General features: G+C 29.6%; 1 protein-coding gene across 4 annotated transcripts; it reads right to left on the bottom strand.

Moving 5' to 3' along the window:
- Positions 1-5761: 5761 nt before the first annotated feature.
- Positions 5762-47586, bottom strand: LOC112686749 (acyl-CoA Delta(11) desaturase-like). 4 transcript variants are annotated; one of them, XM_025559176.1, is made up of 5 exons: positions 47494-47586; positions 28243-28528; positions 18892-19228; positions 9373-9558; positions 5762-6182 (listed from the first exon to the last, which is right to left on the bottom strand). In XM_025559176.1, exons 2-5 carry the CDS (start codon positions 28496-28498, stop codon positions 5837-5839), a joined length of 1125 nt encoding a protein of 374 aa, XP_025414961.1. In that variant the 5' UTR covers positions 28499-28528; positions 47494-47586; the 3' UTR covers positions 5762-5836. The 4 variants fall into 4 exon arrangements, with proteins under 4 accessions (XP_025414961.1, XP_025414969.1, XP_025414975.1 ...); XM_025559184.1 differs by lacking the exon at positions 47494-47586 and adding an exon at positions 47079-47283; XM_025559190.1 differs by lacking the exon at positions 47494-47586 and adding an exon at positions 46979-47062.
- Positions 47587-56439: the final 8853 nt, after the last annotated feature.

Genomic DNA, 56439 nt, shown 5'->3' with positions numbered 1-56439 from the left:
CATTTTTTTTATGCGACTTAAGCGATTGTCAATGGTGTTTTTTTTTTTTCGTAAACAACTTTTTATCTGGAAATGATTATTATTTTTATGTCCAATACCTTATCTGATGAGCAGTTAGTTGAACCCGAATTTAACATTGCAGGTATCAGCTTTTGAAATGTTCTCACTTACAATAGCCAGTAAATATGTAAGGAAAAAACAACAGAAAGTGGCTGAAACAGGAGTTAAATAGCTAAAATATGTTATGGCTTATGGTTATAATGAACGGCCAGTCGGTCATTTTTACAATACACCTACAGGTTAGTTAGTTAACTTATATGCTACAACGTTACGGTATAGCACTAGGTGATGTATTTAGAACGTGTTGGACATGTTCATTGCTGTTTTAGATGGTTCAATGATCTATTATAGCATAATATACTGTCTTATTTGGCACTGAACCGGTGATCGAAGAAACACGCTTAACATCATGTTTGACGTAATTAATAATACATTTGTGAACATGTTATTTCGTACGATTTTAGCTATCATTTTGCATTCCCGTATAATTGGCATAGGGACGTATTTCAATTACTCGTCGTGGTAGCGTCGGAGTATGGAATAATGTTTTCCGGACGCATGATTAAATTATTATAATAATCTCCGCCATGTAAATTACGAGAGTTCATAGACAATTTAAATTTATTTAAATATTTTGGCAGTGAATTTTTCAATTCGAACCGTACCCGAATATGTGATTTGGTGAAATACATATTTTTATCACTTTGCCTACCCCGAACCTCTGCTTTCTCCATGTGTTGATACGGAAATTAATGTTCTGTCTACAAAATAAATTTTAAAAATAATAAAAAGACACTGGCGGGACACCACGGACGAAGGTCTTGCGGTAGAGTTGTTGTATATCAGGTGTGCTTTGTATGAGCATTATTATTATACACGCATTCGCACGGTTAGAGAATATTGCACACAATATGTGTATTCGTCTGTTCAGAATTTCACCCATTTGACTGAAACGGATATGTCGAACAAGCGAATGCGTCATATTTCATTGTGTGGTCGATTGTAAGTTCTCACACGAGACACAGTGGATAAAAATCGCAACTAACTTACCATCAGTTTTTATGTAAAAAAAAAAAAAAAAAAATACGTGTATACCTTTATAATAATATATTATATATATAATATATAATATTATGTAAATTCCTGCACGAACAGAAATTGTAAATAAAAATATGTCCTTCCCACTTTATTACTACTTAGGACCGATAACATAAACGTATAGTTGGTGCGGTTAAAATACGTTTAAATTAGTCTAATATCAAATTCAATTTTCAACCGAACGCAGAATATCGAATTTGAACATCAAACACGTATAAAATAGGTTCATGAAATAATAACAGTACATTATCTGTTTGCTATTAACCGATTGTACCGTTTAGAAAGTAATGCTGTGATTATGTGTCGTCCAGTAGGAAATCGCATTTTTTTATTATTGGTCGTGCGTAAAACTTATATACGAGTATTATGTAACCACTTACCTATGTTTGACGTGGAAATTATCCGAACCTAAGTGAAATCACGTTTTTTTTAATGTCTTAATAAAATCAACGGGATTACGATGGTACGCTGGAAGTTTATCTACTGAACCCGTGGAAAAAACACATCATCATGTCAAACCACCGCCAAACTATCAATTTTCAGCAGTCGCTGTTATTTTTAGTTAGTTATGTTGTCGAGTTCATGATCACGCATCATCCCTGTGTTCCGGGGACGCGTACGTAAGCTGTGTAATATTACATGTTATGAGTACAAGTATACGTTGTATCATTTTTGGGAACCAAATGCAAACGTACACTTTTTCCACTAAACGGTTTTTGTATTGCAATATATATATATATATATATATATAAACCAAATACCATTCACTCACTGAACATTGCTATATCTCAAAAACGACGGACCGTATGAACTTACAATTTGACACAGTGGTTTCACTAACGCTCTGGATGTCCATTCAGAAAGGATTTTCCAGAATTCGAACCCTAAGGAGGTAGTAAAAAGGAGTGAAGATGAAAAAAAACCAAGCTTGATAAAGTGATACCATGAAAAAACATAAAATATTGACTAGTCATACATATGAAATTAAAAAGTTAAATTTAATTAATGTAACGCGAGATATTCAGTTGAGTTCAATATTGCTCATATGACTCGCTTAATTACGTACCACGGGTTTTTTTTTAGTATAGAGTTTCGAAATCGTAACGTGTGAACCTTCGTACCTCATATAAATAACTGTAGGTAGGTACTTGTAGAAACAAAAATAAACTCAAAATAATTATGTTTTTAGTATAAATCTTATTACACGTATCATGTGAATGAAATATGTATTTATCTAAAATATACATACATCTGTTTTATAATGATAAATTAGTAAATTTGTGTTTAAGCACTTACTTGAAATTTTAAAATAATATTATTTATACAGAATTAAGATAAGGTAATAAATATGATTTTATAATGGATAAACACATGTTTCACTGAAATGTGAATTCCGTGACACGTGTAATAAGAGATCTACAAGTATCTATCGGTGAAACCCAAAAGCGCAAATTCATTTTTGCGCTTTTGTACCTTAGTAGTGAGATAAAAGCGCAAAAAGAAATATTGCACCCGTTATACTTTAAGTTTCATTTTAAGATTATTAATAATTAAATTAAATTATAGGGAAAATTGGCACTTAAAATTGAATATGACAAAAATTAATTAGAAATTTCAAATTGGTTAAAGATTTTTTTTGGATTGGTTTTTTTACCTTCCGCTGAAATATCTGATGCGTATTGTGAGCTATTTTCTTTTGCTCCTAACAATGATGAGGTATCAGCATTTTCTGATTATATTTTAGCAAATTTTATTGAAAATGACAGCAGATATCTACCGCACCTCTAGGCTGAAGGTGCCCTCAAACGAGTCAAGGACTACTGATCCAGAATTATACCGTCATCATTTGAAAGATCAATATTATAACCCACATCCATCTATTTATAATTTTATCGAAGTGCTTAAACAACACCAGGCCGAAGTTTATTCAAAAATGCAATCAAATGGACGAAAAACCACAACAGCTTTAAAGTCAACTCCAATATAAATGCATTGAACATGTATACTGAAAAAAAATTTGCAGATTAGAATATTTAAAAACTGTTAGCTTCAAATTTAATATTAATATTTATTTAAGGTACTCATTATAATATTATACTTACTACTAATATATAATTTAAATTTCAAATTTTTGAATTAATTTTATTATCACTAAAAGTTTAATAATTATATGATTTTAATAAAATACACATTATTTTTGTAAAATGGATTTGCGCTTATGGGTTGTTAAAAAGGTAATTTTTTTTGCGCTTATATGTTATTTATTTTTGCGCTTTTGAGTTGCGTTTGGATCATATTTTGCGCATATGGGCTATAGCCGTATGTATCTCGTAGTTTCTACTATATTGATAATTGTTTTATTCTTAGTAAATAATGGTGTTAATCAATTGTTAAGTTTAAATTTGATGAATACATCAACATCATAGTAAGTATTATACGTGATTATGATATTGTTTTGGAAATTATCTAATTTATTGTTATTGTTATAATATTTAAAATATATTAAAATGTCTTTCCCAAAAAAAAATATATTAGAAAATATAAAAAAAATATTTTCCAAGAAAATGTAGTAACATAAATGATAATTCATCAAAAACTAACTTACTTTATTTACCAATCAAATTCATTTTAGATATTTATTTTTTTTTTTAGGATAGAAAATATAAGATAATAAAACAGGGTTAACAGGTATATAAGTTCCGTTTTTACCTTTATGAGATTATCGATCAAATTAATGTATTTATTTATATTATTTTTTTTGTAAAATTTTATTTCATCTGGTCGATCCAAGATTCACCGGAACAACATAGAATACGAAAATAGAGAGAAGAGTTACAATTTGAAAAACCTGTCCCGCCTGCTGAGAATTTGCTATGTGGAGGAAACCAACCATGGATTATATGTAAGACATTAAATAGGTTAAGAATTGGAGTTGCTAAAACAAAAGCAAACATGATGAAATGGGGATACCAGAAAGAACTGGACATAATATACGAATGTTGTGAAGACCAATCAGACGACCATTTATTACAGTACATTAGCCCTGCCAAGTATGACCGACGACTTGGCTTTAACCAACGAAAAAGCAATAGCAATGGTCACTCACTGGCTAAAACTATTTAAACATTTATTTTATATTTTTTATTAAAATTTTAACCTACTTATTTTTTATATTACTTTATGTAAGCATTTATTAATTAATGTAATAGCATATAGCCCCAGCACCGGACACGATAAGAAGATATCATCTGGTACTTCACAACTCTTTTTCACCAATTAAAATGTTTGCACATGATATGTGAGTTCATATATTGCCATTGACTTATGTAGCATTTATATCTAAAATAGACCATGTGATAGATTGATCCCATCTATCAATCAGTTATTTTTGTAATTAATTATAAGAGTATCATTGAATTTTGTAAGTGGTTATACCTGTTCCATAGTGTACTTGGGCTATTAAGTTATAAAGAAAATATAAGTGTCAAAAAAAAAAAAAAATATCTATTAATGTACAAAATATTTTTAATGAATTGTAAAAATATTTGTATTTCTTTTAAAACGTTTGAACAATACTAGATATAGTCCAATATGGGTAAACCGAATTAAAGACATCGCAAATTTGTACTCGAAATACGAGTATATGCCTAGGACATCTTGGTCTATAATTGTGTTGACTTTAAAATAATTAAATCATACACCTAGTTGAAGTTATAAATAATTTTTTGAATATAATGATGTTAATTTTATTTACACATGGTCTAATCCACATACTACGAACACAAGTGTTTATTTTAATTCAAAACAGTAACATAAAGAATTATGAATGATTTCACATGGAAATACATTAATTGCTGTGACTGAGTAATTAAGATGAAATAGTTATCAACTTTAAATGTATGATCAAAATTAAATGATGGAATAATAATAGTTAAGAGCCGGGCTTAAGGATTTAGGTATTACTGTTTTTCTATAGCACTTTTTCAGAATTAAATTCGTCTTCACTCGTTCTGTAGGGTACATATTGTATACGATTTTAATGATTTATTGTTTTTGGTTTGGTTATTGGTCAAAATAGGGCATATCATGGATTTTTTTCATTTACAAGTTAAAATTTTAGATTAAATTTAAGACAAAATTTTAAGTACACCCCTGTAAGATTTGCATTTTTTTTTTTATACTTGTACCGCCTGTTTTTGCACTACGTGATGTAGTCTAATTTGAGTACACGGTTTTTTTGACCATTGTAATTATATATGGTTATTAAAATAAAAAAAAAAATAATAATAATAAAATATTTAATGTCAAAACAATATTTTATATATATATATCATTCAGTTCTTTGAAATCACAATAATGTAAAAAAAAAAAATTGATAAATTAATGAGGACGAAAAAAAAGAAGAAATACCATAATAGAATTTCATTAAAAACTACATAAAAAAAAAATAAAAATATAATTATAAAAATATGTCTAGTATATTATATATATATATATATATATTATATAATACGTATATTATGTATATAAAAAAAAAACAAAAATTAAATATAAATTTAACACATTTAAACACGTGATTGTAGAGGATATTTTATTTACACACTACTTTGAAAATACATCGACGGAAAAAAAAATAAAATTAAAAAATAAAAATCGTAAAAAAAAAAAGAAAGAACGTCTAGTAGAGCAATTTCGCGACCCGTTTGTCGTCCTCAGCCATGTCCTCGTCACCCCATCCCCAGAATTCTCCGTGGTGAGGATTGTGGCGATGATTGTGGTTGTGATCTTTGGTACCATCGCCCGTCCTTTGGGACCGTTTTTCCACCAGACTCGCGTTCGCCGTTTTCAGGTTGTACGCCTGCCCCAGTCGTGCACACAAGTCAATAAAAGCCGTGCTCAGGTTCAGCCGGTAGTTGCCCAACTCGGCCGCCTTGTAGTCCCAAGGGAACGCGTGATGGTAATTGTGCCATCCTTCGCCGAATGCCAACAACGCCACGGTGGGGTTCTCCGTGGGCGTGATGTTTCTGAAAACGCATTTGATGTAATACAAACGATAATATGCGCGAGACATTGTAATAACACACGCTGTTAATATAGATGTAACATACGTGAAGTTTGGACAGAAAAAAAAACTAGACATTTGATACGGACGATGTGCTCGTACTCCGCGCATTTTTTCTACGGATAGTTATAAAAAATTCAATAGATAATGATGAAATGTTTAAAAAAGTAGCTAAAAGATAGAATTCGTCATTAAATATCGATTTGTTAATACGGGCTTTGTACGATAAAACGTAAAAATGTTTGTACTTTTATTTTTTAATTTTAGAGTGTTCTTAGTCATATAGTTATTAGTACCCGAAGGGTACTGATGATATTAAGCACCACTTCCTAGTTTCATCAACGCGTATACGACCTAGGTATATGCAAGATTCATGCGAAGTATGTACGTGAGTTGTGTATAACGTTAGGGTCCAAGCTTGACAGCTGATAAATCCTGTTGTACTGATTAACCTTGAGCATATACTTTTCAAATTTATCCAATATTTTTCCACGTATTGGGGTTTACTAGAGTTTGATTACAGTGTACTTATACAGTTTACAAATTATGATATGATCAATAATACAGTCATTTTAAAAATGTGGTATTGGCCATTGTAACATTTTATTTCGTATACACACTCCCTCCCCCCTCAAAAAAAAAAAAAAAACAATGAGTAAAAAATTCCATCTTTTGTTCCACTGTTTAAAATTAATTAGAAACTGTTTTCACTAACTATTGTTGGCTATAATTTGAATAGGTTACTATACTACTAGTTGATAATATATGGTATTATTACATTTACAAAAATACGAGTAAATACAAATTACATGAATGTTTTTTAAAAAATAAATGTTTAGCCTATCCCCGTACATTTTAATAAAGATTATTTAAATTTTTCATGAATCGACCAAGCAATCGAGTCCATCATAGTAAAATCTTGTAAACTCAGCTCACTAACCTGACCGTAACGATTACGCGAATCGACTAAAATATCGAATTACAGCGTGACTGTGTGAAACAGAGAAGAAAAATAATATCCATACCTTGTGATACTTAATCTAACACGAAAATATTATTATATTTCAAACAAAATTAGTAAAATAATTGTAAAATATTTCTACAGAACACATTTTAATTTCGTTAACTTGGAAGTGCTTTGATTTGATATTGTACTGAGCTTTTAAGTTGTACAGCATTTCATTATATTATGTTCTTCTAACTGTTGATGTTAAAAAATGATGAATCTCTAGGCACTGTGTAGTCTTTTATCTTAATCTAAACAAATGTAACGATCTTTTCAGTAGTTTGTTATTTAATCATTCGGTGTATTTCTCGAAAAGAGGACACGTTTTCTCAATTGATTTCGCCAATCGATTGAATCATGTTAATACAAGGCACTATCTACTTATAATATGTGACTATAATTGTAATTTCACCATAGCCCCACGAATTATCGAGTGTGTTTTACATACATAATTATATATGTTTATAAGAAAACATTGGAGAATAATTGTTTATTCTTGGTTAATAGCTTACGCAATAAAAATAAAAATATAAAATAAAGACAAAATAGTGAAATATAATAACAGTAAAAGCTATTAAATAATACCTTTGAGGTTCACGAATCGTATTTGAAAGTTTGTTTAGAATTTATAACTAAATTAGATTTTGATTTTACATAACAATATTTTATTTACATCCAAGCGTGCTATATGTTAAATGCAGTACCCATGTGTTCCTAGCAATAAAATATATTTGTGTACCATACAATAATATAGCATTTGATTTTGAATTCGATTAGTTACTACGGGAAAAAGCTGTTTTAATTGAATTCATTATTGAAAGTATTCTAAGCTAGGTGGTGAACGTGACCTCAAATACTTAATGGACGTACATTTTTCAGTTATAAAAGTTAATTTAATTTATGTTCATACCAAACGTTAAAACGTGTTACATTGCTCCAAATTTTGCGTTTATTATTTGGTGGAAACCTGTTATGCGTAGTTTCAAGCAGACAACTAATATTAAAGAAGTTCGACCATAATTAAAACTTTCACGCGGAATCATCAATAAAAGTATGAAGTAATTGAAAATATTCGAGGTTATGTTATAGGTATTAATATTGTCCGTAGGTATAATTTTTTTATTATTAATTTCATAAGACGGACATTAAGCAAAAAGTGGTTCCATTATGACAAAACGATTATAAATTAATGATCGTTAGATAATATACTTATAGATATATATAGATTAATGGATCGTTACAATATTCAAAAACTGTTCAACATCTTAATTTTCAAGTAAAAAAAGTTTTCAAGTTTAGTTTCTTCATTTACTTTTACTTTAAATGGTTAAGTTATTATTTTTAAAATTACAAAAAAAAATCATCAGTAGCGTATTATAGCAATTATTTGTTATTACCAAAATATTAATTATTAAAAATTGTAATTAATCACTGCACCACCAATCGTTTTTTCTTACTCCTTTGTTGTACATGTTAGTGATAATATTCTCAAATTAATTCCATAGGTACCTGCATTTCATATGAGAAATATGAGCTTTATAACTTAATATGACAAAAGTAACAAATATATTAACAGCTTTCTAAAACTATAATAATAATAATATATAAACAATTCGAGTAATGATGTTTAAGTAGATTAGGTAAAAATTATAGAAAAATTGAAGATATTTAAATACCTTCAATAATGAGTGGAGGGTTTTAGTTTAGAGTAGTTTAGTGGATTATACTGACATATTCGTTAGTCATATTATATTGACATAAGTAGTGTTATAATTATATTACTGAAATGATTTTGAGAACTTAACTAACTATATTCTACTATTTTATGTATATTTATATAATTTTAACCCGAATGTATGACGCGTCATAAATAAAATGTGTATTCTCCTATAAATAATACGTTAAGTTTCAAAAACTCAAAAACCTAAAATGCGACGAACCGCACTCCAAAATAAAATAGTAATTGTCATATAGTGTAGACATTCAATTTTGCTATGATTTTAAAGTTTTAATACGAAAAATCGACCGAGCCACATTATGGAATTTCTAGACAATAGGTCAAATAATTACAAATAATTTTAGGTTAATATCTTTCATAAATTAATCAAGTTCTTTGACGTATAATAATAACGTTGTGGGTACTAACTTGTCGTACGGTTTTGTACCCCAAATATGAGCGGCGCTATTAACCAACCACGTGAAGTGTAACGACAGCATGTAACGCGTGACTCCAACCACGACGAAGGAATACAAAAACCGTTCATTGCATACCCAGTACGGAATCAAAGACGGTATCAGGAACGTTATTATGGGTACTAGCCACAAATAATACCTGCAAAATAAAAATAATAATAAAAACACGAAAAATGTACAAATCGAACATATATTATAATGATATAGTGTGTCATGATAAAATACGAATATCGATTGCGTTATTTCAACTCTTAACCCCCCGTATAATAATGTTATTGTCGATATGGACAGTAAGCACATACACCCTTCTTCGTTTCTGTCCACTCGTATATTGTATGACTATAACGGTATTACGGTTACCTGTACTGTTGGCTGTACGGATTTGGCTCAAACGGTAAACGAATGTTTGTGCGCGAGGCGATTTGTTATCAGACTCGTTTTTCAACACTGTTATACGCATTCAATTATTTTATTCGCATGTATGGGACAATAATAATTGTTATTGTGACAACCAGCTAAGTCGAGTAGGATGCATAAGTTATTATTGCATTTAGAATTTGCCGAACCGTCCCGGTTGATACGGGAAAGTCGAAAGTATATTCGGTTCAAACGCGACCTTCGATCAATCCAATTGGCTATGGTAATTTTTTTCGGTAAAAATATTTTACTATTCACGAAAATACACCAAAATCGAATACTCACATAATTATTTATTACTCAATTCCGTACACGTTCGATAAATGGGGAAACGTAATAACGATTTTTTATCGCCACACGAGAATCTTTTTTTATTACTATTATTAATTTATTCCTCGATTTATTGCGTGTACGAAGGAACAGATACGTTTATGTGGAAATACAACAAAGTTTTAAAAATAATATTATTTATTTTGTAGGCGCGATTAAAATTATGATTTTTTTCCTTATACATGTTTTTCGATAATTTGTCACCATGTAAAATATTATAACGTGTTTACATTTCGAAGAAAAGTAAACAGTGTTTTATTTTTTAACAGTATTGTATAGGTGATTTCAAAATTAATTTCCATTGATGTTTGATTCGTTTTGAGTATTGAATACTTAATCACTTAAATATTTTTTAATACCTACAGAAATCATATAATAACATCCACTAAATTATTACTATTATTTATCAATAAAACGATTAAATCGTAAACAAGCATTGCTATTAACAAATTACTTTTAACTCAAAATAGTAAATTTATACTTTCAAAGTTTTAATTATCGTTAAATAAATGTTGTACAATTTGTATTCGTATCAATTGACTTTTGTAGATATTCAAACGTTATTAATCAGAAAAACCATTTGAGTAAGACGATAACTTTGTAAAACAACTATAGAGGTTGTTATATTTAATTATATGCAAAGAGAATAAAATAACATCAGCAAGAAAATATATAATTATTGGTAATGAGGGTTGTTTAACTTTGTTCGACTTGATTCAAAAACATTTACCCGGTCGGATAAAGGAAGTAGTAATTATTATAAATGTTACGTGATATGCATTATTCTGTGATCTAACTTATGGATGGTGAAATTGCACCAACAAACCCCTCATTAGGTCTGAATTTTGGTTAACATATTACTTTAAACGAGCCATTTTTTGATTTTCTCAGAAGTATTTATGGTATATAGTCTAACAACGATTAACTTAATATTTTAAGATTTCTATTTATTTATTATATATTTTATTTTATCCGTATAATAAACATAGCTATTTTAATATTGGAGGTATTATTGAACAGTATTTTTATTATTTTGTTTCGAATGAACCTTATTAGGGTTTCGCTTATTTTTCTGGAAAATATAATATGTTTGAAATTTAAAACGTTGTTGGAGAACATTCTATTCCTTAGAAAATATATGAAAACTAAGAATTGAATCGGTAAATTTTTATATAATGCAAGCGCAACGCAGTTGAGTGGAATGAAATTGTTGACGGAATCTAACATAGTTTATGAGCACTACTTGGTGCACTACTCCGTCAGTTTAAACTTGTAATATTTATAAATCATTCACCTCATGATAGAGTTTGATATTTGAAAATGACAGTCAAACATTTTCAAAAAAAAAATCCTCCTTATGAAATTAAACATAAAAAATGTCAAGAGCCATTACGGTTTATTTGCTGGAACAGCAGGAATATTAATTTTATTGAAAACACAACATTTGAGAGGAACAATCGTCGTCAAGTCAAACGCGACAAACGATTATGCGACGATGTCTTATCTGTCAGTCTCGTTGACCACTGGAATCATCACACCGCAGGTTACCTACGTATTATATTTATTTTTTCGTTTTTTTTGTCGAACAATAACAGCACCGTTCGCAATCGAAAACCACGAATAGCAAAATAGTGAAAATAATAGAATTTTCGCGAGTTGGCTGTAATAACTTTCTCGAGTATCCTAATCCTCGCGCGGCCGCGGTGCACCTGCTACATGCGCGTAAGTTTCATTTTTCACAACTAGAAATGTTTATCGTTTTGCGGATAAATCGTTCGTGTATTTATTGCGTACTTTTGCATGCAATGTACTATGATAATAATCACGCGGGTAAGCGATCGTAATATATTTCGTCCGGGTCGTTCGCGTACCGGTGTGGCACGGCGTGCGGACGTGTTAATGCACAAGACGCGGAGTGCAATGAATTTTCACGTGACGTATTGATTGAATTCGCCAAGTCATCCGTTTGGAACGCGATATTGTTATTATTATTATCATAGAAATGAGAGTTTCATGTTGCAAAATGAAATCAAAACAATAGAAAGTTTATAAATACATTTTTACAGATTTTTTTATTTTTATTTTTTATTGGTATTTTTCTACTTATTACATATTTATTTGACTCACTCGTTTAAAAATACCGTAGGTATATCAAACCGAATAAATGTAACGACAATAGTAACAATAGTAATTATAATATCGTCTAATGCGCACACGAACGACGAGAGATTTTCCAAAAACACGTTATTGATTCGTCATGGGCGCGTGCTGGAGACTGCGGTGGTGCCGATGACGGTGATGGGTGGTGAGGGGAATGCAAGTGCAATTTATGCTAATGCATCAAACAGAAATTTTCCCAACGTTTCAAATTGTTTCGAATAATCATGTGGCGACTTTTCATACTGTATTTTTCCCTCGTTAAATGGAAATTCGTGAAAATCGTTTATTTCGATAACGTTACAAGTACTATATACTGTTATTTAAAAATGATATTTACTCAAAACATTTTTGTATTCCTAGTTTTAATAATTTTTTCATTCACATAAATTCACTGTGCAAATGTTGATGATTTGTTTACATATCTCTTCATTCAAAAACATTATCATCATACATTTAGCATTGAGTTTATTGAAAATTAATTTCACCAAAAGTGTTGATGGTTAGTAATATTATTCTATTCATCTTAAAAATCGTAAAAACTTCAAAAAATATACAAAGTTCAATATGAAAATGTATAAATCTAAAACTAGAATCAAGGTGGCAAGTAACTATTTACAATTTATTAATATAGTCGTCATAATGTTGTCAATCAAACCAAAATGCAGTACCATCAGGAGGGTCTTTGGATTTAATTTTTTTTTTTTTTTTTGGAGGGAGAGACTGGGAAATGTCATAACAAAATGTCACGATTCAACCAAATAAAAACAAAAATTAAAATTTTAGTAATCAATTAAAATTTTTATTATATAAATATAATTTTTTTTTTACAAAATTAATGAAATAAAATGAAATGAAATACCTACATAGTTATAATTATCATTTACAAAACTAATGAAATAAAATACCTATATAATAATAGAAAATTAATAGGTACACTACATAACATGGACAATTTGTAACTAATAATTTAAAAACAATGATAATATGAGTTTCCACAGTGACTAAACATCACTAAAATGTTACAAAAAAAAAAAAAAAATGAAAATTGCTCTAAGTATCAGGATGAATACAGAATACATAAGAAATTATTTTAAGTTAAAAATATTGTTTTCTATATAATCTTGATTTGATGATTTTCATTATTCTATAAGTAGTTACGACTACAGGTTCCAAGAGTAAAGTATTGACTATTCAACATATGAGTTACATGTGTTTACTAAAATCAAATACCTACTATATTTGAAACTTCCATGGAAAAATAAGAAATCAAGTTTAAAAATACCAAAAATATTTTCCGGACATTAAAATACAAACAAAATGTCATACCAAGAAATATTAATTACTTATTAATAATATACGAATTATGATTATAAATACAAAATCTATATTTATATATATATATATATATATAAGAAAGTCGGGTTAGCTACAGAATTTATAATTCAAGAACGGCTGGACCGATTTTTATGATCTTTGATTTGTTGGATTCGTCTCTGTACAAGAATAAAAATAACTCTAATCTTGGCAAGAATACAGACAATTATCTAGATAAGTAATTAGATAACTTAGCATTATTTATCTAGATAAAATAAAATATAACAAAAAATCTATCTAGATAAGTCTCAACACTATCCCTCAGCTCTTCCATAAAGACGCCCTTGAGTATCATACAATATGAATTACTACATTGAAGATAAATTCATAATAATAAATCATATTACAAACAATATAATCCATTTTTATGAATTTATTAATGGTTTTACGATATTTTCACAAGTTTTTAGTAATTCAGAATATAAAATTATAATGGAAATAGTAAATTTTAAAATCTCACCTCTCAATTAAATTATAGCTATATGTTATGTTATACATTTTCAGCGGTATTCAAATGCAACACAATCATACCTATATATTATTGGTATTAATTTGGTGTTAAAGGGTTGTACACAAAACATAGGTACCTACATCTAATGCACATATATATGCCGTACTTACAGAGCTGATCTTGGGTTACTCAATACCGAGAATTTGCCAGGACAAGATATATCAGCTATCCAGACAGTAGACAGCAGTAGACTGCAAAATACGTATTAAGCAAAATATAGATTTTGAACACAAGCAGAGGTGGACTAACGAAACGAATGTTTCAAGTTTCGACTAAATTTTAAGCGTCAAACCGATTAGTTTAGTTAATATATATATATATATATTGATGAATAGTTTTAAACTGATACTTATTCTAATGACTCTAGACACTGTTTACACTTTGCTTAAGCATGGTATGTCTTTTTTCGCTGGAAATCTAAACGAACTATACCGATAGCCTATTTCTTATGATTTTCTGCATACGAAAACATGACAACTCTAATGGACAAAAAGTCTTAATCTGAATCTTACGCAATTGTACTCGTTTACTGTTACTATCGCATTGATCGTTTTTTGTATTTTAATACCTATTGTGTTTCTAATTGTTTAAAATTACGTTTTTTATACTGTATATTCAATTGACGTTCTAGTAAGCAATGTATTGACGTAATACACGCCCATAATAAATATAACCATGTAATAATTAACAAAGCGTATAATATACTACCTCTATTTATTCCTAAAATGAGCAATTATATTCTAAAACGTGTATATCCAGATGTAGAATCGCCCAAACTCCTTAGAATCCTGACAATCGCGGCAGCATGTGCAAGCGTGCGAGTGGAGTTCAGAAAAAAAAAAAAAATAAGTTATCATCGACATTACAATATGTATGTTGTACTTTTGTATTCACAGGACCGGTTCAAGGTATAGGCGAGCTAGGCACTTATCTAGAGCGGCATTTTAGTAGGGGCGGAAATTTCAAAATTGACTCATACATTTTTTTTTAGTTTTATCGGTGTTTTATACGAAAAATATTTAAATTGATTCATTAGTAAAAACCACTTACCTATATAATAAAATAATATTGTCTAAAGATATTTTATTACTTTATACAGGGCCAGTCGAAACCCGCGGGCAGAGCCGTAGCAAGGCGTTGGTGAGAGGTGTCTACGCCCCTGGCGCAATTCCTGGGGGTGCGCAAAAATTGAAATCTTGCTTTTAATGTTAAAAATTACAACGGTCAATGTCGTATATTTTGTTTAGAAAATCTTTAATATCCTTCATATTAATTATAGCAATCATTGAAAATAATGTCTAATAAGCATGATATTTTTAAATAAAAAATACATAAGGGCGTATTTTGAAGTTTCACCCCGGGCAGGGGCGTATTTATGGGGGGGGGGGGCCGAGGGGGCCCAGGCCCCCTCCGAAATGAAAAACACCATTGTTAAAGATTGTTATTTTTAATATGGATATGTCTTAATGCTGGGGGTTTCCGAAAATTTGTCGCGACACTGAGAATGTTGCTTATGCGATAATTTAAAATTTTATATTTATAAAATATGTTTATTCTTTTAAGAAAATATGTGGTGAATTTTGAGTGACTCTAATAAAAAATTTGTTTATTACAATGTAGTTTTTATACTTTTAAAAAATAATAAATCATTAAAAAAAATTGAGTTTCTTATTTTTTTTGATGGTGTAAAGACTGTCGAGAAGTCTTATAGTGTTAAAGTAATTTTTTTCGTAATAGTGTACTTCCTCCTTCCTTTCTACCCAAAAATCAAATACATAATCGGCCCCTTCCGAAATGATAACCTATATACGCCACTGACCCCGGGTATAATGCTTGGTTGCTACGGCATTGACTTTATATTACGGTCTACGGTGGGCGTTTTCAATTATTCCAAAAATATAAATAACCACACAATCATATCCGCGATTTCGGATATTCGCGATAGTGATGGGTTTTGAGTAATAGTTATAGAAATCATTTTTACATATAATTTTATACATAAAATAAAAAAATAAATTTTTTTTTATTCTTTTTTATGTAGATATGTCACATAAAAAATAGGAGGAGGAGCTAAGTTAAAATAAGAGCTCAATTTTTTTTTTAGAGACGGCTAAATCTGATTTTACCTAGTGCACTATTTTTGCTTGGGCCGGCCCTGTGTATTTATATATATGTATGTGTAACGATGTCTTGGCTGGTCACGGGATTATCGACCATGATGATGCGCTCAGACTGTTTTATTGGTTCACTGCAGTGAAAATGCATAAAATGCCGACGTACTGCGGACGCACATATTAGGTATACGAATGATCGATATACACGTGTATAATCGTATCAACCCGCGTCGAGGACGTTTTAGCGCAGCATGGGGTAGGAGATCAATTTTTTTACGCATCGTGCGTGTTAGACGGTTATGTGTATTACCATATGATGTGTACGGAAAACAAAACGACGTAACCATAGCTCGACGTGATAGAACGCAATAATAATCGAATACACGCGTATTTTAATATTTTCAATTCATCGTTGTTATAATATATATATTATTACGTTAATACCAATGGTTCCCAAACTTTCTTTATCGAATCCTTCTTGAGAACAAAAATATCCATTCGTTAATAAATACAATCCAAAATAAGGCACGTGTTACAATAATATTACTTAAACGTTAAAAAATCTTTGTATATCCGACAGTGTGGTCTAAAAGTTAACGCGTGCAATTTTTACTTTGTGCCTCTTACGGGTTAAACACGCTGCAAATTTTGGGAGTTTCTGATTTATATACTTATCGTCGAACATTACCTAGAATCATGTATGCAATGCGAAATCATTAGGACACTGCGATTTAGTCATCGCACTTTTAGCCACATACCTTCATGAAAATGTAATCAATACATTTGTATTGCGTATTATCGATTATGGGTAGTTCTCATTGATTTTGATTGTGATGAGAAAAAAATCAATGACTGTTTCGCAAATACGTGGTGAGTATACAAACGATAGAATGTTACATACTGAGTCGATAGTAGGTCGATGGTTGTGATTCAAAATTAGGCAACCTAAGCATTTTTGGATGTTTGGCTTTAAAACGTGCGCTTTGCTAGAATGAATGCATCGTTATTCACGATGAGTTAATTTATAAGAAAAAAATGTATTTTGTTGTCGAGTGGAAGAAATCAGATATTGAAAACCCAATCTCGTGTTTTTAGAATTTTTAAAATTGTAGATTCTAAGCGTAGCGAGGAATGTAGCGACTATAATTATTTATACCGTGATATTTTTATTTATTTTTTTTTAATTTGTTTTTATAATCAGAATGGTTGCTCTGATAATTAAAAGAAAATATGGTTTCTTTATTAGATACCAAATATTGTCTAGTTGTTGCTTTCAAAAGTTCATATTTTAATTTTTCAACGGTTTTATGAAAATAATTGAAAAAACTGACAGAAAATTTAAAAAAGATTATTACAAAATATTATTTATGTTATTAATAATAATTTTAAAATTAATAAATAAAAACATTTACAAGTTACCGGTTTCAGACAAAATATAATTTTTTTTTGTTGTAATTGAAAAAGCAAAGACTTAAAAAAGTTATTAAATGCCATATTTCATTAAAGATGGTATGAATTTCATATAATTTTGGAATTTTTTTGCGCAATTTTACTATTTATAGACAGCTTTTGAAACGTTCATGTTTTTAAATTTGTTTTTACCAATATTTCAATGATCGTGCGCAGGATCCGTTAAAAGTGAATGTAACAGAAAATGATTTTGTGTAAATGTTACTAATGTACACAGAAATTACTCATAAATTATAAAATTTTGTTTATGAAAATTCTGATTTTAAGCAAATAATTAATTAATGTGTCCAATTTATGTACCAAACTATATTTTTTTCTCATACTTATTTTATTTTCTACTCTTTACTCATTTCGGTTATTTGCTCTCGAAATTGTTATCAAATTTGTGTTATTCATCGTTTGTTTTAATATATTATTTGTTCAAGACTGGCTGTTTGAGTGTTAAATAAATAAATGCCAATAATAATAACAATTATAATTAACGTATGATATTATAACGACGTACAAATAATCTGTTCTGATAAAATATTGTCTATACCGTCCACGTGGCACACGTATTCGAGTCTCGATACAAGTGAACTCGAAACGTCAAATCTATATTTTTTAGTATTTGTATCTTCGGAAGGTGTATCGAGAAGGACAGGAAAAAGTTGATTTTAAATAAGACGTCTGTCAATGCAACAGCTTTTGTCCAAATGCGTCAAATAAAATCAAAATTTTCGAATTCCTATCAGAAAATACCGCAGGGACGGATTGTTGTCATAATATAAGAGTGGCTGAGACCACTCTTATACTTACTATTGGTGAGACCCTTTCCCCAATACAATTTAGTTTTTATGTTCATGACATTGTAGTACGATCTCAATGAATCGACAAATCAGCACTTATTATTTTATTGGTCAACGATTACAAAATACATTGCGGCCCTACAGCTCCTTTCCTCCCTATCATCGGTCGGGCCGTAATCGCACGTGAAAAAAATGCTCGTATTGCACGCCGGCCTTGGAACAATATGGGAAGTCGCGTCGGAAGAAATCGTATTTCTAAACGCGCGCGGAAAAATGGGAATAACGGAAAACATACAAATCGCACTCACTTTTTCTGCCACATGACGACCGGATCGGCTTCCAAGTCGGTCATGTCGACTGCGCTGCCCTTGGCCGCGACGTCCGGATGTTTGCGGACCATCAGCCAGCCCATGTGCGAGAAGAAGAAGCCGCGGGACGAATTGTGCGGGTCCGCATCCGTGTCGGTGAACTTGTGGTGGACCCGGTGGTCGCGCGCCCACTCGTATATGTGGTTCTGGAACGCCAACGTCTGGAACACGGCTAGCAGCACGCGCATCGGCAGCCTGGCGTTGTAGCACCGGTGAGCCCATAGCCGGTGAGCGCCCACCGTGATGCCGAAAGCGCTGCAAACCGATATCACCATCACTGAAACAGAAACGCAGAAACATTTTTACACACCTGCTGGTCCGTTCGAAGATCCAAGAGACCGGGCTGACAAAAAAAGGGTCTTCGATTTCGTTTCGGCCCTAATTATCATCCTGGGTGACGGGGAAGGGGACAACAGTTAACCGTTCGAATTTCAAGGAGCGTTTTTGCCTCGTGACACCTGTTTGTCAATCGATTTGGTTTGGTTGATTAGCACGTACGCTACGGGTACATAACACATGCGTACGTCTACTGGATCTACACGCGTGTTTGTTTACAATACAGAATTGTATGGGTAGGGTGACAATCCTTTTGTTTGTTTCCCCTGCTTCAACTGCCTCGATTCGCTTTTTTCTGTTGGCGAGCGACAAATACTTTGCGGCACCCGTTTTCTGACCGACTTACATAAGGTCAATTAACTATATTACGACGACAAAAATTGGAATATATATTTTCTTCGTAGTTATTAAAATTACTTTTAAAACTTTATCTACAAACTAGTCCATAATGTACCGTTAATAATTGAGTTTATTATCGTGACATAATAGTCTGTGTACTTTAAGTCTGGTTTTTGACGCACGACTAGTACTAGTAGTTACTACGTACATCGTTGTCATAATATTACACTTGATTTGTTCATTTTAAAATTTGAAATCACAAATTTTTCAATATCGACATTGAAGTTTTAGGTATGTACTTTAATATGCAATAATTATTGTTAACATAATACGAGTATTATATGTACATTATATATATAATATATATTTTAAGAAATATTATTTTGTTGAACAAATATATTAAAATATCAACTTAAACTAGAGTTATAAAAAAAGTTCTATCGAGTTCCACTGTTTTTTTTTTGACACATTAAAAACAATATCCCGTAACAAGTATAAAAATGTAAAATATACTCTCACTTGTTTCTCCTTTTTTGAAATTGAGCGCATTCTTTTTAGGTAGTCATGGTAATTCCGCTGATCAGGAAATTAAAATAAAGAGAAGAGAACTATTTATACTATTACAAAATGAACAGTTTTTTAATTTTTCATCATATAAGTGTAATGAACATTTATTGCACTATATCATAGACACGTTTGGTGATACTGAACTTTCTGAACATTGTACTAAGCAAATAAAATGTCAAAGTATTTGTCACGAAGGTTTTTAAAAATGGCATGCTTGTAATTATATGTATGATTGTTTTAATACCAAGCATATGAAATGGATTGATGATGGCTTGAAACTCTCTGAAGTACAGCTATCACAGCTTTCGTTACCAGCGCCCAAATGTCAAGAAAAAAATAGCCGAGGCAGACCAAAAAAAATCTTTTGAAGAGAGTTCTCAACGCAGTTAACATAGACAAATTAATTCAATTTTATCGGAACATAGTTCAGAACAAGTGTGTTTAGCTGCAGGATCAAGTTTGGTGAAATCAGGGAGGAGAACTGCAGCCCAAGTTTTAAAATTATCCATCAATACTACGCCCACTAGACTAAAAAAAAATGATATTGGTGCATGATATATCATCTTCTATTACTATAAGACCATACAGCTTTGAAGAAACCTTAGGTCTTATGGTTGATCTTGGATTAACAAAAGAAAATTATATTAAGATGCGACTCGGAGCAAAAGAAAGAGGTGCTTATATTTATCCCTCATATCATGTGATACAAGAAGCAAAGTGGAAATGTTATCCTGTAAATATTAAGATATCTGAAAACGAAGCTGTGGTACCACTGAAAGATCTTTTTATACATACCACACAACGTCTGGTATAACTGCAGGCCAATGTAATTCTCCAGAACATTTTGGATGACTGTAATACTATTGAAATTTATTATAAATGGGGAATAGATGGCAGCGGTGGATAAAGTATTTATAAACAAAATTTTGCAAATAATTCAGAATATGCGGATTCAAACATAATTTTATGTATAATTGTTCCACTACAAATATGCGAATCAAATGAAAACAAAGAAAAAAAGAAATAAAGAAATAAAATAAATAAAATTTAAACATGTTCCTATTTGTACAATACTGGATGGAAAGACTGTCAACATTTTGACCGAGACTTTAAATTCCCATGCATATAATATTTGTAATGCTACTCATAAAGATTTAAACAATTTAGAAAAAATAAAGAATAGAGTCTGTAATAAAGATACCTTCAAATATGGTATTTCTATACTACATGCACATCTTAGATGCTATGAATATTTACTTCATATAGCATATAAATTAAAATTACAGCAGTGGCAAGCAAGAGGGGAATATGTAAAAAAAAAAGTAAAGGAAAGAAAAAATAACATAGTGACTAACTTTTACAAAGAAATGGGTCTCGTTGTTGATCAGCCAAAACAAGGTGGAGGTAATAGTAATGATGATATCACAGCCCGAAATTTTTTTAAAAATCTTTTACTTCTTTCTCAAATAACTGGAATTGTTAAAATATTAATAGAAAAAATTTCAAATATACTTTGCGTTATTTTTTGTGGGCACTATATCAAAGAAAAAATGTTTAAAAATTATTGCTTTGAAACAGCACATGGTTATTTCACTTTATGGTTGTTATAAAATGAGTGCCACTGTTCACAAACTATTAGTTCATGGAGCTGAAATTATAAAATCTTTACCGTTATCAGTAGAGTAACTGTCAGAAGATGTAATTGAAAGTGTCTATAAAGAATACAAAATATTAAGACACTCGAGAAAAACTTCTAGAATCAATACAAATACTGACATATTTAACTGGATGCTGATATCCTCGGACCCTGTCGTAACAAACACTCGAAAAGATCCTAAAAATAACCAAACAAAATTTCATGAAGTTGTATCCCTTCATTTTTTTCTGGTGATGATGATGATGATGATGATGATAATGGCGATGGTGGTGATAATGAGAAGGTCAATAATTATGATGAGGATATGGATGTAGAATAAAGTCTGATTGTAAAATATAATTTGTATTCGTATTACTTATCGATATCATTAATTTAAAATACTGAATTATTAAATTTATATTATTTTTATTTATAGTACTAATAATATTTGTATCCAACTGCAAGGAACACTAACTAACTAACTATTTTATTAAAAGATAATTATGAAAGTCTTTTTATAATCATTACAAATCATAAATTCAATAAAAAATTAATTTTATATTTTTGGCGTCGTAATATAGTTTATTGGCTTTATATGCGACTACGTTTTATTCGATTGCGAAAAACGATCGCTTGTCGCTGAAGGTCACAGTGATGATAAATAATAAATTATTCAGCTAGAGTCCACTAGCTGGACGGAAATTTGGAGAAAACGAACTTAAAAACAGAAAACTACTGTAAGATAAATCAAATACGGTAGTATATCATCGCTGTCTTTATTTTTCGATGCTTTAAGGAAAATTATAGGTTCTAACTGAATAAGAGTAAGGTGATCTGCACTTCTCGTTATATTTATTGGAGCCTATATATTACAATTTCAATTTCAAATGCTTAATGTGTTTTTCCAATTTTAACATTTTTAATCTCTTGAGGGAATCGAAAATCATGGACTCTTTTTGAATTATAAAGGTTTTTGAACTATTGAGAGTCTACTGTATTTGTTTCCTTTCGTTGATTTCATTATTTATTTTTTATAATGCTACAAGACGAACTTTAAACTACTTATAATTCATGTACATAAAATTAAAATAACACTTGGTCACTCTCTCTGATCGATATATTACAGCTAAAAATACTGTACCATGAATAGGAGCATTTAGAAAACATATTTTGAAAATTGAATTTTTAAGAGTCGAATCAATTTTCGGTTCTGGGACGGATATTGTAAACATTTTTAAAATTTACATTTTTAAATTTTTTTGATAAAAAATTATTTTAATATTTTGATTTTAATGAAAACCAATTGAGGATTAGGCGAGTATATATATTATTATTAAATAAATAAAATAAATATCGTTAGAATATACAATAATAGAAAACTATTAATTGTTGTTAATTCTTTTGTTAAAAATATATTTGTATAGAGTTGAATGCAAATGAAATTATTTCTTATATCCTCTGTCTGCTAAACATTGGCAGCTAAAGTATTGAGGCCAAACCGGTTCATAATTAGTAAATAGTCATAGAAAGGGTGTTATATTTATATCAACCCAAATTTATAAACAAACTTAATAATTGTTTTAACTTTATTTCTGAACCATTTTGTCATATACGAAACAATTATTTACATTATATTATGATCCTTTATGCATCAAAATAATTAAAATTTAAACATTAAATAATAATAAGAAATAGTAAACCTATTTATTTTTTAATTATTAATGAATAAATATTCAAGAATAATTTTACAGATTTACTATATTTATAAAATGTAATAAATAACACATAAAAACAACAAAAAAAATTAAAACAAATTTTTATGATATCAATTTAACGTGTATACATTTATTCTGAACATTTAATGACTATACAAAGTTTATTTAAATGTTTCTTCTATTTTTCGTTATCAGAAAGAACATACTTCAAGTAATTGAAATTTAAAAGATTTTGAACAAAAACATTTAGACCGAATTACAATACTGACGAGACGGGCCCAAATTGAATCTTCGTGTTAGAAAAGAGTTTCTACTGTATACGCATTATTTATGTACAGATTCTACTTTATTATCATACTATAATGATCACTTGCAGGTTGAAGACGGATTTACGCGTACAGACTACACAGATTCACATGCCAAGTACGTAAAGTTTTTTTTCAGATTGTATCCTTAACTGTAAATTCTGGTTGGATACTATGATAATCCATTTCATGGTCTAACAAAACAATCGATTCGGCGATGCCTGATAAAATTGTTAGAAATAGATTTTTGAATTATATTTTTTTTTAGATTTTCGATTCTTTTATATTTTCGGTTTACATTTTTACATTTATTAGTAAATAGATAATTTGTAAATTATTATTTACATTAAGTATATGTAATATTGATATAATTTATTCTGATGTGAACATTTGATAGAGTAAACACAGTACATAGATACATAATATTCTTAGCTTAGTTCAACAAGAATTCGGTATGCAAGTTAATCATGAAGAAATTAAGACGATTTTTAGAGAATAATCTAAGATTACTTTACAACCAATTTTAATTTAATTTTATATATTTATAGTATCATTAGATCGATTGGTATGTTGGATTAAAAATTAATGTATATTACTTGGTTTGGCCCGCGATAGATAGTTAATGAATTATGTTATACATGATATATCAAAGGTATGTATACCTGGTTTACGAGTATACGGCGCAAATCTAGATTTTATTATATTTATTTTTTTTGCTCATTCATTTATACATTAAAATTGGATTTTTTTTTTTATCATTCACATAAAAAAAAAATTATTCAATGTGTTGTCTTAATTGATTGTCTTGTAATGGCATCAACATTGAATTGATGAATAACGCGAACACGGAAGCGTAATGAAATATAACCGAAGAATAGTCAACTATACGGTAAGAATTTTATCTAAGATGTGAAAAATATTAAAAATCAAAAAATATGAATGTCGTTCGGGACAATGGATTGAGATGAGCCCATTCAAGTCTTTCCATATATTTTTTGTTTAAAATGGTGCATTTATTACTAGTATATAGTTTATTGTGAATAGTATAGAAATACAATTCGTTTTATCGAGAACATTTGTTTTATAGTTTTATTTTTTAAAAGAATCAGCACAATAAAATTCAACTGTACAGTAAAAAGATTACAGCAGCGCATGATATAGATACACATTGTGCTTCTTGTCTAAGTATGATATTACGTTTGCCTAGTTTTTTTTTTTTTTTAACTGGAAACTGAATCATAAATAATTAACTTGACTTTATTCGATGAAAAATTGCGTATAAGAGTTGAGGTTGAACCAATGTCAGTTATTTTTATATATTTTTTTTACGTGCAATGTTAGAAACTTAAGAAAGTATTTTATGTATAAAGTTGCAATATAAGGTTTTCGTATTATAGAAAAATTACAATATATTTTAATTACGATATAATTTAGTAACAAGGATTAAAATTGCAAATTTACTCCAAAACTATAAGCGTTAAATAATATTATAATAATATAAAACAACAAAATTATGAAACCAATAGAGTACCTACTTAGTATTGTGTATAAAGGTAAAACGTTCAAATTTCACGTGTTTAAGATATAATTACGAGAACTCGTAATTGGAAAAACTTTATCTAAAATCAAAGAAAGCATTCATAGAAATATAAAAAAAAAAAAATCGAATAACAAACGAAAAATACAGAAATATATAAAATCGATAATAGGTAGGTACTGCGAATATAAATAATAATTCAAATTAATATGTTCATGAAAAATTATATAAATATATGGTTAAATTTTAAATAAATATTGTGTGTTGGTTTATTTTTTATTTTTAATAGGATTAAATCAAATAATATGTATACTTTTTTTTTATATTCTTGGAAATTATATTTTAAAACTGTGATATGAGTAACGTTTTTCTTTTATTTTTAACTGTTTTATTTGATAATTGTAATGTATCACATTACACAACGTTTAATCAGCTTTTAAAATAGATTTTTATGTGCACACCTAAAGTTTGGTAACTTCGTGTCAACAGTGTAGTTAACAAATATCTTATATAGAAATTTTATGTTTTTAAATGCGATGAAACCATGGCCTTCAGATTTAAAATAATAATATACTATATGTTGTACACTATATATAATTGGCTATTACTGAAAATTTCTTATTATTTATTTAATAATATGCATATTTGTTATAGGAACATAATAATATACAGCAACATTCTTATACCCTTAACTATGACTAAAATGCAATATTAGAAAATCATATTTTTAAACATTAAATTTTTCAATATAAACTAAGAATTATCAAAAAAAAAATTTAATACTTGTTAATGACTCAGGTTTCATTATAAGTAATGGTTTCGAACAAACTATCTGGTGTTCGAGTTACATCAATTGTAAGAACATGACAAAATAACTTCGTAATGATAAAATATTAATATTATTCTTGCAGTATATATAATATATATCTTGTTTTATTGGTGACATTGACCGAGACTGCATGAACTTCACATAAATTTATTTATAATTTCGTCAATCATTTATTATATGTCTATACCAGAATTTGAATGAAATATGTTGTACATTTTATTTACGTATTATTGCGGATAACTGTACACAAGTTCAATTAAAAGTAAAAAATTAAATATTTACTATGCTAATAATTAGTATTCTGATTATAATAATATTATAGTTTTAATTAGATTGTTTAGATTCAGTTTTATGCAAGATAAAATTACATTATGGTCGCTGATGATTATATAAATGTCATAATTCAACTAACCACGTATATTACTGGCAAATCTTTTAAACGGTTATTTTTTACACATTTGCTGGAGATTTTGAAGCTTTCTAAAATAAAAATCAGTTAACGGAATTACATGTTATAGGTATGTATTTTAAAATGCGGGTTATTCTTTTTTATAAGTTTGAAAACGCGTATTACTATGACATAGACGAGCATAACATTATGGTCTTAGCGTTATGAAAGTAATGATGATTATAAAAAGAAAAAAAAGTATCGCTTACATAATAATTGAACGTTTTCAACGCGTTGGTACGACTCAGACACTGATTAACGTAGTGTAAAGTGTGTTATTATAATGAATTTGAAAATTATTGCGGTTTTATGATTATCCCGAAGGGAGTGTCTGTAGCTTTCTATAAAACAAAAAAAACCATCGGAAACCTAAGATAATTTATTTTTGCATAATAATAAATTATAACCTATTATTATTATTATTCGTAATAAAAAATAACGTAAGTATGTAAAAAGTGGATTCTCTTAACGGTGGCAGTTCGAAAGTAAATAAATCGTGCGATAGGTACTACTCGATACATTTCAATATAACTCAAAATAACTCTGTGAATCAAAAACTTAAAAGTTCACATTTTTTATATAGATACGTTTTGTTGTCGGAAGGTCATGCTAAAATGTTGTACGAAACATCACGCAGGTTGTCACATTTGTTGAGGGAAAAGCACAAACGAGTAAATTGCACCATTTCCCTAACGATTTTGTTGTCATAGCAAATGTATAGTAAAATTGTAGTCAAAATCATTTTGTAATTTATTCAATATTATATTGCATAGTTATGCCACACGAATTAATAAAAAAAAAAAGTCAAAATCATAGTAAATTTTGTGTAAATACTTTAATAAAAGCAAAATTGTTTGATAGAGTATGATTCTGATTTTGATTTGACTATGTATTTACTATATGAAAGCAAAATCGTTGTTAGGGAAACGGTGCGTTTTACTCGCTTGTATTGTGTGTAAGACAAATCCATGCGACGACGTATATATATAGGCTATTCAACGATGAAAATCGTGACATTTTTCCCTTATTACGGTCCTCGTTCCATCGTCGAGAATCCACAGTTGTGTTTTCGCATGCAGTCGATTTTTTATTTTAATCGAATCCCCAAACCCCACCATCAATATTATTACTCAAACGTAGACGTCGACCGTCGCTATCGGTTCAACAATGATTCCCTCTTTATTATAATTATTAAATTATTAAATAATTTAATTGTACGTCTTAACATTCTTCATTATAGTCTCCGCTCTACTAACACAACATGTAAAACAAACCAAACAAAAATTATACTCTTTACATCCCCTTAAACATAATTTTATTGAATAACGATTCTTTGAATAATATCGACATTTTCTTCGTTCCTCCGAGCAAGTCAAAAATGTCCGGTTAAACAATATATAACGTAAAAATGTTCACAACATTTGCTCAATTTATTTTCTATCGAAATTATCTGGTTTGTATCAGTTTTGTTGTTATTTTTTTTTTTAGAATTGCTGCACTCATTACCGCCATAAGGCGTGATCAATTATTTGTTCCGAAAAACTATTATCGTTATTATCATCTGTCGTCGAATACTCACTGCATAACAGGGTTTTGACTTTGACGTGTCCGCAGAAAATCAGATAGAATCCGTAGACGGCGATCACGTGCATGACGGTGAACGCGATGACGTTGCGCCAGACGATTCGCCATTTGCGCCAGTGCGGATACGTTTTGGATTTCGTCGTCAGGTGCACTACGGCCGCCGGCACCGTCGCCGCCGCGTGCTTGCCCTCGTCATCATAGTCGACTTGTACGCCAGAAAGTATTTGCGTGAACGACGACGATGTGGCCATCGGGTCCTATTCGGGTTGTAACTTGAGGGGCTGGAAAAAAAATAAACATGTTTACTGCCATTGACGTGGGATCATCTGTTTTAATCGCAAAAACGCGTCTCGAAACGATTGATTTCTATCAATGTGACCCTGTGTCTATTCGAATACAATGCGTAAACGATTCGTAAGAAAGTAACTGCTGTCGGAATGCAAAAACGAACTCGTCGTGCAGCCTTCACAGGAGACGTCTATGATTATTTTTTCGTTACTAAAAGTGTTCCGGATTTATTTGTATAAATGATAGGATGATATAGATTTGAAGTTTGGGACTTTGAAATTAAGTTCATCTAATAAATCAAGACAACCAATAGGGTCGCCTAGAAGTGTTTTCAGCATTACTGTGTTTAGCTTAGTAACATAATATACTCGAAATGACTTTGGCTGGCTTGAACCGCCCGCAACTATACAAACCGCTATGGTTTTCGATCAGAATATAATAGGTTGAAATGGTTTACCGAACCAAGATTCATGAAGATATAATAGTATGTGTAAACGATTGATTTTCTAGACATAGACATTTATATCTAACACGTCGAAACACGAACTTTTGTTTCGGCGGAGTGTTTTTTTTTATTTTATTTTAATCGTGTGGTTTATAATCAAATCAAAAGCTCCGTATAAATGGTCGTTCTGCGTTGTAATAACCAGAGAAAAAACAGAGGGTCATCGTGTATTCGTGTACAAGTGTGTACACGAATACAATTACGCGAATCGTTTTCTCCATCTGTACATCGGTCGTGGACATATAAAATCATTAGCAGTCGATCATGTTGTGTTACGATATTTAGGTACTAGCATACAACGTTTACTACACGTCTTATATATCTATAGTTGATATTACGCTTTTGGGAAAACGTTAATAACAATGCCGTGTGTTTACGTATAAATCGAATTCGAGACACTATTAGTGTAATATTATTACATTTTATGGTATTTCCCAATAGTTTCGTATGTAAATGTCTGTGGCATTATATTTATTCGAAAATTTGATTATTTAAAAAAAAAAATGTTCACGCAATTCAGTTATTTTCATATTAAAGATGACCGTTTTTTTAATAATACCTTTTAAAACAACTTCATTTGAAATTAAATGTAAATCAACATTTATCACAAATTAAATTTTAAATTCATAAAAGCAGTATTATTGTTACTTTCGACCGTCTATTGGAATTCAATTTTTTTCATTTTAATGTTGATTTGTGAGTATTTAATTATAAGTGGAGATTTCGATCAAAATAATTGAAATATTATTAAATTATATTATTATATCAGAAGTGCAATTGATTTCGAATAGTTCAAGTAAAATGAAATAGAGCGTAACAGTTATGAGCTTAAAACAACGCACGTACTGTGTGTGGTACGACATGGCAGTTACTATGGAACGGGATCTAATTATTATTGTTATTTTAATGTGCAATTCAATTTTGCAGTCCACTGTTTACGAATTTGTAGTACGAAAGACAAAATGAAAAAAAAAAAAAATCAATTCTGTATACGTACACACATTAATGCTGCTTAATCGTTTTTCGTAATAGGTCATGATAGCATTTAAGCCCCGTAATTATGGGGGTGTGGCGTCTATAATAATATCAAATGTCTGCGAATAAACAAAAGTATACCTACGGAAGGTACACGCACACACGTACCTGTGCATGACATAGATGATTTGACTGTATATTTTTGTCTGTGTCGCAGGCCAGGGATATAAAAATGCATTATAGACACATATAGAGGGATCCTCTGGTTCACAAAAAAAAAAACAAGTTAAAGGATTCGGTTCTTTCCAGGCGTTTACAGGCGTACCAGCCATGGTTTAAAATATGTTTAGTTAAATAACTTAAAATATTCCAAAACAATTTTATATTATTATTATTATTATTATTATACCCTTATTTTTCCTAATTCAATCAGTACCTACAACAAAAGCAATTACATTTTAGTAATAATATTTCATCAATCGGTTACACTTGGTCATCTATAACTGACTATCTATTCATGTTTTTAGAATCATAGCCGTCGAGTGCAGTTGTCACTTGTTGTTTTGAATTAGTATTCTTTTATTTATGATTTATAATAATGTTTTAATAACTTCTCATATTTCGTAATAAATTATTTTTTTATTTAAAATTTAGAATTCCGCAATGTTATACCCAAAGTTCGAATATTAAAATCCGTAAATCCGAAATTCAAATTTCGAGTTCCGAAAAATGGATTTATAGATTTCAATTTTTGAATTATGGATATAACGTAGTACTATCGTTCGATTAAAAAGATATGAATAACCGAAGAACGTAACAAAACGTTTAGAAATGTAAGGATGATGCGTCAGTCGTCGACTAGGTTTCGGCAAAAATTCTACGGAATATAATATTATGTGAACCGTATACATTTGTATCGTCTTAAACATTTGCTTGTCGATCGGAAACGATCAGGGTTTGCGACGAACGGAATGCACGTGCCACAAATCATTTTCATCCCAGCAAAAAGGAACAAATCGATTCACTCGATTCCGGGGAGACAAACGGCTAAGTTCAATTATCGATGGTTTTGAACAATATGATTGGTCTACTAATGCCATATAACTTAGGAGTCCAATTAGCACTAGGGGCAAACTGATGTTCAGAATCGAACGGAATGCAACCGAATCTTCGGATAATCGTCAACCTGAGCCCATGTCCGTCTGCTGCGGGGCGTTTGCGAGTGGATAAACGGGATCGGTGCGAGACATCATTTATTCTACGGCACTTGATGACAATACGCTATCGTCGTGTGCCACACCGATGAGAAACGGTAATGATGTCGAATCAGTTTTGCGATTTGAAACCGTCGCCGGTGCCTACACGGAATGTCGGTGTGACGTCGATTGCGCCGAGGGCTCGACGTGATGGTATACGCAAGCATTACACAACGTTGTTGGTTAATTTGTAAAACAGGCAACGAAGACAACAGGCCGTATCGCCCTCGAGGCGATATGCGTGTAAGGGACATCAACACCGCGGCTGCTGGTTATTCGTAACGATTTGTACGTTATGTAAAGACCTATAAAGAATTTACCAAATTATCACTTAAATTACCATTTAAGTTAAACAAAATATCGCGAAGTTAGTTATGAGGCTATTTTTAGATGTTTTTTTAACGTGTATTATGCGATGAGGTAGCAATTTGTTTTATTTTTAAAAACCGTTAATTCTTGTGAATAATACGTTCATTTTGTTCCTATGTCAAGGATACTTATACAATTAGCTAATATCAAATAAACCAAATAATATCGAATGGTGTAACAATAAAATAATAAAGCTTTTTTTTTAAAAAAAAAATAAAAATATTCTCCGCTTACCACAAGAAGGGAACCACTTATTTAATCTAATGACTTGTTTTGGAATTATATAGATTGATACGTTAATAGTCAAATATAAATTTAGACCGCTTTCTCTTTATTTTATTTTATTTGTATAAATCGTAACTTTTGCTTTGGTTTGAGTTGTGAGAAAAAATATTTTAAATGTATTCATAATTTCAAATTCTCAAATAATTGATTAAATGATACACGCACGTTTTTTTTCAACGTTATCGTCGATTGCACTAATTTACATAGGTACGTTTATAATGTGACATAAGTTAGTTGGAATTTTTTTATCGCAATTCTTTATGAAAAAAACCAATTAATTTGTTATTTTTCAGTGTTATAATATTTAGTTTTCCGTCATAGCAGTGTTATTATACAATTACTTAGGTTTTCAGCTATGCATATCAATAAGCAAAAATAACAATTAATTAGTAAAAGTTTCATCACGATCAAAATAAATAACAATTTTACTATTTTTATAAATTGAGATGAAGTAGTTTTTTCTCAGGTTTTCGTGTGTTAGAAATCATCTCTGTATTGGAACTCACTGAATAAAACCAATTATTATGGTTTTCACTCGTACTTCAGTTAATATTTTATCCTGTTTTCGGGTTACCCAACAATAATAAATATAATATACCATCAATTTGGTGTATTTTATTTATTTTTCGTTTGCCCAATATGCCACTAATTAGGGTTTCATAGCATTTTCTCGAGCCAATTTTCGGGCTGACCACAGCTGATCTTACCAACTCATACTTTGAATAGCCCATCGTATTTTTTTTCGCACGTGGAATTTATAATTCGGTCCAACGACGCAAGCGTTTCGATCGCAAGTTTAAATTGTACAATGTACTATTTGTGTCGGAAAAGTTATAAATAAATATGATTTTCGACTTGTTATACAATTATCGTTCCTAATAAGAATATAAACGGGTCAATACCCAATATCTTTAGTTTAATTCACCTATGGGAAGAGGTAAAATATTTTTAAGTACGAACAGTGACATAAATGTAAATTTTTGTTATATTTTTACGTTAAATAAGGGCACTATTATTTTAATTTTAATTTTTCTCTTTCTCTCTCTCACGCCGAATGGAAACAGACCATAAATATTTTGTCTTATAGTACAGTTAATATTTAATATGTCCACAAAAACGATTTTCACCTATCCGCTCTTTTGTCTTATTATCATCCGACTGCTATTATTGAATTATAATATTGGTTTTCGGTCGAATTTCGTTACAATACACGCGTATAGACGTTTACAACAGACATGATAATTATTGATGGTGTGCTGTCATATTCAAATATGTATATATTTATACATATATATATATATATAATACAAAGTTGATGAAACCGTGACCGTGGGTTCTAAGTTGTTTTTTTACACAAAAAAATCAATATTAATATAGATATAGAAATCATTTCTGGTCATAGTTAAATAGAACGATTTGCAGTGGAAATACGAGTACACAGTACAGATAATTCTCACGGTGTGTTTGCAGTCTATCTACAAACGATTTGTTTAGCTTAAAAAATAGTTTTATATTCGAGTTTTTACTGTAGTATTTCGTTTGTTGATTAAATATTTAAGTATTTTGGTGTGAACATTTGAAAATTTTAAATGGAAATTGTACATTTCAAATAGAAATGTACGAAGAATAATCGGTTAACAATCGTTTGTAGAAATCCTTACAAATAGTTTAATGTTTAGTGACCCTATATAACTTAAAAATGTGTTCAAATAATATGCATCCATAGCGTTATCATTTAAATTATAACAATCATAATGTGCTTGTAAAAAAAAAAAAAAAAACCTAAAAGGAATCACAGTAATCGCACGTAAACGTAGTCTAAAGCAGGACTATATAGTCTCAGTAATATATTTTAATCAGTTTTTTAATTTAAACCTCAGCAAATATATAGTCAAACATTAGGTATAGGTATGTTGGACAAAATCTTCTATTATATTCTGAACAGAAGCCAGGAAACTATGTTGCTTTTAAAATGATTTGTTTTTTTTTTTTGTTCTCATTAAATCTGAAAAGTACAATAACATTTTCATATACTACTTCTATTGATCGAAAAGTGAACATAAATAGTGAATGGAGTTCGTCCAACTTAGTTTTAGAGTACTTAAATCAAGTAAAACAGAAAAACATGGTATACTATTTATAATAAAACAATAATTTATGTAGCAATAAAATGGTTTTTAAAGCTGCAAAATATTTTAGGTCATGTAGAGTCCATATGTAATTAAATTAATGGTAAATTATTATAATATAGTTAATTAAAAATAATGCATAATAATTTTGTATTATTTTAGGGCCAACTCGAATCTTCCATCAATTATTTTTTTCGATCCACTATTTTTGCGTATACATGCGTATATATCTAATTTTTATGAGATTTTTTGATTAAAAATGTTAAGTTGTCCTAGTGAAAAAATATCAAATGCATACAAAATAATTTTTAAAATATTAAGACCGTTATCTTAAGATGATACATAAAAAAAGCTGCGTTAAGCATAGAAATAACTACAACAGCATATTGATTTCTTATTATATAACAAGTGAAATTATAAGAATTCTAAAACGAAAATTGTTGTTGCTTGTTATTTATTTAACTATTTTTTTTAGAAATAACTGAAACGAAAATATTGTGTATTTTAGGGTAAATTACTAATTGTTAGTAGTTGATTGAAGTGAAAGATAAAAATCAATAAAATAAACGCACAAATAAAATTGAATGTCAATTAAAACATGGAAAGTATCTATTGTGAGGATAAAAAAGTAAAAACGTTGTTTATAGAAGTTTGTATATTAAAGATGATATGAACAAAAAATTATCTCAAAGATAATAAAAAATTATATTTGAACATTTTTTACATGTTCAGTGTATGGATTACAGTTAAAATGAATGATGAAATAATAGATAGGTGTAAAAAAAAGTAAAATAAAACATGTGCTTTAGAATGGTAAATCAATTTATGATTATGTTTCTATCATGGCCATCCTGGTTGATTATTTGAATCAATCCAAGAATGCATTAGGATATCGCTACCACGTATTCGCTCAAATAGAACGGTATTATACGATATATATAATGATCACTACAGTAGTATGATCATAAGTATTTGTATGCACTTGAACGCATTGCGAGGAAATGGGAAAAGTTAGGTAAAATCCTAAATATGCCATTAAAAACTTCAGACACTTCGGGACTTTAGAAACGTCAGTTTTGCATATAAGCTCTGAGCAATTATAGAGAAAACTATGTGAGATAGAAAGAGACAGAAAGGAAGAGAGAGAGAGAGAGAGAGAGAGAGAAAGAAAAAGACATAGGAAGAGAAAATAGTGACATTTTTTCAAAAGATTATTATAATTACATAATACGTTCTTCGCGTGATCGTGATAAATAGTTTGGTTAAAAATTAATTTTATCGCTTAAGTGTACAATGTTCACAAGATTTCGATGCGTTTGTTAATTTTTGCGATACTGCAGGTACAGGGAAGAAAACTTGAATATACACTAAATGAAGCTCAGAAAATGGGTTTTCAAATTTGATGGTTTATCATTTGTTTCTCAAATGTTTAATTCGATTTATTTAGCAGTTTCGTTTCAATGACAGCGAGACGACAGTTCAATAATCAGTTTTTACGTCTTGTCTGCTTTATTTATTTATTTATTTTTTATAATTTAATATTTTATGTTATTTATAGTGTCAGCTTAAATCCTGTAAGTTTTCATCGACGTAAAAATTTACGCAACATCATACTTAATATTCCGATTATAATAATTATTATTATCAATAATATATAAAAAATAATATATATAAATATAAATATATATATAAATAATATATAACAATTATTTTAAGTAATTTATTTTTCAATGATTACCTATGCATGTTAGAAATCGCACTTGTGACAAACAATTAAATGCACGAAATTAAATGATACTTAATTATCAAACAGAGAAATTGTCAAACGAAATCTAGATTCGAAGAAACATCTTATGCAGTTGTCATATCATAAAAAGGATAGATCTAAAATGCATAGTTAAGCACATAATAATTAATTGAGAATAAAAACTGTTTGACGAATACAAGTAATACTGCAAACATAATATATGTGTAAATTCCTCGGAAAGAAAAGACATAACATTATAGTTGAATAATTATTATTAGGTGTCAACACTGCATACCTTTACACATACCTAATCATGAATATTTCGTAAACCCATCGATAATGAATTAATAATTAGTCACTTGGTCACAATTATTACGAAAACAAAAATTGTAATAATTAAAATGGTTGGTTATAACAATAAAAATAAGTGTTTTTATAAAACGTTTACTGTGTGTAAGTACAACTAAAAAATCAAACTTGTAAGTGATATGAAAATTACTCTCGTAATGTATTTGGGGGTGTAAATTTAAAATATTTAAAATTTTAATAATTCTTAATAATGTTTTGATGAAATTTTAAACATGTTTAGAAAAAAGTATTTTAAATACTTGTATATAATCGATTACTAAAAAAACATTAATTTTATTTAAGAATATAATCGATCCAGGTCAAATAATTGGTATTTAAATTATAACAAAAAAAACTGAAAAGCTTCCAAATTGATAAACAATTGTTTATTAAATACTTTCACTCTTGGATGTTTACAAAAACCACACAAACAGATCGTGAATTTCATGTGTTAACTATTGATTTTCATTATTGAAACGGCCGATTTTGTAAGATTACGTCAAGTAATATTAGTAAACCTTTGCCACCCCCTGCACAACTAATTTTTAACAATGTAAATATACCTTGGAACTCGTCAGTGAAGTACCTTGGCTTGATATTGGATAAACGGCTAACTTGGCAGCCCTATATCTCTTCCAAACTTCAACAGGCATATCAGCGCCTTTCTATGTTATACCCTATCCTCAATAAAAAATCTTCAATACAGAAAAAATGCTCTCTTCTTATATACAAGCAAATCTTACGTCCAATACTCACTTACGCGTGTCCGGTCTGAGGGAAATGCGCGACCACCCACATCAGAAAAATTCAAATTTTTCAAAATAAAGTGCTACGCATTATTGCAAACGCACCTTGGTTTATAAGGAACGTAAACCTACATAAAGATCTTCAGGTCCAGGAAATCGTAGACCACATAAAAACGTCTTCAAAAAACTTCCATACCTCTCTGCTCAACTCTTCTGGCTCACTTCACTATAACCTCCACATACATCCGCCTCAACGTAGATTAAAACGTGGACGTCCGCATGACCTTCTGGTTTAACACCATACACAATACATTGCCAATATATAAGTTAACTTGTATATATTATTCTATATATTTTATATTATGTTATCTTATACTTTATTCTTAATTATTATTGTATCAGTCACTGTTACTAATTATAGTCAGCTACGTAACAACTACCAATGTTATTATTATGTTATTATATTCAATATTGTACATATATAGTATATATTAGTTAGTAATTATATCTTATTAATTATTTTATTCTTATTATTCTAATTAATTATCATGTTAAAATTGTTAAAAATTGTATCATTGTAATCATCAATAGATGTAGATAGCCAAGGCTAGGAACATCTTATTTAAAAATATATATATATAAAAAAAAAAAGTAAACCTTTGAAAATCATGTAAAGTTAAATAGAAATTAATGAACAGATGTTCAAAGTCATTTGGATATCAGTCAAAAATCCGTAATTCAACACTAGATTTACGTGTACACATATTAAACACAGCCTTACACCAACAATTTTTAGAATTCCATACGAATGCATCCGAAACGTATTACGAACGTCTTTTCATTCGATTATAATATCAATAGAATTTTTTACGGCAGAGATCATGCAACATATCAATACGTTTCGGGAAAATGTATAGGGTGTTTGCAGTGTGACTCATTACGTACGAGTAAAGCATTCGTAACAATACGTCCCGTTGCGACACGAAAAAAAAAAACTTTTCACGCGAAACCGAATAAAACGTCATGGGCGTATGTGGTTGTTACGTTTTTGATTTTAAGTGCACCGTTTCGCAACGGAACTGATAAATAATGTTTCGCGGTTTCTGAACGAGAAAATATTATAATATTATAACAGTACGCAATAAATAACAATGTAACGCACACACGTACAAGTCAAATAAATACACGATTTACACATTTACGGACTCGGACAGACAAAAAAAAAAAAAAATATTTATATACATACACATACTCACACACACACACACACACGCACGCACACATACGTGCATGTACATAGGCCCGTGGCGACGTTCTTACTCTTGGCGTAGACGTTAATGTTTTCAAATGCACAAATACAATTGGTTTCGCGCGTTGTCTTCTGGAAAACCACGGCCGAAATTTCGCAAGCGTGTGGCGCAGTGTTTCTCAACGTATGTATACGTGACCCAATTTTAGAACACCAAAAAATTAAAAAGGTCACATAACACCAACTAGACAGTCAGTACTAGTATCTGTATTAGTTATTTAGAATACAAGATAATAAAATGTTTTTCGTTACTAATTTGTTCGACTTAAAAGTATATAAATTTAGTCTTTTGGTTATTTTTTTATAGTTAGAAATATACTTTATCGATCAACATAGTTTACGGAAACGATTAAATTGCATAAGTTTTTGATGAGAATTTTGATATTAATTATCTCAATAATGTGAATTTCACTAGATACCTATTACTCAAGTTATGTTATGATAATTGTTAAAATTAAGGGTACAGGATAATAGGGAGCATACCCCCAACTGTCAATATTGAATATTATTTTTATAAAGATAACGTCGAAAATTGGCTATACATTTTGAGTCGCCTTTGCATAAAAGTTGTGAACCACTGAACCAGCTAAACATTACGGGTTTAATAATTATAATAATAATATGAGAAATGGGAAGAATGAAGCAGTTAGAGTAGCACTGGAATGGAGACCACAAGGAAAAAGACCTGGAGGAAGACCTAGAAAAAAATGAATTTATATGGTGGAAGAAGATAAAGTTGAGGATTGGAAAGAGGCACTTCAAGACAGAGATAAGTGGTGAAGTGCAATAACGGCGACAAAAATTCTTAGAGATTAAACACGCCAGAAGAAAAATAATACGATATTATGAAAATGTTCGTGCAGTTCTGATGCAGTGTCTGAACATGGTTTAGTTTACGAATTATTAATATCATAATCCACGAACACGGTACGCGAATTGCCTTGCGTATTACCTGGAATGTAGTCTGAGCCTTTTCGAGTTTATACATTGCCGTACTTCTTATGATGTGTGGACGGATAATCTTCTGGGCGTATAGATTTATACCAACACTCGAGTGTTGATAAAGCAGAGGCGCACGCGTATCGATGAGGAATGATTATTATTGTGTAATCGAGCGGGCTGATTACCATCTACACAATAATAGTATCATGGATTGTGCGGTAAACAGATGCATAAGATCAATAATATGACATGTTAACGTAAGCTTATAAAGTCGATACGGAAAAAAATATGTTTCGTTTGAAAAACAAAAAAAATTTTCCATCGATTAGCGCAACCGGTTAACATAAAATAGTGATATTGCTATTAATTTTTTATAAAACTATAATGTATCTCATCTCGTAAAATTTTCATTTTTCATTGTAATTTATCATCTGATTCAAAACGATGTAGTAGACATGCCCTCGCGTTCATCGATTGGTTTCCATTTCAAGCGCAATTGAATTTAAGAACTAACAAATACATATTGTCAATTTTATCTTCAATGATCAGTTTTATTGAGCAAAAATCAATCTAATGGCTGTTTGAAATGTTTAAGTCGATCGGTGAAAAAACTAGCCAAATAATGCTATTATCTCTTTGTCTACATTTTCCCAACGGTCACATACTCATTAGGTAAAAATGAAATGCGATAAAGGTGCGAACAATAACAACTCAAATGGTCAATCGAATTGTTTGTAACTCGAATGTATTACTCATCATATAATCACTTTTCAGATTCGAATTACCGTGACCCGACTTTCATAATAAATGACTGAACTATTTTACATGCCAACTCCGCGATTGATTCTTTCAAATTTTATTTTTTCTGTGCGTCAACGTGTGTGTTATCATAATGGCTTCGATTCTCGATAAACATAAAACAATGTTTAGGGTGTTTACTCTTTATATTTTCATATACATTTTAATCGCTTTTTCGCTTCTCCTCTCGCACGCTCTGATTTCCCATTTATTCGTATTAGCATCGTTTGTTAAAAACAAAATCAAACTGTACGACGTAATAAAATAATTGTTTCTTTTGTTGTGTCAAATATATAATGTAGGTATACAATCATATTTACATATTATACAGCACACGTTTTTAAAGTTTTACATGTACATTTTCGCCGTACTAAAAATGTAACATTTAGATTCATTTTAGTACTTTTTATCGTCATATTCTATTTAAATACCATGCGTACACGTATTCGGTGAAATACAGTCTAAGAGGTCGAAGTATCTAGGAGGAAAATATAAATTTGATAACAACTCGTATTGAAATCTAATGGAGTCGTGAAACATTTGATCGTTCGGTCAGAACGCAGTGGCGAGGTGAACGACGTTTACCTAATGCAATTGCTTAGCCCTAGAAATTTTCTGGGATGGTGGTTGGGTACCCCTTGGCTCTTTGAAATCGTACCTTTATTTAGGTCCTTACTCTCTGCGGACTGCAGTGGTGGCTAGCTATAGAGTACTATAATTATATAGTGCCACGGCTGTAGTTAGTTTGTCTAAACTAGAGTAATTGGCATTTCTTGTTAGATTTGTGACTTATAATAGAACTATTCAAGAGCGTTTAGTTGCATTAGAAGTAACTAGAGATGCTTTAGGCATATATTTATTTAATTTATTTTCTGATATATGTGCAAAATACCAATTAGAATGGAAAAAAGAACTCATCGCTCAAGCATATGATGATGCAAGTACAATGCAAAGGGAATACCAAGGTTTAAGATCTCATATTAAATCACAGAATTCCCAGGCTTTATATATTTGGTGTTTTGCGCTTATATTAAATCTAGTTGTTGGTAATGTTTGTGAATCTAACGTATATATTAAAATTTTTATTTCTAATATCCAAGCTTTGACTAATTTCATGTCGGCTAGGAAACGAACAGCAGACTTTGTTGAAGCTCAGCTATTTTTGTACCCAAATATGAGAATATAAAAAATGAAAAATTTTACCACCACTCATTGGGCCTCACACGATCATGCAGTTTATATAGTTTATCTAAAATACTTAAATACTGTTTTAGAAACTTTAGAAAATCTCACTAAGTCACCTGATACTAGCACAGAATGCCAAGCAAAAGATCTTTATCCAAAAATTGCTTCATTAAAATTTATTGCTATAATGATACTTATGAAAAAAGTATTTGATATTACCACCCCACTCTCAAATTACCTACAATCATCAACCTTGGACTTTATAGAAGCATTACATTTAGTTGATAGCGCACAAGATCGATTGAAAAAATTAAGAACTGAAGATATGTTTAACAACATAATGAATGAAGCTAAATCATTTTCTATGTTGCATAAGTTAGAAGAAACTAGTTTAAAAGAAGAACGATAAAGGAGAAAAACAAAATTGCATAGTGAAAATTGCAGAGATAAAGCCCCCCACTAATGTTATTAAAAAATTTAAGATAAATGTATATATCTATACTCTGGATAAAATAATTGGTACATTAGACCAGCGGTCACCAACCGATGGTCCGCTAGAAAATTTAAATGGTCCGCAGAAAAATTTGAACGTTAGGTACTTACAGAATCTTTTTGTCGTTAACAATGTTATTATGTGGATAGTAGATCCATTGCAGCAAACAATGAAAATAACAAGTTAGATATGACCAAAAAAAAAATACCTCATCTATTTATTTAACAGTATTTATGTAAAAAGGTATTTTAAGCTAAACGTGGTCCGTAGAATTTAGAGTATGTATTTAGCGGTCCGTGAGGTCCATAAGGTTGGCGACCACTGCATTAGACAGTCATTTTAAATCCAGTCGAGGTATATTAACAGATCTCAATTTACTATCATATGCTTGTATTAAATATGCCGCATAAGACTCATTTTTTCCTCCAAATACATTTTTAGAACTTCATAAATGGCTTCCTGAGATAAATGTAAGCAATTTACAATCTGAATATTTGGCTTTTGCAGCAAATTTTGAATCTTTGGAAGTTGGTGTTACCAATCCGGAAGTATCTAAAATCTTTGCTCAACAGTCAAACAATATTAATGAGAATGATGAGATTGATAGTGAAAGTGAAGATATAGAAGTTTCTCATACAAATGATAAACGATTTGGTTTTGCTCCTCGAATGGTCCAAATGATGAGTAATTATAGTTTAATGGCTTCGTTTCCTAATTTATATTTAGCTTTCAAAGTCATGTGTACCATTCCTACATCTTCTGCTTCTGCGGAACGAGTATTTTCTAAGGTAAGATAGAACTAAATTATATATATTAAATTATTTTTTGTATCTTTTAAAATTAATGTTAACTGATTGTTAACATTATAATAAATGTTATTTTAATCATTGGTTTTATACGAATCATAATTATACATATTACACTTTAGTACACAATATTATAGTATTATACCATTATTATTATATTGGTATTTACTAGTTATAAATCACTATATCTAAATAACTCTTAATCATTATTATATATTTGTTATAATACATGTATATTATTACTCAGGTACCTAATTGTTTTAAAAATTAATATTTATCCTCTTAAAATACTTCATTTTTTTTTATTTAATCAGGTAAATATAATAAAGAATAGATTAAGAACAAACATCGGTCAAAACAGATTGGAATCATTAATGATTTTATCTTACAAAAAAAGATATTTCATTTAATTTAGAAAAAGCATCAGATAGAATAGGTAAATCTTCTCAACTTCTAGAAAGAGCTTTTTTATTTAAATAAATAAACAAATCAATTTATATTTATGTGATACTGTAAATAAATAATGATATTACTATAAACCTATTTTATTTTTTATGTATTAAATTTTAATTATAATTAATTCATTATAAAATCTAATTTCTAATGGTACATTTACATATAAGCAAGGCTTCTTATAACAAAAATTCAAAATTAGTGTACAGAAAATTATATATAGTTTGATGTGGGGGTGTAAGGGAGGGGTTAGTAGGTGGGTCATTGTATAAATAATTTGCTTAGGGTTTGAAAGATGTTCACCACGCCATTGAAAGAACGTTAATTTCCCTATAGGATCTTATCACTTAGCAGTGGTAGTTCAAAAGTCTTGTTTTCAAACATTAACAAGTCAGAGTCAGTGATGGTCTGCGACTGATCGCGGTCGTGCGAAATTGAAATTTCAGCAATTGAACGTCGTTGCTCGCGGACGATTCGGACAATGATTTTCTGTCGAACCTTTGTTGTACGTAATATTTCGGGTACACCACGAACAATACTAAACCATACACAAAACGTCTCGTCACGGTTTGACGGGAACGCTCGATTAGGTCTTTTACCGGAAACGGTAAATGTTTTCTAATGTTAATGATGATCATGATAAAACATTTGTGTAACGAATACTATATAGTTCACGTGTTATTATTATTATTATTTTGTTATTACAAAACGTATTGTGCGTCGCACGGAGTGTTTCGACTATATATTGTAGAGAAAAATCATTTACGTATGATTGGTGTGTTATTGACGAGTGTAGGAACTCTCAGTAGTTTTCAAATCGATCGTATTTTCAAACAGTATATCATAATAATAATTATGTTGTTAATGATTTAGTTCTTATTCGATGTAGACGATCCGTTTGTTTTGCATTTACAAAGTGTGCGGAGATTAGTATTGTTAACTATCAATTATTGTGAATTATATCTGTATACAGCACTATAACGTGTTGCTTGCGAATTGTTCATTTTCGTTTATTATTCGTTTAATCATGAAGCATTGGGCTAGATTAAGTGGATAATGTCAGAGAAAAAAACTGCGTGAATAATTAAAATAACACGGTAAAGAAATATATGAACATCAAATGGTTTCGCTAAATAAAAAATCATATTTCCATATTAATTTGTTATATCTAAACACGTTTGTATAATTATTAGATAATTTTTTTTCTTTTCTTACGTATTTAAGTCAATTATATTGATATATTCCAAATATGTATATATTTTATAATGTAATATTAATATTGTAAACAATGTAAGCCAATAACCTTAGTTGTTGAGGCTTTAAATAAAAATAAAAATAAAAATAAATTATTAGATAAGTATCCATACACTATAAGAAAATGTTAGTTTTGTTATTGGAATAATAATTTAACATAATAATATAATTGTTTGTAGTCTAGAGTATACGTTCCCATTACAAATAAATAGGTTTTACAGTTTAATATTTTATTTAAAAATAAAAAAATATGTAATTAAAATGCAAATCTCTTTTTAAAAAGTTTTCTATGAGCTATTAAATTAGAAGTTAAAATAAAAACTATCTTGAAATCGTTATATCAATTGATTTGATTTATATAATATATTATATCTATTAAAATATTCTAAATGGTATTTATTATTTAAAATTTAGAGTAGTAACATAAAAGCTGCACATAGTAATTAAGTTTTTGTCAACGAAAATATTTTTAAGTATATTGTTCGCACAATAGCAATACTTACAGGATGAAATCAATACATCCACATCGAATAGTATAATTTATATACACGTAAACGATGAAAATAATAAATATTTAAAAGATGCAGAACGTTTCTTTTTATAATTTTTTTTTTTTACGAATAGAAACGTCTTTTAAATATAAAAGCTATTAGATTATTTGATTTTAACATATAATTTTTATTAAAAATAGCACCAGAATAATATTGACGATTTGAAATAAGCAAAAAACGTTTATTGTTGCATTATGATTTTGTGAATAATATTGAGCGTAGCTATTGCGGCAGCACTCACTATTCACCGCAATCGTATATATTATCATTGTGATACGATCGAGCACACGTTTTGATTCGTTTCACGTTTACGTTCTAAACTATTAAGTATATTATAGTCTTATAGTGTTATTCTATACTATTTATCTAGCTATTTAGTACAGCTGAAAATTGAACCATTTGGTCGGTCGAAGAAAAAAGAAGTAGAAATTGAAAGAAAAAAATAAAATAAAATAAAATAAACAAACTTTTACCTGGCTATCGTACTTGGAAAGAACGAAAGTTGAAGATGAATAGTTTTAGGATGTTGAGATGAAAAAAAAAAAACACTTTACGTGAACTGGACGAAGTACTTTATTATTATACACCTATCAAACATATCGCGTTTGTCACTAGTACGAGCAGAAACCTTTCTTCTTGTGACTCAATGGCCGTGCGTCAACGGTACAGGCATATACGTGAGAGCGGCGTGTAAATACGTCTATGACCGTATGAAAAATGTCGAAACGGAGGGAGATTTCAGGGTCGAATTTTTGGTACTGTACGAAAGAAAGGGAAATGCACAATTACCTATTTCTACACGATGTCTTCGCTTGTTTCGTACGCTTTTATCGCGGTAGTCGTTGCGGCGACAACAACGCACGTAGTATAATCATTATAATATTAATTAGATTAATAATAATAATAATAATAATAAGAATAATAATTACAATTATTATTATAATGGTAGTTGCAGTAAGAATAATAATTTTATTATTTTGAAACGATTGGTTAGCGCGCCCGCGGTTATAATGACATTCGCACGCATAGTTCTACCTGTATAACGTAAGACAGAGATTCATGTACGCGATTCGAAAAGGTTTATTTGTTGAACTGATCCAATGGTAAAGTGAGCAATTTTAAAAATGGATCAAAGATTTTAGTTAACCTGTACACGCTGCAAAAGGTTTTTAATGAAACATACGGAAAAAAGTTGCTCACTTGGATACACGATACCATACTGATAACATATATCATAATAAATATAAAGCATAGTTAAAAAATGTATACATTTAACGTAAAATTACATTAAATCAAAATTAAAAGCAGCGATCGCTCTTTCAAATCACTTTAATTTTGCCACTGGTGGTGACGTGACCAATGTTAAATTCTATTTTTCTGTGGAAGAATCGGCTAATTTGCAAACTTTAAAAATCGCTTAACAAATTTCAGCAAATTTCTTTTATTGCTGCAAAATATCGGTGCAGGTTTCATGAGTCTTTAGCATAAGAAAGTAATAGCACCGCCAATTTTTTCGAACGTCCCAGGAAGGGCGTGTACATCACTGATAGTAGATCGTATGGATGGGGGGGGGGGAAGAGGACAAAAACCGAGCCGTGCAAAACCGGCCGAAATAGCGTCGCATCTTGTCACTACCACTGAAGTCGATATCTATATTATTATTCATAAACGTATTACAATAAATCAATATATGCATCCGATGACGATAAGATATTTAGCGAAGCGCCCGCACGTGCTCGTCCTATTAGAGTGGCGGGTCCATACTTGTTCAGTTAAGGTTTTAGATCCAAAGTGATGCGTGCAAGTATGGCAATACGAATGCGTATATTTTTTATCAGATCGTAAATCTGCACAGAAATTGTATGCGGCAACATTTTGAACGGGCCGCAGTTCTAGTGTCCTAAGCACGATGTATTCGGTACAGACGCGTATAGAATATTATTTCGAAACGAAGCGCAAACTGATAAGGAACTTGGAAATAGTAACGCAAGAGTCTCGTCCTGCAGCGAACATTTACTATTCCATTCATTTATGTGATAAAATAAATTATTTCGTAATGTATGGTCCAAAAATATATTATTCAGCCTCCGGTTATTTTATCTTGGTTTTCGAAATATTTGACCCGATCAAATGCTCAATATACTACCGCTCCGTGCATAATACAAAACATACAAAATAATTTTCAAAGGTGGACGTATTATCGTGCGTTCAAGACATGCGATTTAATGCGAGCATACCCAGTTATCTCATTGATTATGTATTTGAACTAAAAGTAAGAGATATTCAATATACCTTTATAAAGTCGACCCCCGGAAAGGTTTTTCGAATGTGATGGTGCAACGTTGATTTCGATTGTTGTGCGCAGGACTTTCGTCCAGAACCAATATCTTACCAGTTGTTTCTCTTCGGCAATTTCACATGCCGATCGTTGTAAAATCCCGTAGCGTTTGAGAATAACAATGTTCGCTCACAAAACAAACACTCGCGAGTCCGCGATCAGCGGTGTATGTTTTCAAAACGAATCTCCCGCCACCGAAAAAGCAACCGATTCGTTGTCGATCACGAGCCCGCCGAAATGCGTCCAAGTACGTGCGTACCGCGGCTGCAACTGCAAAACCTACGCCGCGGTTACGTGACGATTTCTCGTGCACGGTTACCTACCCGTTATCGATGATAGTTTCAGTTATCGTGAAGCCTAAACCAAAAACACCAGTGGCGAACCAGCGGTGATTCGTGTGTCGTCAAGGATATAATAGTGAAATCGCGTACTTATAAAATATGATTTATTTCAATGTTCAAATACTTACGGGTACGTGCAATAGATATAGTGCAATGGATTCACCGATCTGTCTGAGCGCTAACTAACGGTTAAATTATACGAGCCAAAATGCACCAACGGAATGATCACGAGGAGTAAAAGTATTTGATGCTAGGCGAAAAACATTATAATTGTCAGTTCATATACTTCTTATTGTCACGCCCTCCTTAAACGCACGAAGTACACGTGATCCAATGATAGGTACAAACACACACACACACAGACACACAGACACACACACAAACACATTATAAAAGTATATTTACGTAAATACATAATAATGGGTGCATAAAAATGTTATTGGTATATTGTCGCGTTTATACGAATTTCAGTAAAAATTCAAATACGTTATTAATGGGACACTAACCTAGGCTACCATTAACATAGTTGTACGACTTACCATTGGGGAAAATGGAATAATCGACCCGGTGATGTATTACACGTATTATAGTGCGTTTATTGATGATTCCTTTTCAGCATATTTTCCGACGTAGATCATTTTTGACCAGGTGTTAAATGAATACATATGTACACAAAAGTTGGATTTAGTGTTATGATATATTTTTAGTCAAATAAGCGGATGAAATATTTTATTACCACCGTTGCGGTTCTGTTATTTATTGCAGAGAAGAAAAAGTAAAAACGATAGCGTTAAATATGAGATTTATTAAAAGATTACCTATCCATAAATTATATATTTCTGCTGAAATGAAAACTTATTTCAATTTCTACAAAGCGATTTATTTGGGTGTTTAATTTAAATTTATTATGAATGATATTTTTTTTTCAATTGTATTTATCTAATTATTAATTAATGAACTGTAATATTGGTTTTAGGTCAGTAGGTTTAATTGTAAAAGGTCTACTAATAGTATTTTTAACATTAAGCACATATCTTTAACTATTTAGTATCTTTGATAAACAACTATCTTGTCATTACTCAAATATTGTTTAATTCAATTTAAAATTAGAACTCAAATTTTATTCAATAGGTAAAAAATATTTAAAATCATTCTCATTTCAGCATATTATAGTACTGTTTATATTACAAAGAAGACTCAGAAGTAGAATTTATGGATTGAAACAGAATTTTTCTCTGTAGATAAAATATTACTAATTTTCAAGCACTATAAAGTCAAAAATTGTATGTAAGAAAGAAATTTATTAACCTTTTTTTATGTTTTTTTATAATTCAAATGTTGCAAAAATGAGAATTTTTTCGTTTTTTTGGTTCCAAAAACAGACCAGCTTACTGATTTTTTAGCATATAATTAACTTTTTTACAACATAATTATTAATTCAAACCATTTATGTAAAGAGTTTCTTTATATATTTTTTGATGAATTTTTCTCGAAAATTATTGCGTCGGGGCATTTTTAATAATTTTTGATTTATAGAGAAAAAAATATAATTTGAAACAATACTTTCCATATTGGAAATTATCTTTTTTATATATAGAAGAAAATTATTTATTAAAAGTTATAAGTTTGTAATGAGGTATCCTAACCGTGAACATAGATAATTATATGGGCATTTTATTAAACGGACTTTTCAAGTCTCTTATCTTTTATGCTTAAATTATACATCTTATAAGGTTGTAGGAATGGAATGTGTTTGTGTATTAAAAGACGGTAATTTTCAATGCGTAAATTTTTTATATTTCTAAAAAAAATATCCTGTAGCAATATCAACTTTTGTTTTTCAAACAGGAACACTAATTTATTTCGTTTTTATTCACTTAATTATTGTAGAATTCCTGTATGTAACATAGTCAACATTTTAACCAATGCTTCAATTATCATTCAAATTAAAAGGTGTGCACGAAAATGTAATATAATTAGTATAATATATCAATATTTGTCTTTTGATATTTCGTAATAAGCATTTAAATTAAATCTACGTTATCTTAAAGCAGTATAGCAAATATTAATTGAATAAAATAACAAATTACATCACATTATTATAAATTAATAATAATTAAGTTATTTGAACCAAAGAAATTAGCCCAAATCGTCCATTAATACGTTTGAACTCCAAAAGTAGTGATATTATATCACCCTGTATATTAGACGTAATTTAGAGAAGACCTTTTGTTATAGGTCACCTATAGACTTATAGATCAGTATGTCCTATTATATATTACTTCACATTTGTTGTAAAATTTTTATATACGAATATAAAATAAATAATATTATTTAAAAATTGAAATATTTGTCATTATATTTTTGCTACAATACAATTACGTGGATATATATATATATATATATACAAGAAAACTATTAAAAAATACCTGTCTACAATTTTGTTGGATATTAATTCATCAAAATTACTGTCATTTTGAATACATTACATTAAAAACAACGTAATAAGTTTTATTTTTTATAATTATTTCCTTTTTTTAGGTTATAATAATTTAGTATGTGAAAACATAATTATTATTGAAATTAAAGTAAATAATCATTGACGATGTACTAAATAATCATTATTTTACAAGACACGGTAAACTCAAGGAAGGATTGTAAAATGGACAAATATATAAACGGAACCTACGCTCGAAATTATTGTATATTTTGTAACTTCGTCCTTGAACGTAATATACTAGTTTTTTTTTATGTAATTAAGATTTTTTTTGTGTCACGTTGTAAAAATTAGATGTTAGTTCGAAAGTAATTTTTAATGTTTAATTTCAAATTGTATTCTTTAATTGAAGCAATATTTAATAATATATTAATAATGGGTATACATGAATTATTGAAATTCTTGTTGTTCAAACAAGTAATGAATATCACTGCCATTCTTATAGTTCGATATACACATAAAACCAATAAAAAATTGTATTGTTTGTAGTTTTTATAACAAAGATGTTTTCCATAAACGCAATTTATAATATGAACTTTTTAATTGACAGCACAGTAGTATCAAAACTATTTGCCTTACGCCTGTACCACATCGGACACGCGATTGTGCAATTGGTCACGAAATAACGTGATCTAATTGTAGACAGATACATAATGTATTATTTTTTAACATAAGATTATAATCGTTGATGATTAGGATGGATTAAAAGTATGTATAAACGTATAAAGTTTGACCATTATTAATAAATTAGATTTTTCAGATCTGCAAATGTTAATACATTTGACCTCGTTCGAAAGGTATTCTGAGATATTCAAATTCTCAAAATTTGCCGCACGAATATTTCTTCCACACGTCTAGGCTATCGTTTACAGTACTTGTCCGAACTTTATTAAATAAACCCGTAATTGGTAAAGAAAAAAATCACACTAGTAGTATGGTGTGGTCCCCTGGACCACTTTTAAATATCTATGATCATCAGGGCTTAACATGTTTACCTTCATAACCCTTTGTTACCGTTTTACACTATCTCCACGGAAAGGCAATACTAACCTCCGCGGTCGTATTAATAATATCTAAACTAAAACAAAATAGTGCAGTGGTCTGTGGTACCAGTGTGTACAACTTGCGGGTAATAATAATCACTATAAGGCAAGACCGTTTTTGCAACCGTACATGTAAATTATTTCGAATGTCCTAACGTTAAAAAGTCCCAACCAGTGTCGGTCCAAAGTTGCCGGAGGCAAACGTGTTGACAACTGGAGATCTCAACTTCTAACTGTGTGTCTTTGATTATATATTTTTTATTTTACCCTATTTCATGTACAGATAAGTTTCTAAGAGAAGGTACTGGCGTAAGTCATGAAGTAATAGTAATATTATAACACTAATAGTACTTATTAGTTTTATAGCTTTACGTATCAATTTCATAACTCTTACACTGTTTGACCGAGAATATTATAGATTCAGTACTTTTTTGTCTGAACGTTACTTAATGTTTATTTTCTAATAACTATATTATTACTATTATTTTCATTTTCGATATCAATTTCCGTTTAAAAGTAAAAAACCTACATTTTTTAGTCATTCAACCTAGCCCCCGTTGACTATATTGCGTCCGCCAATGTGAACGGTATTGTTCCCTTAAACCCTATTTTACCAGTCATCAGTACGTGTATAGCTTTGGATAACGATAACATTACGAAACACCCGTTTATCGTGTACGAAATTTTATTTGTGCTTAATAAAATAGATCCAGACAAATGCCAGTGTGGTTTTTGTAGTTATTATTCCAGATAGACGCTTGATGTTAAACCAAAATTACTCGACGTTTTACTCTGCTAATAGAAAAATGCATAATTCACATAGCATAGTTTATTTATCATTTAAACCATACTTGTATCGATAGTAAATTAGTAAATTTAAACATTAAACATTCTTTTACCGCGTGAAATACTCTGATTACAATATAGTTTTTTTCTCGATAAAATAATACGCAATACATAATCAAGACTGCACCGATTTTCTTTTCGAATAGTTCTTCGAATGCGATTATTTATCGTAATTTTAAAATGTGTACAAGTAACATGGGTCTATCCCATCCGCCTTAGTCATTTGAACAATCAAGAATACCTCACTCCTCTCCCTATACGTTTAACAACTGAATTTTGCTCAAGGACCGAAATGACAAACACAGCAGTGTCTTACCAGATAATATAAATTTAGACCAAAAGACAAATTCTTTAAAATTTAGTCATTGTACGTACAAAATGATATAAATATGTAAAAGTTTTAATGTAAATATTTAATTAATTGATTACAAATAAATGTGATTCGAAGGATGATTCAGTTTAGTGAACCATTTCTAAATTACATTTTATTTTCAAAGAAATAATATAAATTAATTCAAAAGGACGCAACAATTATACATTTGAATTTCATAAAACATTATAAGGAACTTTGAGAAATAATATAGCTTACTAAATGGTAATTAAGTATAGCATTAGATAATATAGAGTTTTGAAAAAAAAAAAAAATTAAGATATAAAGAAATTGAGTTTTTTATGATTTATAGGTACATTTTATATAGGTAACTTTAATATATTTCATGGTATATTATTTAATAATGTTAAAGATATTTAAGAAAATAATTTGAATTAATATGATATAAAAAATATATAAAAATAATAATAAAAAAAATATATAAATATTAATCATTAATATATATTTATATATTTATATATTATTAATATATTTATTTATATATATTTATATATATTTATATATATTAATATATATAATTATTATTATAATATAAGACGCATATCATTAAGAGATAACAATAAATTATAAAAAAAAAAAAAAAAACGTTATAAAGTTAGATAAATAATCATTTTACGTTCGATAGTGTCGTTTCATTTAAATAAAAGAGAAAACCAATTTTTTCATCAAATCATTAAATTGCATTTTCTTTGACTAAATTCGTATTACGTATTGAGAAAAATATATATTTTCGAATAAATTATTGCTCTCTCTCTCTTTCTCTTTCCATGCCTTTCTCTTCCTTTGAACATTTGCTAGTTAGAACAGCAGAATAATGTTGTAATATTGGTTACGATTGCTATATGCATGAATTAAATATTAAGAGAATAATATAGGTAGTGTTGTAATAACACTAGACAAATTAAATTATAATTGAAATACGTTATTGATACAAAAAAAAAAAATAATAATAAAAATAATAAAAATAATGATAGAGACATATACATTATTATGTTATGTTTTATAAATTGCGTTATAGGTAAAATTACAGTACCTACCATTTCATTTGATATAATATATATTACATCAAGTGAAATTGTAGATTCTGCGAGCACAAATATGTGTGTCTTCAGTATTCGTGGTAAACGTGTGCACAAACTATTTATTAATATTTACCTCGATTTTCTTATCTGATCACGTTTGATCCTCTCATGGTTAATATGTGTAATTTTCAAGTTGTGATAGTGAATATTGTTTTAAAACATAATCTGATTTTAATCTTTATAACTATAGTAATATTCAAAGCGCATATAACGTAATATAATAAATCTTAAACCAAAACACATGGTAATTAGCTTAGTAGATACTAAAGTACACGAGCGTATTATTTTCTATAAAATAAGAAAAAATTAATAATTTATGAAATTCTGGTAAAATATTGTGCTCAGAAATTCTGTCTTTCCGACGATATAGCCACGTAAATTGTTAAACAGAAATTACTTACTGAACAGTAACTCGATCACTATATTTTGAATGAAATTCGTTTTAAATTACGTTTTGTTTGTTATTTAAAATTAATATCTTAAAATATACTATACGAGCTGTTATATATTTATTTATATTTATTAATACACGATTTGAGCCTCATAAAGCGTACACATTTACATAGTAAATATATTTATATATTATTGAATATATGTATATATATATATAGGTAAGTCATAACGTAATTTGAAATTATATATTACAATTTCGGCGTGTTAATAAACTATTAAGAAACATAAGACTACACTACTTTTAGATTTTAAGCGGTTGTCGATTAATTTATTAGTTATATTCTTTTGTTCACGCGTTTTAAGATAATTAGTGTTATATTTTGTAATTATAGTGCATTTTAAAAGTCTTACAATGCACATCTTAACAATTGTAAATACTATTACGATTTCTATGCTCATGGCGTCTACGTGCAGGACATTAAATATACCCCTAACGTAAACTTTAAGCTCTGCAAAAAACCATTTTCCGTACGATATTAAAGCCGTTTATCATTTCGAATACAACTACATACAAAACAATACAGACCATGTGATGCAGAGGTGGTTGTCAGATTCGATCGTCTCCCCCCCGTTTTGGCCGACGTTTTCGTGGACAACATGAACGTTTAATGTATCCAACCGGTCAGGGCCGACGATACCCGTAATAAACAAAATGAACAGACCAATACGAGAAACTGGACCATGGAATTGATGCAACATGGATGCCATTGTACAGATGCGTATTAAGTGAGTGACGTCGTGCGATGAACGTAATTTAGTAATGTGAAAGTGAATTATTATTTATTTTTAAGGTATTACTTTTATTTTTTTTATCGACAGTTAGATAATAGTATGAAGTACAATATCTGTATATATACGATTATAACGTGCACAAACGGGTATGCAAGAAACGGGACTGTTTCAAAAAAAAAAAAATGGAAAGTCTCTTCGGAACGTTCTGAGAAAGGCTAATAGCTGATAGACAATGATTTATGAACACTACGAGTACACAAAACGGCACTCGTCGGGTAAAAACAATGGGCAACCCGTGTTCAAGGTAATTCTGAGCGTTTTCGACGGCCGTCCTACACGGCTTTGACGACGTGGAGAAGTTTGGGAACGTCGATTTTTTTTTACTTATTTTTTTTTTTTTTACGTATGACGAGTTGCCAGACGCTATTACCAAACGTAACTGGAATCACGTGGACGACCGGTCCCTCTGTGCTTATGTGCAGCATAGCACATTTTTTGCGAACGGTACACTGACCGTGTAATGAAAAAAAAAAAGAAAGAAAAATCAATATTCCTCCACTATTTCAGTAATGCGTATTTTGTAATCGAATGTTCGGTCCATTCGAAACACTGTATATCATATTTTTATCCGTATAATGTTATTTTCATTTCAACGTGACTGTCGTGTTGTATGTACACGTTTGTAACACGAGTCAAGATATGATCTTGATTCGCAGCAAACATGCCTAGATTGTTATTTATAAACGTAGTATTATTATCGGTTATGACTAGGGCTAGGGACTTCATGCCCTTAAAAACCTTAAAATATTTAAAAAAATTATATTTGTAATAATTAATTAAATAAAAAAATTTAACTAGAAATAAATTATAATAATATTTTTACATATGATAGATATGATGATCTGAGATAATTTTTTCTTTTTTTCAAATTTTTTTTCATCTTATATTGAGTTTTTATTTAAAAAAAAATATTTAAAATGGTTTTAAAAATAAATTAAATTGAAAACAATTTTTTTATTTTTAATATAGTTATAATTCTTCTAATCTTGAGCATTACATTGGACTATAAGATATTTTCTTAAGTTGGAAAATTTAAATGACTGCCTGTTATCAGCCAAAATAATTTTATATTTAGAAAAGGAACGTTACACGTCTACAGAACTTATTGGTGCAAAATTAAAAAATCGTAGGTCACTACTACTAATATCTGCAGGCAATCTATCCATAGATTTATTTTTCCATATAAAATTTTCGATATTTTTTGTAGTTAGCCTTAGCTTGTGCAGATTCTTCAATTTTTGCAGAATGTATACGTTTTTTGTAATTTTAATTATTTTAATGCATTCAATTAGTGCACCAATAAGACACCTTGAGTTCCAAGACACATGATATATGAAGAAATAAATCATAATTTTATTTTATAAAATTTAAAAATGTACTCCTTCATATGAATAATTGTCAAATATGCACGTATAAAATGAAAATTGGTCAAATATGCACTTATAAATGAAAAATAGTCAAATATGCAAAATATGCAACTATAAATTTTAAATATAAACTTGTATTGCTATGAAACAAATTTATATATTACTTAGCTATGTTTTTGATAATTATTTAAAAACATGCAAGTTCCTAGAAGTCCCTAGCGCTAGTTATGACGGACGGTTGTTATTTAAGTATACGAATCGGTATTGTTATTGTCGTTGAACACAAAATAATGTTCATCACTTGATTTTACATGTTATCATTTTTACGTCGTTCGAAATCACTGAAATGAAATGAATTATGAGCAACACGAATACTTATGGATCTGGACGAAAAAAAAAATACATAAACGATGTATATCGAATTTTTTATGATTTGAAATAATTACCAATAAAGTTAAAAGGAAAACGTAATGACATATTGATTTTCATGATATAAATATTATTTAATGCTAAATAATATTTTTATCGTACACGAACAAAACGAAAAATTACAAGAATCCTGGATATTCTTCGGTGAAACTTGAAACTGAGATCGATTTCATC

This window comes from Sipha flava, unplaced genomic scaffold, assembly GCF_003268045.1.
Source record: "Sipha flava isolate LNK unplaced genomic scaffold, YSA_version1 108_pilon_pilon, whole genome shotgun sequence".
NCBI lineage: Eukaryota > Metazoa > Arthropoda > Insecta > Hemiptera > Aphididae > Sipha > Sipha flava.
Note: the sequence above shows the minus strand (reverse complement) of the source record. Positions and strands in the feature narration are given on the sequence as shown.

Bases quoted from the DNA above. Each gene is read 5' to 3' on its own strand.
- LOC112686749 (XM_025559176.1), bottom strand. From the start codon at position 28,498: ATGGCCACATCGTCGTCGTTCACGCAAATACTTTCTGGCGTACAAGTC. The intron at 19,229-28,242 runs GTGAGTATTCGA...TTTCTGTTTCAG, and splicing joins AGTCAAAACCCTGTTATGCA to TGATGGTGATATCGGTTTGC. The intron at 9,559-18,891 runs GTGAGTGCGATT...TTTATTTTGCAG, and splicing joins GTCGTCATGTGGCAGAAAAA to GTATTATTTGTGGCTAGTAC.